Below are 72,089 nucleotides of genomic sequence, written 5' to 3'. Positions count from 1 at the left end.
TGATTAAGTATGAGTAGGTGTCGTTCTTTTAAACCCTTAGCTACTTGAATGTGAACAGCTTGCACCTGTTGGTTATTATAACCATGTTTGATTCATTTTTTTGCTTGTCTGATTTGTATGGGTATCATGTTTTTAGGGATAGCCACAGTAAGAGTACAGCAGTTTGGAACCTATACAAAAACAAAGACAGATGGTGTAAAAAAAAAAAAGATTTGAACAGTTTTTACTTGATAGTTCTTAGAAAATATAACCAAAGAATATATTTTATAGATTTGCTGAGCTAAAAAAATATATTTTATAGAAAATATTTGCTGAGCTACATGTGTTAGTATAGTGCTTCTTTAAACCATGACTTCTGCTGAATATTTGTAAACTCAGATAGAGACGACTGGGGCTATTTGATATACAACTATATAAATATATATATATAATATATTGTCTATAACTATATATAGCTATATATATATATATATATATATATATATATATATATATATATATATATATATATATAGTAAGATAGCAGGGAATGGGTTAAAATTCCTCCCTGCTAAATCCATGTGAAAATGCACTTGTGGGTGAATGGGCTAATGGGTTTTGTAATTGTGTTAATTGTTTTTATTGTTTAGTTAATCCCCTGCACCTGGTGCTAATTGTAAATTGGAGCCAGGTGCAGGGTATTTAAGAGAGGCAGCCAGACTGCTAGAGGCTGCTGAGTGAACAGCCCGACTGCGTGCGTGCGTGCGTGTCCGCGTGCGTGCGTGCGTGCGTGCGTCCGTCCGCCGTCCGTCCGTCCGTCCGTCCGTCCGTCCGTCCGTCGTATTGAAGACAGTGTTGAGTAAAGCCTGTGTGAGTTTGTGTTTTTAGTGTGTATCAGGTAAACGGCTTAGCCGTCCTGAGTGTTAGTTAGATTCCTGGTGGTGTTTAGTCAGAGCTCTAAAGGAGAGCTAGGTGTTTGTTTTGTTCTGTTTTTGTTCATTTCTGTTTATTAAAAAGTGCGCGTCAGCAACGTAAAAATCCATTTTCTGAGTCTTGGGTCTGCTTTTAAAGGGGCAACGAACTCTGAGTGTAAGGATCTTTTATATATATATATATATATATATATATATATATATATATATATATATATATATATATATATAATATATATATATATATATAGCAAGTGGAATATTGTTAATATTGTGCAGTGAGGCAGAGTTTAGGTAAGACATCAAAAAGCAATTTGAATGTAAGTGCTAAGGTAGGAACGGGAAACACATACAGGTTAAATTTATTAAGAGATTATTGGATTATAGCCATATGCAATCAGAATCTCCAGTGTCTAGGAGTGCAACTGCTTGCTGAAGATAGATAGATGGGCAAACACAATTAATGCATAAGGGTCACCATTTTTTGAATGAGGACCCTAAAAACTGTTGGTGCACATTTGACGGTGGACATCCTGTAACCTACAAAAGAACACAAATGTGGAGTCATGGCAAAGCTCCACTGAGCTAGACACCTTTTAACACCATCCTCCTGTAAAAAGTACACACAGTTGGGGCAAAAACCACACAATTAATACACCTGAGACTAAGCAAAGATGTCATCCACAAAGATCTAACTCACGGAGAACAAAAAACAGTCTGACATCAGAATCTGTCGATTGCATCAGAGCCGGGCCCTGCTGTAGATACTGCGGCCAAGTTATGTAGCATTAAAACTCTTCAAGGAATGGCTACAGACTTAGTGGGGATAAAGGCTGGATAAATTCCCTACAATACCCTGTACAGCAATTTGGAGTTGGGGTCACTGAAACAGAGACCAGCACATCCATGGAAGATCAACTATATGAGAAAGGGCCAGTGATTGGTCTGCTAATGCAAGAAGTGGAGTGTATGCAGGAATAACTCTTAAATTTAGATAACAAGGTTACTCGATATTGCCAACTAATTTGAGGTCAAGAGAGCACATGGATTGCTTAGCCTGAGACCTGTGACAGAGGGATGCCCTTGTCAAATTATAGTGTGGCGCCTTCTACAATACACAGCAAGCACACTGTGCTTAAGTTTGCTCAAGAAAAAGGCAGGATTGAATGGTGAAACAGCCTGTCTGTTCTTTTTTCGATTTAGGGAAAGATCTCAAGAGATTTGCTTAAGTCAAGCGCACTATGAAAAAAGATTGCAATAGACACATTTCTACCTGTCGATTCTGAAGATATTGGTTTTGGCCCCCAGCATCACTTTTCATCACCAGCAGATGTCAAGAGATTTCTGTCTGAGAGAAGGCAGGGGATACTTAGAGGAGACCAGCATTAACACATAACAAATATATAGCGTAAGTATAACAAATGATGATGGAAAGAAGAAGAAAAAGAAGAAGAAGAATGGATAGTAACAACTTTAAATTTCACTTATGGCCAAAAAAAAAAAAAAAATCACTTTTGAAAACAAAACAGCAAGTTGGCCAAAACAAAATAGACAATAAACAAACACTAAAGCAAACAAGTATTGTGCACGAGTATCAATTATTTATATATTCTTTTGTTTATATATTATTTTGTGCACATTTATATAAATATGTTCATGCATTTTTTGTATATATGTAGAACCCAGTGGTTTGTTTTCTGTTATTCCCGTTATAATTATAATATCATTATAAAATTATAATACCCTGTTGTAAGGTTCCCTATATCAGCCCAACCCTGATGATAAGCGGCTGATCTGCTCTATACAGTTGTGTCTGGGCTTGATTGCTTGTTAATAGTTCAATTGAGCTCAGACACATTCTCCACATGATGTAATTTGGCAGGGAAGGTAATTACTCCTTCCCAGCTGGCCAAAAGCACCCATGCATACCAAACATTAACTTTAAATAATAACAACGCATAAGACAAAATATACAAAATACGCACATTGGTGGGGTGTACCCCGTCACAGTGTCATATATATAAAGGGTTGGCAGGGAGGGGGTTAAAATCCTCCCTGCCAGGAAACATGTCAGAATGTGGCTGGAGCCTTAATTGAATGACTAATGGTTAATCAGGCTCCAGCCACATGGTATTCAAGGAGGAGAACATTCTTTGTTTGGGGGTTTGAAGTGTAGGTTAGTATAATCTGAAGAATTTAGAACTGTATGTATACTGTGTTTGGAAGGCTGTAATAAAGGTGAATGCCCAGCCTACAGTCACTTTTTGTATTGTTTTGTTTAAACCTTTTATTTTGGTCCTTGTGTCTGTTTATTTGTTCCTGTTTTTGATTAATTAAACGCATGCAACATTGTGTTAACCTACAGCTTTCTGATCTCTGAGTCTTATTCTGAGTCACACTATGTCTCTCTTAATCCTGTTACATTTGGTGTTAGTAGTGGGATAGAGCCCCCTTGAGAGTCAGAGCAGAACTGCAGGTTTAAGAAAAAAAATGTGGATTCAGGTATGCTCCTTGATTGGCTGCTTGAGCATAAAGGAAGAGGCAGAATACACGCTTTCCTGGCCATACACTTGGTATGAAGAACATAGATCGCATGGGAGGAGAATGCGCCCTGACCTCCATGGAGATCTTGCACACGGTCCTCACTTTTTTAATAATCAACAGGAAGTCATTGCCATCCCAAGTGTTAGAGAGCTGTTGCCATCTCCAGGGCATAAAGGGAAGGACCCGTTGCAGTCTCCTGTACCAAAAGGGGAGGAGCTGTCTCCAGTGTCAAAAGGGGAGTGTCCAGCATACGCACATCCAGAGGGTCCAGAGCCTGCAAGTCCAGAGTGTCCAGTACTTCGGCCGGCCTGCTGCTGTGCCCTGTCCTGCAACCTACGGCCGTCCTGGCATAGTTCCCCGTCCTGCAACCTGCACTTCCTGGGCTGGAGAAGCCCCGTCTAGGAATTTAATTTCTAGGATTTAATTTGAAAAAGCATAAAGGAATATTTCCTGTAACTATTTTGTTTAGTATTAATCTCAAATGGGAAAAATCACCAATATATGTTTATAACAAATCTGTAAATAAACAATAATATACAGTACATGTAAAACAACTATCTTGGGGTGAACTGTGTTGCGCAAGTGGTCATAGAACCAACACGCAATTCAATAACTTTCTCAAGCATCACTACCATGGTTGGTCTTAAGTCTTTTATTCGGTTTTTAAATTAATGAATTCCTATTATTCTTTTCATGTACAAACAACATTATTAGGATGCAACACACATACTACTATATTCTGTCTGTGATATCGTGTAATCCTTTTTAAAAAAAGCTAATATTATAATGAGAGGCCCATCGATCCTCACTCTGTTCTTAGTAACTGACCACTGGTATTTCATGCTTCGCCACTTCACTAGCAGTATGCATTCTGCGTCACCATTGCATCAGCATCAGAATGCATTTTAATCCATTAAAACTCTACCACTCAGTACGCTGCTTAAAATCAACTCATTATCTTGGCCATTCAGCCTCTGTTTATATAGTTTTAGAGGGTAGTTTTATAACTGAATCACAAACTTCACAGACTGCTAATTCTGAAATATGTAGCATGCAAGTTTAGTGAATGCCCTTCATCTGTAAAATGGCTTTCTGTTCCTGTAAATAGTAAAGTGTGCGGGAATTAAAAACTATACTTTGTTTTAGTCTATATCCTCAACTAAATGAAAGCTGTTTCAGGGGTCTACAATATGAATAAAATACATTTATCTTGGGATAATTTTCTACAGCATTATTTCTTAAAGTAATTTTCTTTTCACAGACCAATAACAGTAATCATGAAAAAAAAAAGTGTGAATGTTTTTGTAAGATAACAGTAATCAGACCTAGTTTTACCAGAAACTATAAGTAACATGATGTTGGCAATCAGGTTCAATAATAGCTTATGAAAAAAAGAATGTGTGATACAGTAGTGACATGTTAATGACAAGTAATGTATTTAAAATGCTTTGGCCTCAGTGACAAACACACAGTTGTCATGATTTTAACCAAATACACAAGGTGTCAGTTTTTTGTTATTTTTTTGCTTCTGCCATGGAGTAGGAATGCTCTAAGTAGAATAATATGATATTTGAAAGACAAATCTCTGCCGCTTAGCAATAAGATGCAATTTATTGTACACTAGCTTTAAGTACCATCTACATATATGAGAATCTGAGTCAGGAATGTAAGAGGCTCTCTCTCTCATGCAGATGCAGATGGGGAAAGGAATGCTTCTAAACTGTCTCTGTGGCCCTGAGTGTGATTAATGGGGCAAGGCAAAGCCCTGCTGATGAAATGAATTATTATTTAAATTAAATATATTGTTTGGTGTTTTTTAAACGAATGATGTTATTAGTGGTTTTTCAGAACAAGTGGGTCTTGAGAGTTGATTTGAAGCGAGTGACTGTGGGAGATACACACACAAAGCTGGGATAGAGTTCCAGAGAGTCAGGGCCATGAAGCTAAAAGAGAGCCCTCTGAGAGTGGTACACTTTTATATATGTATTGTCACGTGTGACCCTAAAACCCTTTCTCCCTTATACAAGGTGCAAGCACCTTTTTGAGTGAAAGATGCTCACAGAGATCTCGACAGAGATGCATGGCTCTTTGATAAAACCAGCTTAATTTCATTGAATTTTTCCCACTGATAAGAATGTAAAAATGGGAGACCAGCTAACAAGGTTTAAGTTTTTTGCAGGTATCAGGCTTTTAAGACTGTCACTCACACCTGTGATGTGCAGAAATGGATAGGGGATTCTATAGTGACTTTGAGAGACCCACTGAGAGCAGAACCTGACCCAAGATTCACTCCTGCTGGAAGCAGGCTGATCTTTTGGATACAAGTGGCTTATAAACAACCTTATAAATGAAAAGAAACAAGCTTATTAAGAAAACACTGAAAAGTATATGTGCACTGTTAGAAGGAAATATATTTTAGACCAAGGCTGGAATAATTAAACAGAGCTGGAGTTGTATATTTTAAAAACATCTCTATATATACTTGTATCTTAATAAACAACAAAGAACTCTGTGGTACTAGAAAATATTTTATCAGTCTGAGGATTAATATGTTATTAGTTTGAGGATTACCTCACATTTTAGAGACTAGAAAGAGGACATGAGATCATATACAATTCATTTTAAAGGAGTTAAAATATATTATTCACTTAAAGACAAGAACTGTCAAAGCAGACCAAATGATTAGATTCAATTGTCTTCTGAAGCACAAAGCAGAGGAAAAGTTTTATAAAAGCAGAGGCAAGACTCAAGTAAAGTATCATTCAACTTGGTAACACAAGCTGTTTGGTCCATTCTTTGAAGAAGCTGGTTGCTGTTTGGTCATATTCAGAAGCCTCTGCCTTCGAAGACAGCTCTTGTCTATACTTATAATCTACACAGAACTTCCACATATTTGGAGGTAAGTAGTGGATGCTTTAGGATTTAGCAGTGGACGTATTAGCATTTTGCATGTCTGGCCTAAGGGCATGTGATAACCATAATTGTGTTGAAGTGTTAACTCTGTTAAATTTGTAAAGGTCCTGGATCACCCAGATTGCCTATAAGCTGGCATCCAACGTGGTCTGTAACCACTCGATCCATTTTTAAGCATTTAATAAAACAAAGGAGTACTAATACTGCTCTGATTCATTAAACCTTCACATTTGAATGGGTCTGATTTCTCTTGATTACTTAAAAGTTGTCTGGATATACTGATATCTGTAAGTCACTGCTCGAACAATCTGTTTACAGGAGTCCAAACATCTCTGGGTCCTTGTGGCAAAGTCGTTAACAGTGTGCAGGTGCAGGACAAACAACAATAGTCCAGGTGCATGAAGCTTTAATTGTATAATCCAATACCTGATGGCTAACAGCAGTAAACAATAACAGTGTTAATGAAGCAATACAGCAGCGTGTATTGCTTATTTATAATCCGTGGGTTTTCCCCCGAAGTAAGTTCACCCACACGTAACACATACACAAACACAAACACCAGTCCATAGTGTATGCTCGTGGTAAACATAGTTATTTACTGACAACAAAATTGCAGTGTTGTTGATCCGGGTTTAGTGCTGGCCTTTGGTGACAGCTCTGGATTGTGTTAGCGTCCAAATAATTGCAAACAGTATTATTAACAAAAAACAAACAAAACACGTTTCACAGCACAGGTTCTCCTTCTGGTCATTTAACGTCCCCTTTTTATAACTTCACCCATGACCCCTTTGTCAACGAGCGCATCCACTCCTCCAATCCGCAGATGCCACGCCGTTTCTCATCTGGGTCATTGAGTTTGTATACCTAGCTATCCACCCTTTCTAGATGGCCTTCTTCCAACTAACCCTGGGAATAAACTGTCTTGCCATTTAGTGCAGGGTATTCTGTTCCCTTTGTGCAGCTGCCTAGTAAGTATCAGAGTCCTCCTTAAACGTCTCCATTGATTTTAAGAGTGTGCTCAGAGCATAAAAGAAGTAAGTGGAATCCGACAGTATATATCCTTCAGATGAGATGTGTTACTGTTCACCCCTAGTCTCTGTTGCTTTGAATAAAAAAAAATAATAAAAAAAAAAATAATAATAATAATAATAATAATAATAATAATAATAATAATAAATATATGCAGTCAAAATGTTTATCAAATAATACAAGGATAATACACAGCATTTTCTTATGGAATGTTAGCTTTTGTATTATTATTTGTGTAATGTTATGTCTGTTTTTTGTTTTTCCCGTGCTTTATTAACACTAGAACCACCGGATTTTCGAACTACCTAGAACTGCCACGTGAGTCACTTTGACCCATACATTTTTAAACTGCTTTGTTATGAAATTGAAATACATACTATCGGATACAACTGAAAGTTATATTCATGAACATCATATATAACATTTGCATTGCAGAAACACGATATTTAAATAGAAAATTAAAGATGAAAGGCTTTAATTTCAAAATGAGACCATATGCAGTACTACTACAAACAGTGAAAAAATATAATAAAATACACATTTCAAAAGAAATAGGTATGTACATATACCTGTGTATAGGTGTAAACTGGTATATGTAAACACAAAACTATAAAACCAAAATCATTGTTTCTAATACTACATAAAAAGAAAATATAACACTACTTCCAGTATGACGGCTGCATTGTACTCTATGGAGGAGCGTATGTGTCTGCCAGCTGACTGTGCCTGCATCCAGGAGCTGTGTTGTAAACACATACACAGTTCCATTGAACACTATTGTATAAACACATGTAAAGTGGTACATACAAACCTGTAAAACCAAACTGTTTTGTTTTTCTAAAAGTAATATAAAAAGAATATAGAACATACACTTCATATTAGGCACATAAGTTGTTATCCTACCTGTCATTTCAGTTTGCTGTATGCATCTGAGTGCAGCTTGCCGTATTCCAATAAAAATGACTTCTTTCAAGATTAAGTATTTCCTTCTGATATATTCCTAATTGCATTTGTGGAAGAAAATGAAGGATTGTTGTCTCCCAGGTACACTGAAAAATAAGCAACTAGTCTTTCAATGAGTTTGCATCTTGACAAATCTACAATCATAGCAATCTCTGACTCATAGTCATTCTACAAACAAAGAAAGGCATGAAATAAAAAACACATTGCTAGGAGGAGGAGGCGTGTCTTGTTTGCTGCATTTACAAAAAAATTAGAATATCTTATGTTTATATTTTAAAAAATTCATGTATTGTAATGCATGGGTCACATTGACCCACTTGGCGGTCCTAGGTAGAATTGTTTATAACTTTATCATTTTTGCCATTCTGTCCATAAGACACCATCAGGATATTTAATTCATATATTTAGGAAAAGTCAAAAATGGACATACACATATAATTTACAATGGAAGAGTAGTTAACAATTTAATGCAAAATGGGTCAAACTAACCCACATGGCTGTTCTAGTGTTAAAAAAAAAGTTGGTGGCCAAATAAGGCACACATCTTAAAAAGTTTGGTGAAACTCAGCTTAAGAAAGCTGTACGATATCAGTCATCACACAAGACCAAATTGGAAGTCATACAGAATCATTTCAATAGACCCTCCCATATTTTTTATATTAATTAGGTTCTTTGCATTTGGAACGAGAATTTCTCTGGCTAAAAGAAAGCTACGTAGAAACACACACAACCCGGAAGTACTACCAAAATAAAGTGAGGAAAAAGGTGACACTTATTTTACTTTTTCCATGTAAATTTCCCCAATAGTATTCCATTACTGCCCATCTGGGAAGTGATAATTTCAGGATGTTTTTGCATTCTGGTTAAAGCTGAGTCTGGTCACTTTCTGAGTGCCACAAATTTATTTTGAAACCTCTTCCGAGTACAATCTAAGTACTGGTATGAAGGCTCAGGTGGCTCCTGTGTTCACCCATATTAATCTATATTGGCCCTCCTGAAGAACAGGCATCACTGCATATGGTGCTGGCATATGGCAGGCAACTAGAACTGTGGTTTTCAACCTGTGGTACGTGTACCAGTACTGGTTGCCTTGCAACAGTTGTTCTTTCTGATGATAGGATTCCTCAACCACAATACTCCCTTAGTCATAGTGTATAAATCTGTTTGTACCACTGAATCACAGAGAAATGAAACATGATGATGTCAAGCTCCAGGCTGTGACTAAAATGGTTGCAAATGCGACAAAAAAAAAAGTGTTGGCAATGTTTTTTTGGGGGGGTAAGGAACTATTGGTGCCTGTAACATACAAATACTGCCTCTCCCTTTAAAGGCATGTGTCAGTATTTATGAATGTGCCATGATGTTGGTCTGTATAAAAAAAACCTAACATGTATCACATGTTTTAATGAACTGAAGTGTGAAAAGGACATGGATGCGAGTAAAATAGAGGCCATTTTTAAGTTCCAAGTGCAGGTAGAGTGGTCCTGCGAAAGCAAAGAATCCAACCAAGCTGAAGTTTGCTAAAGAAATGACTTTCCTAGGAAGAATGCTGAAGCATTAAAGCAAGGATGGACTCAATTCAACCAACAACATTGTGATGTAGATCCTCCTCATACAACAATTGGATACATGCCCCTGATTACTGCAATATGGACACACTGAATACAGTTATTCAAAGATGCAAGTATGCAGCCAATTAGTATGGAGAAAAGTATGTAGTTATTAAGAACATAAGAACAACATAAGAAAGTTTACAAACAAGAGGAGTTCATTCAGCCCATCTTACTTGTTTGGTTGTTAGTAGCTTATTGATCCCAGAATCTCATCAAGCAGCTTCTTGAAGGATCCCAGGGTGTCAGCTTCAACAACATTACTGAGGAGTTGGTTTCAGACACCCACAATTCTCTGTGTAAAAAAGTGCCTATTATTTTCTGTTCTGAATGCCCCTTTATTGACCCCTGGTCCTTGTTTCTTTTTTTCAGGTTGAAAAAGTTCCCTGGGTTGACATTGTCAATACCTTTAGAATTTTGAATTCTTGAATCAGATGGCCGTGTAGCGTTCTTTGTTCAAGACTGAATAGATTACATTATTTTAGCCTGTCTGCATATGACATGCCTTTTAAACCAGGAATAATTCTTGATACTCTTCTTTGCACTCTTTCTACAACAGTAATATCATTTTTGTAGCAAGGTGACCAGAACTAACATACTATTCAAGACGATATCTTACTAATGCATTGTAAAGTTTTAGCATTACTTCCCTTGATTTCAATTCAACACTTTTCACTCTATATCCCAGCATTTTGTTGGACTGTTTGTATAGCTTCCCCACATTGCCTAGATGAAGACATTTCTGAGTCAACATATACTCCTAGATCTTTTTCATAAATTCCTTCTTCAATTTCAGCATCTCCCATATGGTATTTATAATTGACATTTTTATTGCCTGCACTTGTTTTTATTAAATGTCATTTGCTATGTGTCTGCCCAGTTCTGAATGTTGTCTAGGTCATTATGAATGACCTTTGCTGCTGCAATGGTGTTTGCCACTCTTATTTATGTGTCATCTGCAAATTTGACAAGTTTGCTTACTATGCCAGAATCAGAATCTTAGACAGTAATGTCGATTAGGAAGAACAGGGGGCCTAATATTGATCCCAGTGGTTCTCCACTGGTTACCGTACTCCATTTTGAGGTTTCTCCTCTAATCAGTACTTTCTGTTTTCTACATGTAAACCACTCCCTAATCCATGTGCATGCATGTCCTTGAATCCCTACTGAAATCAGTTTGAGAATTAATCTTTTATGTAGGACTTTGTCAAAAGCTTTCTGGAAATCCTATGTCATATGCTTTGCAATTATCCATTGTCGATGCTGCATCCTCTAAAAAATCAAGCAGGTTAGTTAGACAGCATCTCCCTTTCCTAAAACCATGCTGACCGTCTCCCAGGATACTGTTACCATACAGGTAATTTTCCCTTTTGGATGTTATTACAGTTTCCATAAGTTTACATATAATAGAAGCCAGGCTTATTGGTCTGTAGTTACCTGGTTTGGTTTTGTCTCCCTTTTTGTGAATCCATTTGCATTTGCAAATTTGCAATTCTCCAGTCTTTCAGTACAACTGCTGTCTCAAGAGGCTGTTGCATGATCTTAGTTAGCAGTTTGTAAAACTTTCATTTCTTTGAGTACTATTGGGAGCATCTCGTCTAGCCCTGGGGATTTGTTTATTCTAAGAGCTCATAGTCCATTTAACAGTTCTGCGTCTGCTATGCTAAAGTTATTTAAAACTGGATAGAAACAGGCCAACATGTGTAAAAAATTGTGAAAAGTAATAATTTAATATATTTGCTATTTATTTTTCTTAATCTATGATGTTGCCAGTTGTATCTCTTAGACATTTTACTTCCTCCTTGAATGCTATTTTGCTGTTATAATATTGGAAAAAGTTTTTGGAATTGGTTTTAGCCCCCTTGGCAATGTTCATTTCTATCTCTCTCTTGGTCTTTCTAACTTCCTTTTACTCTTTACTCTTTCTGTGTACTTTGTTCTTGGTCCCTTTTAAATGTTCTGTAAAGTGCATTTTTTTAATTGATCTAGTAAACCATTTTGGCCATTTTGTTTTAGATTTTGATTTGTCTACTTTTGGGATGTATTAGTTTTGCGCCTCTAGTACTACATTTTTGAAAAATAGCCGACCTTTCTCAGTGGATGTTTTCTCTATTTTACTCCAATCTACTAGGTTCCATCGTGCCCAAGTAATAAGTTGAAAGGCTATGTGATGTAACCCCAGGGACCGTAGTCCCCCCTGGAGGTTGACATACGCCACTACTAACATGTTGCCTGTAGACAAGGACATGTCTCCCTTGGAGCACCGGGAGAAAATGCTGGAGAGCAAGGTGAACCACTTGCACTTCCAGTGTATTTATGTGTAGGGATATCCAGCGGCTCGACAAGGACCAGTGGACTCCTCTGCCGACCCATACTGCACCCCAACCTAAGTTGGATGCATCTGTCATCATCACCTGGTGGCTGTGGGTCACTCCCATCCTTAGACCTCTCCGCAGGTGAGAGGTTACGTCCATCAGCTCAGGGCTTACCAGCATGCGCGAGACACGGTTAGATGATGGTGTCTTTTGCATTTGGGATGTAGCCAGAAGGCATTGAGCCACACATATGGAGTAATCTCAGCTGGAGGGCTGATGAAGCCACAGCCAGACCCAGCAACTTCTGACACAACACCAGAGTACTTTCAATCCCTGTTGAAAAAGGGAGAGACAATTCTGTATGGCGGTCAACACCCCAATTCCTTGCAGCCACAAAAGGGCCAGGATGGCATCCACAGACTTTGACAATGTGCAGGGGGCTAAGGAGAGGATGAATGTCAGCACAGAAATTTCAAAGATGCTTCCCTGAAAGGCAAAGCAGAGATATTTCTTGTCTGTGGGATGAACAGGGATGTGAAAATATGCATCCTTTAAGTCCACGGTGGTAAAGCAGTTGCCCAATCGGACAGGCTGCAGGATGTGACGGTGTGTGACCATTTGGAACCACCTCTCCCTCAAGAACCTGTTAAGGTGTCTCAGGTCTAGAATGGGATGCAGGCCACCATCCTTATTTGGCACAAGCAAATACCTCGAGTAGAACCCCTCCTCTTGAGAGGTGAGTTCTATGAGACAGATGGCTCGTTTGAAAAGTAGCAGAGCTACTTCTTGTTTGAAAGCCGAGACCTGGAGAGGGTCGCTCATGGATGTAGCCATGATCCCTTGAAAGGAAGGAGGACCCAATTGTGGTGAGCAACCAAATGTCTGAGGTACAGTCATGCCAGTATTGGAGCTGGTGCTGTGTGAAGAGGGTCTGAGGCTGTAAGCCTTCAGCGCCCTTGCTTGGGCTGCTGAGGCTGTGGCAGAGTCTGCTGTGGGGGCTGTCTGGGGCGGCGGTGAAACTGAGCGCTGTTGCATTGGGGCCTCGCGTCCAACACTCCCCCATCCTTGTGAGTAGGTTTAGCCACTAGCTGCCGTGGAGACTTGAAGGCAATGCGGGGTGGTGGGAACCAGAACCGTTCGAGTCACCATGCATGCCATGGGCGGATGTCAGTGTCTTACTCTGTCCCGTGCCAAAGTGCATAATACCTCACATTCTCAATGGGAGTTTTACAGTACTTCTTCCATCTGGAGATCTAGAGCAGCTGTGCGCCTGAGTGCAAGGGAATGCTGTGCAAGGGGCTCTGAGACAATTGAAGAAGGAGGGAGGCCAGTAACCCTGGCGCATTCAGGCACTGAGGGTGCAGAAGCACCGAGGTCACTGAATGCAGCAAGGCTCTGAGGATGACGAAGCACTGATGAGGGTCTAAATGACACACATAACAAAAAGGCTGAGGGGGTAGAACAGCCACGAGGCGGGTGAACTGTGAAAATTGTATTATTTCTTTTTTTTTTATATTAGTCCAAGTGCACCGAGCAGCCAGGCTGAGGTAATCCAACGGAGTCGACTCGACAGTGGGACTCTGTAGAGCCGGGCCCCGGTGGAGGAAAACATTTGCCTCTTTCTTTTATTTGCTGCAAAGGCAGGAGAAAGAAAACACATACAACAGCAGATGCTGCAGGGTTAGAAAGCAGTCTATGCAATGAGCAGACTGGGAAAAGAGAGAAAGATTTAACAAAGTGCTGTTATGCAGCATTATAGCTCAGTTTACAGATGCAGAGTTTCTGATTCCAGGTGAGTGGCAAGCCGACTTCCAGCAATATAATTGCAGGGGAACTCCAGAAAAAATATGTGGAAGCATATTGATGGATATACAGTAATGGAAAGAGCTTATAGAAACCAAGAGCTGCAGAGTTACAGGTTCATTGCCATCTCATTACCATCTGCAACACATTTGGTGGATCTTGGTGTTTCAGAATAAGTAGGACACACTGATTTAAACAAATGTAATAAAATGAATAGGTAATGAAACAGGTTTATTCCAGCTATTATGGATGAAGTAGAATGTGAATGAAAGATGTACAGAAACACATAGCAATAATATTAGTTTTAGTGCCGAAAAAAATGGAAGCTCATTAGCACCCCCCCAAAAAATGTAATTATTACAAGATAATATTGTGTTATTTAGCAATAAATAGCTAGTGTTGATAATTCTCACCACTCGTCGCTGTCCACATTCAGTCTCTTCTTTTTACTTTAAAATGGGTTGTAAGGTTATATTTAATGATAAACCAGCACAACGTATTTATTGCATAGGTGAGACACACAAATATACCTGCACTTATTGGTTGGTACTGTAAAAAGCTCTCAACGGTTCCCCTAGCAATTGTTGTCAAGGATCTTGTGTTGCCTGTGTTCTGTAATGAAAATAAAAGCTATCTCATACAGTGAAATGCATTAAGTGCAAAATGTGACTCATGCTCTAAATTAGCAGCACAATTATTTCCAATGATGTACCTCGGGTTCTTAAAGTGGTTGTCTTTATTTTACAGTAAAAATACATTTTGCAATAATGTATTTTATTTTCAGAATCTACGAATGGACTATAGCTAAGGTGACCATATGGCTCTGCTTTCAGCGGGACAGTTTGGAATAGATCAGGCTTTTCAACTCACAACCCAATGCATTTTCTAGTTACTAAAGTTTCAATGTCAAGAATATTACAAAAATTCTACTTTCTCCAGATGTTTACTCCAGATAGATACGATTCTAGCAATTCTCTGTTCACATGGCTTCCTGGTGCGACATGATAGCATCAAAGAAACACTTCAGTTAACAATAACTGCTTCATTACATTGACTTTCAAGAAATCAATGAATTCATTTTTTATACTTTCAAGGCTCTTAAAGTTTTTCTTTTTCTTTCTGATGTGCTTGTGAAAGTTAAGCAGTGAGACATGAACACTTCAGAGTTCACAGCCATTGCTGTATCTAAATGGATCATTCCTTATGAACATGTTTTAATTTTAAGGACTTCTGAGGCTACAGTACACACTATAATATATCACATGGGTTTTAATTAATCACGTGATTGATTTTTAATAAATACAGTATAGGTCTGAGCACACCACAAGTCCTTTAACTTTCTGGATTTTGAAGAAATATAAAAGTGTCTAATTGTAAAACACTGTAAACATTTAAAATATATTTACATTTTTTAATCTTGATTTTTGCATATACATAACCAAACTAAGATTGGCAAGACATTCAATTTAGACCTGAAACTGTAAATTCAGATAGTACACTTTGTTTAAGCTCTTCTAAATGAACAAGTGGCTTATTGTTCATAATCTAGTGATTCCTACATGTAATAGATTATATTTGTTTCCTTGCAGGAATGGCCTCCTGATAAACCCGTTATATAATGTAGGATCATAGGTGTATTGTGCACTTAAAAAAATATTTTTAAATATTTAGTTTACCGTAAAACTTCAAATAATCACCGGTCTCCAATACTCACCGGGGCTGTTAGGAAATATGACCAATAGAGGCCGGGTCTCTTTTAAATGCCGGGTTATGAAAAATAATATAATGCCCGTCTTACTGAATGTTCCAGCTAATACACACACATAACTGTACAGCAAGCTTACCAATTTATTTTTGAACAGCAGTGAAGAGACCTCGAGGCTCAGTATGAATGAAAACAGAATTTAATTTATTTAAAAAGGTACACCTAATACATACAGTTTTTTATTAATTTTAAAACCATTTGTGAAGTTTTTTTGAGCATGCTGAAAGTAAATAAAATACAATACAAATATACAAATATTAACAGGGTTGCTTTTTAGTGTATTTGTACATGTTTTTTTTTTGTATTAATAGTATTTCGTGCATTTGAGTCTTGCAATGAATATTCGTATTTTGCTCCTTTTCCACTGTTCTTACTTATTAATGTGCACGTTATAAAAACAAATTATATAGTCACTTTTGCTTTGATTTTGTGATCAGACTGGTTCTTGTATTAATTTTATTGTTAATATTTAATTTTTGAGTGTTGTGGCCAACAGTATGAACTTATTGTTCGTATTAACAGTATTTCATGTGGCTGTTTTGCAATGAAGACTCGTTGCTGGTTAATTTTTCATCAATTGTCCATGTTACTTACACGTTTTGAGGGTGAACAATAAATATAATATGTGTTAATAAAGATGACACTGATTGCTTTTATTAATTTTACAACCATGATTGTTTTTTTATTGTGCTTCAATCCTATAAAAAATGTAACAAGATATACCTTAATACACGCTGTTCCAATATTTAGAGGGCTGTCTTTAGTGGATTTTACTGTTTTTATTATTACTACAATAGAAACGTTAATTTAACTACCGTAAACCTGGTTCCCTGAAAGAGAAGATGGCCACCAAACCTCATTTATGGCATTTACGCCTGCCTATTGGTAGGTGTCACTGAGCTCTTACTATCAAAGCTGCCGATAGGACCCCCTTCTCTCTGACCTCCAAGGCCCCGACCGGCAGCCCGAAGGTGGCTGGTGGAATAAGTCAACAACAGGGACAAGGCAGGCCTAGCCCCAGTAGAGTAACAGCGTTCTCCCAAGCGAAAAAGGGTGAAAGACACACACTCACACCATTAAAATCAATACTGCACAGGCAGTTGACTCACAGATGACAGACAGAAAGACAAGCAGCCTGCAACGCAAGCGAGCAGGTACTGAAGGCAGTATAAGAAAGAGAAAAAAGGGCTATAACTTAAGAGCTACTGATTCTGTGAAAGCGGCAAGCCAGCTTTCAGCATGAAGTGCAAGGAAACTATCAGTAAGTTCAACACAGTGCTTTTTAAGTAATAAAAAGGGCTCAATACAACACTGTGGCAAAGTGGTTGGTAAGGGGAACAGATGTCACGGTGATGCGGTGCAGGAGTGATGAACAGACAACAGTGATTCAGTGAATAACTGCTTTATTGCTCTTTTCCAGGTCTGGCGACCGTCAAAAATAATAAATCCCCGGCAATACACAACAATGTGTAAAGCACGGGGACAAAGACAGACAATTACAGTCAGACAGAAAATAACACACAGCACGTACAACACTCTTCACAAATATTCTCTGAGAGCTCCTCTCTCCGTCCTTCTCTCCTAACGTTAACCCAAACGAAGGAGAAGACAAGCGTTACCCTGGCCCCTATATGTAATCCCGCATGATATCGAGGTAAACAGTTGCAGCTGCCTTATTACTTGCAGCTGCCTCTCGTTTACCTTTCAAATCAATACGGTCTTACAACAGAGTCGCGCTTCTCTCCAGGCTGACCCACTTCTCTGACCCGGAAACGAACTGTCAGGCCAGTCCTTCCAGATACTTCTCCTCTCGTTCTTTACCGCCCTCACAGGTCGGGAGGAAGATTCATCACCAGAACTCATCTTTCCGTCACAAACACACATGGTCTTACCTTACTAACTTGAGAAGCGAAAAGAGGTCGATCCTTCCCTGCGTGACAGTTTTATTCCCTCGGTAGGCGGGACCGAGGAGGTCATCAAGGGAAGGGGGGCCTATCGGCAGCTTTGATAGTAAGAGCTCAGTGACACCTACCAATAGACAGGCGTATATCCCATAAACGATGTTTGGTGGCCATCTTCGAATTGAAAGGGAACTGTTATTACCCACTGACACAACCCTTAAAGACGTTGCTGGAATGTTGTAATTTACTTATGTCGTTTCTATAAGGTTGTGTGCAGGCAGCTTTTTCATGATTGCATCTGAAGTATTTGCAGATGTTAGTGATCTTACATAATAAATGCAGAGTCTCAAATAATCGCCAGTCTCCACTAGGCACCGGAGCTACTGGCAAATATTGTAAATAAACACCGGGGCGTTTATTTAAAGTTTTACGGTCATTTAAGAAGATGATTTTAAACACATATTGGCTGTTGTAAGTTTATGTGTCTCTTCTTCTTCTTCTTCTTCTTCTTCTTCTTCTTCTTCTTCTTCTTCTTCTTCTTCTTCTTCTTCTTCTGTTGTCATTATTGTTTGTACACAGATCCTGTTGGAGGTATGCCAAGCAGACTAATTTGTATTTCACTATTAATGATTGTGATCCTATATTAGTTCGGACAGTGCAATATACTATATTTCAATAAATAAAGACCTTTGTTGATAATTGTTGTGGTGTAGTCTGGTAGTCTTAATTAATTACTCTCACAGAGTCACTTTGCCGAAGCATACCCACCCGCTGCACATATTCATTATCTAAATTGTACCTAATCTGTACTTATTGGGCTCTATGTACTAATATTACTTACGTGTTCATAAATATTGCGAATTAGAAATTTTGCGATGGATGTACTAAACAGCTCTTTTTAGTGAACAACCACCATAATCAACGCAAGTTTACGAACAGAAATTAGTGCTCATTATACAGGAGAGATCGGAATGTGCATCTTATTATATATAGATTTGCAACGCCGAAAGTCAAGATCCATCTGGCAAAGATAAATGAGTGGTATAGTAAACAGAAAGAAGTAGTCGGCAAATATAATAGGAGCAAGCTATGGCTTCTACAGACTCCAACCTTGATGCAACTATGGCACCGACCAAAATGAAAAGGAAAACACATTTTCACAAAGACGAAATTGACCTGCTTTAATAAAAAATTAAAAATATATATTATTTAACACTTCACAGGGTCAAATAAAATGAAGAATCATGGAAAGAAATAACTAACAAAATAAATTCACTGGGACACTAAGCAATAGACACTTGACATTTTAAAAATAGCATGACCTTAGGAGGATTACAATAAAGAAAGCAGCAGAAAAAAAAAAAAAAAAAAAAACAGGACAAACTGAATGTGATATATTAAATATAGCCCAGGCTCTGGGCACAGCAAAAACAAATCAAAAGCAAATTTATACACTACTTATTTGATTGAACGAGTAGTACATAACAAGTTTCAATATGAAGGCTGGACATTAATTTCAATAAACAACAAGTTTTTAATGAAAAAACAAAATATTGTAGCCTACTTCACTAAAGTGAAAACTAGCTCCTGTTATTTTTAAATACCACTGCTTTCAATTATACTACTGCTTGATAACAGGAACAACGTTTTATTTAGGGTTGGTATTGAACTTAAAAAGCGTTCTTGCCTGCCTGTGCCCCATTTAATATACATAATATATTTATATTTAACATAGACTATTAATAAATACATTTGTTTTGGTTTATTTTATATTTTAAGGTGCTTTATTTTAAAGTAACTAAAATCCAGTAAACATTTAAACAAGAAGTTTAAAGTTTAAGATATAAGTCAGGGGAAAATGATAATGCATCAAGGGTAAGAGCTAAACTTTTATATTATAATGAGATTTGTACATTTTCATATGAAAGTAGTTTGAAACAAAGAGTCATAACTAAACTACCGCAGCAGGGATGAAACTAAGTTATGAGAGTGAAAATTACTTTAGTACATCACAGGGAGATCTACAAAATCACAAAAACCTACGAATAGTCAAGATAAGAAAGAAAAATCAATGATACCCACAAAGCCCATTGCGGTGATTTTTCGTTCTTATGATTTACTCAATTCCTCTAGGCTTTCTGGATGAATACAATATTATATTTTAGTTGTTGTTCTGCTGCTAAAGTACATTGTTGTAAAATAATTGTTTGGGGAAAGAAGATAATTATAGCAAGTGAAGTAGTGATGAATGAGCACTTGTCATATAGTAATACTTATGTGTGTCTTGAGTCCCAGTGATGTGATATTGCATATGGAGAGCAGTTGATGTAGACAAATGCGTCACATGTTAACTGCTGTGCTTCTTGCAATATATTCATATTCCTATGCAGTTTGTGTTCACTTTTTTATGTCATGCTTAATGATCTGTTCTAGCTCCGACTACTTTTCCAATATCTGCAGAACAAAGGGTGTTTGAGCAGCATCATGTTTTTGTTTTTTTTTCTTGGGCAAATAGACAGGCAATAGAAGGTGTGTGAATCCCCCTTTGTTCTATTCAAAAGATTGCCTGGTTCAATAGATGGCTTTGTTGACTTGAAAGTACCCATTCCTGTCAAGGAGTCATTTCAGGCAGAACTCCATTCGTCAAAACATTCTAGTATGAAAGTCGTAAAAGCTCCCCAAACCATATATATCAAATGATACCCAACTCAGCTGACAGTACTGTTTTTTTTTTTTTTAAACAGTTTGAGATATTTTAAATCAAAACAGCTATATGTATAGTTTTGTGAAAATCACTGCTTTTTCAACCATTAGATGCAAAATTGTATTTACTTTGGTTAACCCTTACTTGGCATCTCTGTTATAGAAAATGCCAAAATCTACATACATGTGGAATAGTGGCAGTGGCGACTTACTTAACAATCACACGAATAGACAGTTGTAAATGTTTACTATGTATTGGTTCTTACAGTAGCTGTATAAATAAATAAATATAAGACTGTGAAAAAAGCAAGGCCATCATCATCTCCAGGGCCTAATGGAGTTCCATACAGAGTGTACAAGAGTGCTTCAGGAGTTCTACGAATCCTGTGGAAATTGGTAAAAGTGGCATGGGAAAAACAGGTTGTACCAAGAGCATGGTGCCAAGCAGGTGGAGTCTTTATACCAAAAGGAAAACATTCTACAAGCATCAGTCAGTTTCGCCCTATTTCCCTGTTAAGCATAGAAGGCAAGATTTTCTTCAGCATTACTGCTCAGCGATTGTCAATTTAACACACTTCAATACAAAAAGCAGGCATTCCAGGTTTCCCATGACGATTATAACACATCAGCTAATCTGGCAACAAATTCAATCAGCAAAAAAGGAGAGTAAGGAGCTCCATGTGACATTCCTGGATTTGACTAATGCGTATGGTTCAGTGCCACATGAACTTCTTTGGGCAGCATTTGATTTTTTCTGTGTACCGATGACAATAACAAATTTACTGAAAATCTATTTTGGAGATTTGTAATTTTGTTTTTCAACTTCAGAATTCAACACTACATGGCAATACCTAGAAGTTGGAATAATGGCAGGATGCACCATTTCTCCACTGGCTTTTACCATGGCAATGGAAGTAATTATTAGGGCATCAAAATGGGTAGTAGGAGGAGAGCGCTTGGCTTCTGGAATGCGGCTACCACCAATTCGAGCATACATGGATGACATGACAACCATGACTATAACAGTAGCCTGCATTAATCAGTTATTGGGCAAATTAACCAATAACATTGAATGGGCACAAATGCAATTCAAGCCCACTAAATCAAGGAGCATCTCTATAATTAAAGGTAAAGTAGTAGATAAAAAGTTCTACATTAATGGTGAGGCAATCTCAACAGTGTCTGAGAAGCCAGTGAAGAGTCTTGGGAGATGGTACGACGGAGATCTGAAGGACACAGTTTGTGTGGGAGAAGTTAGACAACAAGCAGTGGAAGGGTTGAAGAGCTTAGACAGCAGCGCCTTACCGGGCAAACTAAAACTCTTGTGCTTTCAGTTTGGTTTACTGCCGAGGCTGCTGTGGCCACTCACTGTGTACAAAGTTTCTTTGACAACAGTAGAGAAGCTGGAAGCTTTAATCAGTTCATACATCAGGAAATGGTTGGGAGTTCCACGCTGCTTCAGCAGAGTGGGACTTTATGATAAAGGAATACTGCAGCTACCAGTCTCCGCTCTAACCAAGGAGTTTAAATGCACCAAGTAGAGTCACACAACAAATGCGTAAGGGAGGCAGCACCTGTGTTGAAAACTGGAAGTGGGCAGCAAAGAAAGTCATGGAAGATGCAAAAGCTGCCCTTCGAATCGGTCATATCATGGGGCAAGTTTAGCATGGAAGAGGGGGTCTTGGTCTCAGTTCAGCTCCTCCTACATGGCACAAGGCAACCCCAGCTCAACGGAGTAAGCTGGTAGTTCTTTCGACGCATTCTAGACGAGATATGGTCTATATTATTTGTAGCACTGAATGATGAACATAGAACGATTCCAGGATCTACACCATTTAGTATCTGTAGTTCAATGAAATCAGGATCATCGTAATAGGGTCTGTCTTTTTTAGCAATGTAATATGCTGTCTGCTGGACCTCTACTTTTGTCATGTTTTGTCAACTACTTTTGAAATCTATTCAGCTAAATTATGTGCAGTCGAATGTTAATTTGTAGAGATGTTAATTTTGACTTTTAACAAGAGCCATAAGGAGTGCAGAGTTCGGCCAAGAGGTCTTATAGAGGAAAGCAGGTCGACAACATTTGCAACCCTAAAATATTTTATTATTATTATTTTAAGCAAACAGAATAGAACAAAACTAAAAATCTGAACTTTTAAAGCAAATAAATATATCTATGTACAGCTGAAAAGAGAAAAAAAACTCCATAGTGCAGAATTAATTATGGCTTCTTTAACAAAACCAGCATATAGGCTTAGTCAGGTCAAGAACACACTTCCCTAGCCTCTCTACAAAAATGAGCTTCTATTCTCGCCAACCTCCCCCTTTTATACCTGAATTCAGGTAACCCCTCCCCTTAGAGCCAACAAGATTTGATAAAATAACATTTAAAATATCTACTAAACTACTCAAATGTAAATACAAATAAATTATAGCAAACACTTAAATAAAAATGTCCAAATTATAACACAAAACAAAATAAATTAAAAATCAAAAACTTGGACTTTCAAAAACCCCTAAAACCCCCTACCTTATTTAGACATCCAGTAAAATAATTTCACTTATGGTAACACAGGTCATAGTAAGCCCCTCTGACAAAATGGTATCTCTGCAGCAGCAGCACTAGCCGTACAGTTATCGGGGACTCCGATCTGGAAAAGGATTGCTTCATCGCTACCAAGGCACCAAAATTAGAGCGGTCGGGCGCTATATAAGCATTTAAAGATTCTTAAGTTAATTTTTAAGTCAAGGTTCTGCCTATAGAAAAAAATGCCGGTACAGTGTTCCTGCATGTTCCAGCTCGACTACACCAGTGTGAGAATATTATTTTTCTATTAAAATAATTTGGTCTGTTCAGGCTCCAGCTTGTAAAAAATAAAAATAAAATACAAGATGTGAAATCAGAAATATGGAGTTTTTCATTATCTGTATATTATGTAAACAATACAGTCCTTTTTTGGGAGATGTGTGTGGGTTTGTTAGTGAGTGTATACTGTACATGTGAATGGACATGTTGTATGAAAGACTGCTTTCTTATAGAACCATGTTGTAAAGTCCTTTCCTGGCACTTAATCAACCTGCTGGAGTGGTTGGACAAGAAGAGATGAGGATACAACAAGGAGTTAATAATACTACTATAAACCCTATTGTTTCAATAAAATTTAAAACATACAATTTTGGATAGCAACTGCTTAAGATAATGTCAATTTAAACACACATCTACAGTAAATGTTTTTGAAAGACAAAACAAAAAATATAAGCTCTCTCATCTTCACCAATCCTGCTTCCTGATTTATTTTTTTATTTATTGCATTTATATAGCGCTGTCACAGAGACGGCCGAAGTGAGCGGTGTCAGAACCAGGAAAAGGAATGAATGACAGAGAGGTGTGGTTTGGTGGAGCTGAGCGAATGTTTCGCTCACCATTTAATAAACATAACAGAAAATAAAAGGGTTGAACAAAAAAACAAAAAAAACAGAAAAACAGAAACACGGCACATTCGCCAAAATAAATAGACAAACAAAATGGACTAAACAAAGCAAACAATGGACAAACAAACAAAGACGGTGAGCTTCCATCTAACGATTACTTTTGTTATTATTTCTACCTCCGTCTCCTATCCCGTTCTCCACTCACCGAACACCGAACCGCGAGTATGTGAAAACGTGCATCTGTATATACTGTTGTGCTGGGATTCAATTACTAATTAATTATTCACTTGAATCCCAGCACGTGAATTAATAAAGTGCAATTCCCCGTGCTCACATATTACTACATTTTACTTGCACGTGAAGTGCTGTGCAATCCTTGTGCCTAAATACACATATACATTTTAAACACTCGTGTTACAGACCCGTTTATATCCCCTGTATACACCAACATTTAAACACGCAACACATAACAGATGATATACACAGGGGCGGGCACTTTGTCACAAGCGCCTTTTATACAAAAGTATCGCAAATCACTTTACAGTACATAGCAGAAAAATATTTCACAAATACAACTGCCACAGTCAAACCTTTTAAATAACAGTATACACATAATAATACAAAAGCAGCCATTTTAGTTACATTAAAACCCACTAAGATAAGAAAGCCATTTTATAAAAGTGCGTTGTTAGTCTTGACTTGAAAACTGTAACGGTCCCAGCTTGGTTTGAGGCAGTGTTTCATCAGGTTTATACATTAAATCACGCTGAGTAACCATCAAACACAAAACATGGAGATACACCTGAAGGCCAATAATCTTGAGCTTGCATTAGGGACTCTAACTAGCCAATGAGACTGTAAATTCCCTTTGGATAATTAGTACACACCCACTTCTCTAAATGTGACCATTAAAAGACCATTCACATTCTAGATTCTATGAGTCCACACTGAAATGATTTATACAGTGATCTCAAACTAAACTCCACTGAATATAACTTGCTTTCAGTATTTCTATATTTGGCACTGTTGAGAATTTCAAAGTTATGAGTTGATTCTTAGAGTGGTATAAACTACACACACAAGCTGTGCCATAGTCCATATACATGTAACGACTTAAAAAAAAAACCCTGCTATACAAGTGAAAAAAAATATAATATTAAAGTGTGTGATTTGCTGTTCTGACATGGTCAATGAAGTTAAAATGGAATTACCTCAAAAAGAGCTTTATATCAATGCAGTAAATCATTTAGAAATCCTTAGTGGAACATTAAGCATCTTATCAATGTCGAGGACACATAACACAAGGACAAATATTAAATTGCTTTAGAGGTATAATTAGAAGCACATAATTTGATTTATTGCATTATCTGTTACTTGAGTAATAGCCATAAAAACAGTGTTCAAGATTATTGCATTTGATAGCGATTGTGAGTTGTCACATATTCCCTGTGCTAGCATAAAACAGTAATTCATCATTCTTATAAAATACATTCTTCTCAGTCATTTTATAAGATGAGAAAATCTTTATGAGAGGAAATCCATATTAATTTCCCCCAGGATAATGTTAATCTGCACACCATTAAATTGGGGTTTTATAGAATGGACAACTTCTCCAATGTGATTGGTGCAGTAGACTGCACACATATACATCTCTGCGCACCTGCTGGCAACAATGTGCTCTGTATGATTAGATACAACATTTATGGTATTAATGTGCAGGTAGTTTGCGATTACTTAGTAATATCTCACATTTAAGCAAACTGCCCTGAGTCATGCCACTAAGCGTACATGCTGCAGTCAACTCTGTGGGATTTATTTCAGCACCCCAACAGCAAATGTTTTTTTTTACTTTGTGAGAACACCAACATACATGTAAAATATATTTAGCTGATGATAATGTAGAACAGTGTGCCCAGTAATGATCATGTAAATATATACCTGGAATCAGTGCTTAATTTGTACAGAGACAGTGATTAAGGATATGATTTTGTCATGGTAAAAAGATGTAAAAAAAAATGATAGCACAGTCACGGATAAAAATAGACAATTTCACGGAGTGGTCATGGCTACGATTTGAATGTAAAAATATATTATATATTATTATAATATTTTGTAATATTTTAATATCTGTGCTAAATAAGCATACATTTAATATATTTAACACATTTTTTTAACAGTATCTTTTTTTCAAACAACTAACAGGAATATGCTTACCTTTTAATTTGAACATGTATTCCTTGTCCGATGTAAAAAATTAATGTGAACACTGAAATTCAATTTTTAGAATAAATGTTCTGGTTGTAAACTGAGAATTCTGCAGCATTATTCTTTTCATTAATGTATTTTTTAACACAACTGTCTGTCATCCCTGAGCACACTGTTAAGATTAAAAGGTCTATTCTGCATCTACATTGTTGACAGGTCCTGAACAGTTTGACCAGTTTTTCTGTTTGGTATCTTAATTGATCTTGCCTAGAGCATAGGCATCAATTGCTTATTACTGCTGAGAGAATTGCATTTTCTTTTATTCAGATTAAAAGGTAGCCTATCTATATGTTTGTTAATTGTGTGACTTTATATTTTCAGCATCTTTGTGGAATTGGTTCCTGTGATGAGTCAAGGGTGTTTCGGTCTTGAATTCAGCTTCCCGACAGGTAGAGGGTGTTGAGCTAACTTAAAGATTATTTTACTTATTGATTATTATCACTTTTGTGGGGGGCACCATCTTGGTAAAAGAGTCAACGCGAGAATGGCAGCCACGTCACTCGAATCAAGTGCTTTAAGAATACTTGTCACACACCGTGATTGGTATTCCACTGAATACAGGGGCAGGGTTTGTTGTACAAAAAGGAGTAAATTGCTCTACTACTGGTAACATAGTAAGCATTTGAAAATTGCGACGTTAAAAGAAAAATTTGTACAAGTATTGGAATATTATTCTGCAGGCTGTAAACATACTGCTCCACAGAAATTCCATAACTGGACTTTACTGTCAAGCTACAGTGTTAGTTTTTTACACTTCATTAACTACTTGAAGCTTCAGCAATACCAATTTTATCTCACACATTGTGGGCTTAGCCAAGTTGGTGCTGGTTATAAAGTGAATGGGAAACCAGGTATACTGCTACAAGAAGTGGTGTTGGTGGCTACAGATAGAGGTATAGTGCTGGGGGGCCAGGGGGAACGGCCCCCCCTCCCTCCCCCCCTTACTTCTCTTGAGCAGGGAGAGCACCGCTTCCATACTTCACGTATAGAATATTGAACTGCTTTGCTCCTGTTGTTAATATATGGAGATATACCTGTGTATAACCCATACAAATAAGCAAAGAATACAATAACCCTAAGAAACAGATAAATAATGGAAAAAGTTTGAATATAGTGTGCCTGGTCTGGAACAACAGGTGTGAATAATGTGTAAGAAATGTGAAGGGAACCTGTATCAATGCTGTGCTGAGATGTTAGCATTTTACAAGCAGATGTAATAATTGGAACAGTTCTTATTTTTAGACCCATATATCACAAATCTAGTAGATAAAATAAGATAAACATTTATTTAAACAGTGTAGATAGTAGCAACCCCTCACCTCTAACTATAGCACTACAACACTGGGCTACAGTAGTTGTATGCCCTCTAGCTCATATAGCTAGTTTGAACCTGTGGAATTCAAAGATCCTAATGCTACTCTTTCAAAGATAGACTGGTGTTTAACACAGATTCTACTGAAAGGCAATTCTGGTGTGTCTAATTTCCCCTCTACTTTTAATTGCTCAAAAAGGCTTCATTTTCAATATGCCAATTAATGCAAATCTCTTAAAAAAAGGCAGTGGACTAGTATTTTAAAACATAACACTATCATAAAATTGATTTGGTAACTAAGGATTTGTTGTATTTTTTACTAGTATGATAATTAGCTCTTTATTTTTTTTATAATTATTCCATTTTGGGAGGCTGTGTGCTCCAGTGGTTAAGGAAATAGGCTTATAACCAAGAGCGCCTGAGTTCAAATCCTAGCTCAGCCACTGTGTGACCCTGAGCAAGTCACTTAACCGTCTTGTGCTCCGTCTTTCAGGTGAGACATTGTTGTAAGTGACTCTGCAGATGCATAGCTCACACACCCTAGTCTCGTATCTTGTAAAGTGCTTTGTGATGGTGGTCCACTATGAAAGGCACTATATTAAAAAAATAATTAAATGTACGTTTTTAATCACATTCATATGTAACAAGTAAAAAGTAATTCGACTTTCATCAAATTTTATTCTGCCACGATATATCAGATTACACTTGTGAAATGACTATGAAGTAATTAAGATTAGGTAAAAGTTAGTATACCCACATTAAATAGACCATCATCATTCAGTGTAAGGTTCATGCCCCTTTTACCAAGAGTATTTATATTAACCATCATTGTAACAAGAATTCCATCTTAGAATCCTTAAGTTTCCATGTACACTAAGTACTAAAAAAACTACTGTAAATCATTGTGACAGGGTAGCATTACTGGTGTAGGAGTAAATACAGCAGCACTAAAATAAATACTCTATATATTTAGGAATTAGCAAGAAAAGTAATACATTTTAGTTGTAATTCAGGAGCTGTATAATTATTATTTATTTCTGTTTTGGTTGTATGCCCAGTATTTTGGCTAATAACAGACGCTGGGGATAGCCATGGGATCAACTCATCTTCCTCAGCGAAGCCCTGTCTGGATCAGGAGACCGTGAGTGTTTAGTTTTCTTGAGTTCAGCCCTGCGACTCTTTGAAACTGCTGTAAGAAAGGAAAGGGAAAATAAGCCGTTGGTGTTGAATTTCTCTCGTTACCTTCTCACCTAGTCAAACAAGTTGTATCCACAGAAATAAACTTAAACCCTCAAATACCATAAAAAAACGCAATAAAAAATGGCACCTTTCGAAAAGCACAGTACTTCTAATTACCGCCACCCTTGAATAAGCGCCACAGCTGTTTTAGCAATTTAAAATAAATGCTGCTGCATTAATTTAAAGTAAAATACGGTAATCATTTGAATCACGTATTGAATTTTCGGGCTCCTGCCACATTCCCACATGTTCTGACAGGGAGAAATATAACCCCCTCGCTGCCAACACAATATTTCTTGCATACACACACACACACACACACACACACACACACTGTATATCAACCCGTTCGCCCTGCCGCACTCATTTATGTAGATTTCTGTCAATGACACACTAGACCTTCCATCTATCTATTAAGGTGTTCAAAAAATTTGAATAATGTGTTTGAAATCATTCCTTAACATTGCTGCATTTGATTTTTTACATGTAATGGGATTTATGCACTGCATGGCAAAATGTTTTAATTTCAATTCTGTAGATGAGATTTTTGCATAGCACACAAATGTGGCAGGAATATTAAAAGGATAATCATATCTTTGTTTGTCTGAAACTATAGCTATCAATGAATTTCTCTTGAAAGCCCTCTGTATTGTACAATACGTAGGAACAATTATTATATTTAGAGAGACAGATATTTGCTCGATGAATAAAAAGTCAAATATACCAGAAAAAAGTCATATTGGGTAAAACAGTAGCAGCAACGACAACAACAATAGGGTATTTAAGTAGACAAAAATGCCAATGTTCTGGCTGTCAGTAGGAGTGAATTTAGATCAAAATACAGGCCACTATCTGTATTTGTATTTAATTGTGATGAATTGAATCAGTATATTGCTTTTTAAAATATGTTGAGCTTCTCAAAGGCGCTGTTACACCTATGATGGTTTTAAGCTTAAAACACAAAGGGTGGGTTACAGGGTTGGCTTAAAGGAGAAAGCCCAACATGCATACAGTGTCCATGTTGGCAAATAAGAAAGAACATCAACTGTCATAACCAAATAACAATGTTGTATCTGGCTAACAACTTCAGGAGCAGAATATACAAAACTAATAGCGACACAAAGTTGGTCACAATGCATAATCGTATTTTTGAAAGGGTGACTGTCCACAACGTTTTTCTTGCAGATATTTATGTGTAGGAACTGTAAAGGTCAAATTTAAGTAAGTATCTGGTTTGTTGTAAAATATTAGTACACGTATACATTCATTATTCCAAACTCCATTGTTTACATTTTCTATTCATACAATTATTCATCCATCTGTATTCCGAGAATGAGAAGATCAATGATGATCCTCCTGTAAGATTGCTGTGCATTTTAATCAAAGTGACCAATTTTCAGCCAAGGAGATTTTTTACTGTTTGCTCAAGTAAAGTATCAGATTTGAATGTACAAGTAATCTAATTTATTTGTGATGAATCGATTAATCAATTAATCAATACTCGTAATACAATGGACTAGATTCTTAAAGCTATTAATTCTAAACAGCACAATTGTTTCAGGTAGTAAAAACGCAGTACAGTTATCAAAGCTGAAATAAACAACCCTGACATTTTATTTATTTATTTATTTATTTAATTAATTCATTCATTTTAGAATAGTAAATATATATATTTTTTCCTTTCAGACAAAAATAACACTTAATTAGGCCTAAATAGCTTTGAGAACCCAATGTTTTGTATCTAAGGAAACTGTATGTCTATAAATGTACAATTGTTATTTTAAATATGGCCTGATATGAATTATCTACAATTACTTTTCTGGGCAATGTGCAGCAATAAGTGCAGCAAAAAAAAAAAAAAAAAAGTACAGTGACAAGGAAAGATATTTAGCTGAATGCAATTTCCCATGTGTTTTATTCAAGTAAATATAAACAGACAATGCTTCTACAACAATTAAAACCAGCTGTATTTTGTAATGTACTATGCTTAATGGATACATTTACCATGCTAACTGAAATTTGGAAGGAGATGGCTTCCTCCCAACACTGATATGGAACACTGCCAAGGCAACTATTCATGGTCATTTAATCTATGGTTCCACACAGAAACAAATACTAATAAAACGCAGAAGGGATCTGGAAGCAGAGGTTAGGCATTTAAATTTAGAGCAGCTTCGTGAACAAACAATGAGTGATTTAAAAACTGGAAACAACTAACTTTTGCCAAAGTAAAGCTTAAACTGGCTCATGCTAATCATATTAATGTGGTTAGGATAAACCTGCCTCCTAGATTAAGATATATTGCAAGCTCTTCCCTGCTATTTACCCCAGTCTCTTTTTTTTTTTTTTTTTTTTTTAAACAGAAAAATCTAATTTTTTTAAAATTAATTTGGAGCAACAAAAAACCAAGAGTTAAATTCTCAACACTGCTTAACCCCAAACAGACAGATGGTGTTGCCCTGCCCAGTCTCCAGTTTTACTATTGGTCCGCTCAGGTCAGACACATGATCGTCAGGATTCACTCTGGAGTTCTCACCCAAGGCCTTTAAAGTCTCTGTCAACTCATTAGGATATTTGACCAAGACATTTGTGTCATACAGCACTCTTTTAGGGCTATATTCTGATCACAGCAGAAATGCGAGTTCAGACGTATAGAAAATCCCAGTGCACTGAAATGGTATTCTGAAGACATGTCCAGCACTGTTATATAGCGCCTGCCCCATCACCACATGTCTTCTTAAATTTCGGGGTGTGGTATCATTAACACATTCGCCGAAGTGATTCTGATGACAGTGCAATGTGGTCCCAAATATACAACTGAAGTTTTTCACGTCACGTCACCTGCTGCTTAGACACCATGTTGGCAGGCAAAAAGCACTGTCTATAATTTAAGCGTGGTGCAAAACAATGCCTGTTTCATGTTGTGCTGTTGGGTGCACAAACAGAAGATGACAGAAATATGGATTATCCTTCTACAGGATTCTTGCTGATCCAGACAGGATGGCAAAATGGATTCAGCAATTAAAAGGGAAACAAAAAACAAAAACAACTGGACCCATTACACACATTTGTGTAGTGAGCACTTCATAAAAAGTTTAATATCAGCAATGTATTGGTAGTTAGTTCTGATATTACTTTATTATTAGTAGTCATAGTCGTAGTTTTTAGTTTAACACGCTTACTTGTATGGCCGTTTTTCCAGAAATATTTAGTTATACAGTTGAACAGGATTACACTAAAGCAGGTCGGTGATTCCCAGTCCTTACTTAAAATATTATTTTTCTGTTAACAAAATCCATAATACTACATTAATTATCTTACTGAACTTCAATATAAAATCATGAACCAGCTGTTTATTACTTCTTTAAAAGCACAGTGAAAACGGCATAAGTGTTTATGTACGTAGGCATACCTAAAATTGAGTACTATGTAAATTTGTTTCTGAAAGTGTATGTTTTTTTTAATATTAAATACTTAATTGAAAGATAATCACATATGTGGAAATAAACAGTAAATATACAGTACTCAGAAAAGTATTATATTTCCTTAAAAAAATCCATTCCTTTTTGTAATAAGCAAAAGTACTTTTGTATACGTGTTCTGTAGTGAGTAGGAAGAGCGCTAGTAAAAGGAGGGGCACGGAGCTGGATTTATTCTTTAATTTCCAGTTCAGAGCACAGCTTATGAATCTAAGTTCCCTAGCTGAAAATTTGTATGCTATGTGCTAAACTGTATCTGTATTTCCATTTTGAAAAGAAACGAGTAAACGGAACAACTGTACATCACCTCTGGAGTTGTCTGTGTTCATCTTTATACTGAAGGTAATATACCCATGGCCTTACATTTGTGTCCCAAATAGTAACCTTTCTTAACTTAGCATCGATTACAAATAATTTCTTGTAGCTCTCTGCTTTCCTGTCTAGCCACTCTCTGCTCGACCCTCTCCAATCTGCTTTCCGCTCAGCTCACTCCATTGAAACTGCTCTCCTGTCTGTCACTAACTTGCTAAACTCTGCCCGTTCTGCCTCTCTCTCGTCTGTCCTATCTAGGCACACCATGAGCCATTTTAATGTCTCTAATATAATATGGACTTGACTATTTTGTGTAACCTAATGGGTTTTAACCTAAGTGTATTAACATGTTTAACTAAATTGTGTGGCAGGAAATAAAGCAATTAAACTAATTTCAAAAGTAACACATATAAATAGGTAACTTGGTGTCAGATAATTAGGTGCCATTTTCACAGGGAAGTAAAGATTGAAAATAAAATGAATACCAGAAAGCATTATATATATATATATATATATATATATATATATATATATATATATATATATATATATATATATATAGCATCATCATCTTCAGCCTTTTTCAATCCACTGCTTGATGAACGCCTCCCCAATATTCTTCCACAAAAGCTGCATCTCTCATCCATGTTGCTCCGGTGTGCTTCCTCATTTCATCTTGCCACCTTCCTGGAGGTCTTCTTCTTGGTCACTTTATATGTCTTGGATCCAGTCTAGTATCTCCTTGTTCCATTCTTTCCATTTCCTGTCTCTTCTTGTTATTCCCAGCATGCATCCTACCATACTCTGTTGAGTAGTTTGTAATTTTTTTGTCATTTTTCCATTAAGGGTCCAGGTTTTGCATAAGTAAGTTAGCACTGGCAGCATGCATTGGTCGAAGACTTTCCTCTCAAGGCATAAGGGTAGTTTACCTTTCAGAACCATGCTTAATCTTCCAATAGCACTCCAGCCCATTTTCGCTGTTCTGATTATTTCGCACATTTGGTTCTCTGTTGATGAAACTAACTGTCCTAAGTATACATAGTTATTGATTTCTTCAAACTTGATCCCATTGACTTCAATTGCTTGTGGAGTGGTATTTATATTGAACAATTTTTTATTGTTTTTTATTGGTATTTTTATTATATTTTTATTGACGTCTTCCTGCATGAGTTCTTGCATTCTTGTTTGTAATTCTTCTAGGTACGTTGTAAATATGAGGATGTGTGACAGAGAAAGAATGAATCTTGGTTATAAATTTCCCTCCCAACCTGTGAGGGCACTGTGTAAACGAAACAGTGTGCCCCGGACTGGATGGTTTAGCAGTTCATTCCAGGGAAAGGTGGAAGTCAGTATAAATAAAAATATACAGTAGATATATGAGTTAACATAGGTCTGCCTCATGTAAACTCATTTTTAGACTTTGTTTGCGTTTTAACTGTAAACTTAATCTATATTTACAAAAACAGTCAGGTTTAACATTCCTTAGGACATTAGAATACAAACACATAGCCAACATATTTGATGTTCTTTATACACAGTGCCTATAGAAAGTCTACACCCCCTTTCAAAATGTTCACCATTCGTTACCTTATAGCCTGGAATTAAAATGCATTAAAATAATTGTTTTGTTTTTTTTAATTTATCTACACATCCTACCCCACAACTTCCAAGTGAAAAAAAAATTCTAGAAATTTATAAAAAATTGATCTGATCAGAGAGGTTACCAAGAGGCCAATGGCAACTTTGCATGAGCTAAAGGCTTTTATGGCCAAGACTGATCAAAGTGTGCATGTGACAACAATATCCCAAGCATGCCACAAATCTGGCCTGTATGGTAGGGTGGCAAGAAGGAAGTCATTACTCAAGAAAAACCTACCTTGAATCCTGTTTGAAGTATGCAAAAATACACTCAGGAGATTCTGTAGCCATGTGGCAAAAAGTTTTGTGGTCTGACAAAACTAAAAAATAATTTTTTGGCCTAAGCGCATCACCCAAAGAACACCATCCCTACTGTGAAGCATGGTGGTGGCAGCATCATGTTATGAGGATGTTTCTCATTGGCAGGCACTGGGGCACTTGTCAGTATAGAAGGGAAAATGAATGGAGAAAACTCCAGAAAAGTCCTTGAGGAAAACCTGCTGCCCTCTGCAAGAAAGCTGAAACTGGGATGGAAGTTCACCTAAGGAACAAAAAGGTAAATGTCCTTGAGTGGCCCAGTCAGAGCCCTGACCTAAATCCAATCGAAAATTTGTGGCATGACTTGAAAATTGTGTCCATCAATGCTCCCCAAGGAACTTGACAGAGCTTGAACAGTTTTGTAAAGAAGAATGGGCAAATATTGCCAAATCTAGGTGTGCAAAGTTGGTAGAGACCGATCCCATCCGACTCACAGCTGTAATTGCTGCCAAAGGTACTTCCACCAAGTATTAACCCAGGGGGGTGGAGACTTATCCAATTATGATCATTCTGCTTTGTATTTTGAATACATAATTTTTTTCTCAATAACACTTTTTTCCCCTTAACAGTGTGGAGTATGGTGTGTAGGTAAGTGGAAAAAATATCCTAATTTACATGCATGAAGTTTATACAAAAATCCTATATGTCCATCCATGTAAGTGAAACCTATAACAATAATAGGCACATTTTGTTGATGATCCATTTAATGATAGGTAATAAATAGGCTACTTACTGAATAATATTTAAAATTGCTGACATTCTGATGTGGATATATGTTAATTGTTCATTTAAAAACAAATAGATTTCTAAGTTTAAAAAAAGTTACTTGAATGACACTGATTACATAAATAACCCATAACAAGAAGTGTTTCTGATTTACCTTGCCTCATTCTGAAATACAGGTCACAACCTAGTTGTAACATAACACTCAGAAGTTGATGCTGTATTTCTGTCTCTCAAATAAAATGTACAAATCAACAGTACTTGCCTGATTAAAAATGCAGATTTTTCTGTAGGAAGAAGACTTTATCCATAATATAATGGTTGCATGAATACATATCTATGCTAGGGAACTGCATTCCCTAATGAGAAAAAAGTGGGTAAATAACAAAACCTTTCCACCCCATCCCACGCTTTCAAGATCCATATGCCTATGTTGAAAAGCTCAAATTTAATACAATATTATCCACTGAATCGATTGCTCCTAGTTGACATTTGTTCAGAATTATTGACGACATTATCCAATGTATTAGCTGTGCTTGTTCACCTGCCACTCCTGACAGGACCTGCAAAAGTGACAGCTGTTATTTTGCTCCTTCAATGGTACTGTTTTTCTTTCATTGTGCACAGCAGGCATGAATGCATAGCAACCATCTGAAGTTATTCAGAAATACCGAGGCCACGGTCATAGGTTAATGGTAGTGACTGAAGAAATAAAGTAGTGTGTGGCTGATCTTGCTAGAAGGAATCTTTGTGCCTTTTCTGGGTCCATCGGAAGCAGAGTAACAGGTGAATAATATCTACCACTACACAAATTGTCAAGCGCACTGTCATGCTTGCAGACATTTCATCATCTACCATTCATAAGCTACAAATTATTAGGAATTGGGCAGCAAGCATTCTGACCTGTAACAGATCTGGTCAGCCTGTACATTACCTGTTCCAAACATATAGCAAACCTAATTTTATTCATAAAAGGTTAAAGAGCGGAAAAGGATGTATCAGGCTGAATTCTCAGAGCTATTTACTCTAACTCATATTTAACACATTTCTTTCAGAAAGGGGAAATTCACCAAATAAAACTTCCAGCATAAAAATAAAATATTAGTTTTAATTTAGGGGACTGGTTTAAGCTTTGAAGGGTTTCTTATTCATTTTAAATGTTTAATTGGTGTTTTTGTTTTTTTCCATTCAGAAAAAATTGCGCTAATGACGATTTGGAGAAAAGTGCTTTGAGAAACTAGCCCATTGTGTCTTGACAGTTGACTGGTCTATATCCCCTGTTTTTCATTGCAATCACTTATATAACTATGGAATTTATATATATATATATATATATATATATATATATATATATATATATATATATATATATATATATATATATGCATTCACATTTAATATACTTGTTAAACATATTGCACATAAGTAGCTAATTAAATATATTGCACATAACAAGTTTTAGTAAAATAGATAGCATATAATAGATTAGTTAATCACAAATTAAATAAACAAATAAATAACACAGCCATCTAATGATTTATATCAGTGACATAATTTAAATCACAAGCAGCATTTCAATACCAAAATTCCAAGTGATCAATTAATCATGATTTAGGCAAGACTTCTTTTCTCCATCTCTCTCTTGCTCAGCTCAACCACACCTCCCAGCAACACACCTTCCAAGCAACACCTTCACTGTCTTCATTGAAGATCTCCATCACTTTCTGTTTCTCTTGCTTCTCTAGTTCAGCTACTGTGGCTGATCTTGCTAGAAGGAATCTTTGTGCCTTTTCTGGGTCCATCGGAAGCAGAGTAACAGGTGGAATAATATCTACCACTACACAAATTGTCACCTGGAAGCACTGTCATGATTTGCAGACATTTCATCTATCTACCTTTCATAATGTTGGAAAGTTTTCTCCAGGGGTTCACTAAGTTTACGTCCCAAATTTATTGTCCACTTTAGAGGAATTCATTAGAGTTCATAGGTACAGCAGTCTTCTTTTTCTCATATTCCTGTTGATTTTGTCTGTTCTTTTCAAGTTGTCCTTCCAGCCGTACCAGTTCTTCAACACTCATCATCCTTCTATGCAGTTCACTGACAAGCCATGGATTTGCATTTTTCAGGATCAGCTTCAGTACGTCAATCTCAATTATACTGGATTTCCATCTTTTGCACAAGGCCTGATAAGAAAAATAAAATGCCTTATATTTTCCTTTTCTAATTGTACTTTAGTTGTAATTCTTTCCAACAGCTTATCTTCATAATCTTCAGAAAGAAATGCTTCTCGAAAATGCTGTTCAGACTCTTGCCAACTAACTTGTGTTCTGGTTATCTCCCACCAGTCTCTTGCAGTTCCATGCAGGACATTTCAGAGAGTTGTAAGGATTTCTCCACCTGCCATAGGTCTTAATGCTAAGAAATCATTTTGTATTTACTCTGAAAAAAAAATTAAACAGCACATGTAAAATAAACAGCGCTTGTGAAAATAAATTTAACACAGATGGCCATTTAACTTGGTGTGTGATTTTAAGGTGATTGGTTACACCTGAGCTAATTTAGGATTAAAGGGGGGTGGACACTTATCCAACCAAGCTATTTCAGTTTGTATTTTTAATTAGTTTTCTACAAATTTCTGTAATATTTTTTTCACTTGGAAGTTGTGGATTAGGATGTGTAGATACATGAAAAAAAAATATTTTAATGCATTTTAATTCTAGGCTATAAATCAACAAAAGGTGAAAATTTTGAAAGGGGGTGTAGGTTATACGTAACTGCTGTATATATATATATATATATATATATATATATATATATATATATATATATATATATAGTATATTTAAAATATAGCTTAATATATATACAGTATATATATATATATACACACACAGTAGATCTCAGTTCCCAATAAAAAGTTGTCATTAACCACAAGTTGCCAATAAGCAAAAAAAGTGTATTTATATGGGACAATGATATATGCTGGTTGTAGAAATATGGCACCAAAATACTTGTTTTTTTTTATTTAGTTGTCGCCAATGGGGTTTTTTTTTTACGCCAGTTTTCTTCCCAATTATTTTTTATCCCGGTTCACCGCTGCAACACCCCGGCAACTTGGGAAACAGAGGCTGGAACACACTTTCTCCAAAATATGTTCCTGCCAATCCCAAAATTTTCGCACTGCAGATCTACCAGACCTATCATGCCGGAGGACAACACAGATCTGAGGCTCCACTGCAGACCCGCAGACGCCCTATCAGCCACAGGGGGCGCTAATGTGCAGTGAACCGTGGATTGCCCTGCCTACCTAAGCCCTCCCTGCCCATGTGGTGCTTGGCTTGCCAATTGTGCGCCGCCCCCTAGGAACCCTGCAGTCCACGCGGAGCACCTTTACTGGATGAGCTACTCGGGCAATCAGTGCATTCAATTCACATTGCATATACTTAACAATCTTATTAAACATTGATGTTAAGTCAACATCATGCAATTTTATATTACACTAATCCCTCCGGAAGACCTTTTGTCGCAGGTATAGGTTCAGTTATTGAACCACTATGCAAATATATACTTTTAAACTTTTATTTACAACCCTTTGTCCATAAACTCCCTTCATTTGTTTCTGATAGATAATATTGTTAACCATAATGAAATCAGTGTGGTCCCCGATAATATTCTTGTGTCACTTGATGTCACTAGTTTGTACACCAATATCCCACATACAGGGGGCAGTGATGCTGTTACTTTCTATTTAAATTCCAGACTTGAATAAATTATAGATTTACTTGATTTGTGCTGAAATTCCAATTATTTTGTATTTGAAGGTCAATATTCTTCCCAGATAAAGGGTACAGCAATCGGTGTAGCATTTTCTCCATTTATGCCTATTTATACATTGGATGATGGGAGGAGAAATTAATCTACAATAATGATATCATCTTTTTACCATGTATCTCTCTATGGCTTAGGTACATTGATAATGTCTTATTAATATGGTTGGGATGAAAGATTCAACTTGATAATTTTGTGGATTATATTAATTCTGCAAATAGTCATTTAAAATTTATATATGAATCTCATCTAGATAGAACAGATTTTTTAGGTCAGTTATTATGGCTAAGAAGGAATTGTTGCACAGAGTCACAATTTGAAATGAAATCTGAAGAAATGCACTCCAAATGTAAATGTTACCTGAGGATATGACAACCATATTCTTAAAAAAACAATATACAAAGCTAAAGATTGTGATCGAGAGATACTTCTTAAAAAGAAAGTTAGAAACACTAAAAGTGATCTAAGTATGTGTTTTACCTCTGAATTTAATTATTTGTTCATATAAATTTAATTATATAAAATAAATCATTTTAAAACATTGGCAGGTACTAAAAAGTGATAATTCCTTGAATTCGATAACAGATAAACTGCCCTGTATTGCTTTTAAATGTGCACAAAACATTAAAGACAAATTGGTTCGTTAATTTATTCTAAAAGTGGACAAAGCAATTGCATGGTTATCTAATCCACCGGATGATAATTTTAAATGTGGGCATTGTGTCCACTGCTCCAATAATGTAAATACTAAATCACCCACAATCGGGTAAAAAGAAAAAAATAATCAAGGTTTCAGAAATTGTAATAGCAGATGAGTAATTTATATGTTAACTTCTCCATGCAGACTGGTTTACATAGGTGAAACAAAAAGAACAAAAAGAACATAAAGCAGCAATTAGGAACAAAGAACAAGAATATGCAATATCCAGACACTATAAAAAAGCTGGTCACAGATCATCTCCACACTCATTATGATTTGTGGGGGGTGGAGAAAGTAACTCTGTCAGCTTGAGGTGGGAATTTGATACTTTTGTTACTATGGAGAGAAGCATACTGGATACTTGGTCTCAATGACAGAGTCGATATGTGTCCTTTAATATGAAATCTCTGATTTAAGTCAGATATGTCAATTAAATTATGTGGAAATATTTTCACTGTTGATAGTTTTTATTGTATGTATTTGTGGTATACTGTTGATGAAATAATATGAAATCATGATTGAATTTGGATATGTCAATTCCATTATGCTGAATCAATTATTATATTTATTTTAATATAATACTCTTTACTTTATGTGGCAGATTGCTGCTGAACATATGTAACACTCAGGAAGGGCACTTGTTCTTTTTGATCAGGGTGGGATCAGCCAGGCAGAATACCAGAAGGAAATTATAAACTAGACCACACTACTGTCTGGCAATGAACATTGTTTTGTTAACTACAGGTGGTAAACTGTACTTAAACAGAACATATCTTGAATACACAGTTACGGCAAGCGGTTTGCACTGCCCATTAATTAAAACAATAACTAAACACAGAATTACAATTTAAAACAAAAGGGCAGTGCGGCTCAATACCTGCACGGAGACAGGGCTAACAAATAAAAAACAACAATAAAACCAACACAGCCCATCTCCAGCACGCCTCCAAAACCCCAATGCCTTTTAAAATATTTGTTTAAAAACACATGCAGGCAGGGAGATATGCCTATAAATTCGGTGGGTCTTTCTTTCCTATTTGTCTTCCTACCACCCAACGAAGAGAGCCCCTCACTGGACAAGTGGGAGAGAGCACAGCTTGGGGTGTGGTGCCATGAGAAGCCGCGTTGCTCAGAGAGAGAGTGATTTGAGGTCATCCAGGCGGTCATCGAGTTGCTGCCCACTGGAGGGAGAGTACCGCCAAGGAGGATGCATTCGATACTGCCAGCACCAGAGCCCCAGAGAGAGAGCCCCTCACCACCAGAGCCCCAGAGAGAAAGCCCAACATTGCCACCCGAGAGAGTGCCCCATGCTGTGGCTGCAGCACCCAGCCCTTGCCAAACAGCAGCCAGGTTCCGAGGTTGCTGTTGGGGCTGTGCTAGCTAGCCTCTGCCCCACTGTGTGGAGGGGGGCAGCGGTCCCAGGAAGCCTGGACCCAGGAGGAACTGCCATCCAGGACTGGCACAGGGGTCTGAGATTGGTGGCTGCCCTGGAGCCCCATGATGCGGCCCAGCCCCTGAAGTGCTCATCACATTGCATCGCCCTCAAACGTGCTGCCAGGAACCGTCTGTTGCTGTCCTGGAATCAAAACTTTAGAAAAGCAGGTAAAGACAAAGCCAGACTCCACCTCCCGAATACCGGACTGAATTTTAAGCATCTGCGGGAAAGTGAGGCACTGTCCGCTGACACCATGGTTGGCTTGGTGCGTAAAGTCTTCAACTTAATCTGGCATGACTTGGACGTGAGGGTGTCCGACAACTAACAAAAAACAATCACTGTTAGTCTCGTAGGCAAACACCACACATTAAACTATTATTTAACCATTTTATTCCATTGATTGTCATTTTTCTTTTTCTAAAAACCTGAGTAACAAATGTATTTCAAACATTCAATAGCTATAAATCAAGCAAAACACCAAATCCACAACCTGTATACTCTCTCTCATGTGCTCTGCTCTCGTTTCTTCACCTGTTTCCTGTCACAGGCCAATCCCTTGCCGGAAACTATATCCTGTTTTCAAAAAAGTGTGTGCATCAACTAATTAAAAAACAGGAGGGTCATTTTTAAAGGGATACTGTGGCAAAGTGGTCGCTGATTATGAACAGCTATAGAGGTGATGCAGTGCAGGAATAGTCACACAGAAGGAAACTGTAATCAGTTTTGGAAAAGGGGTCGTTATTTGTATTCCTGGTCTGGTGACCAAATAATAAACTCCGGTTCTACACAGCAATGTGTGAAACCCAGAGAACAGAAAACAGGGATTGCAGCCCAAAACAATAAACATACGGTATCCGCCCCACAATACTTGCTACGGTCACCAGTCCAGGTGCGTGCAATAGTGCTCGTGGTGGGTGATAACAATTTACTTTCAGTGACTTATAGTGCAGTGTTGATCCGGTTTATGTGCTAGACAAAGGCGACAGCTCCGTATTCGTATTAGCCATCTAGTGATTACAAACACAGACAGTTACTAACAGACACTAACAAACAAACAAAACACTCACCAATGTCTTTTTACACAGTTTCCTCTGCTTCTCTCACGGTCCTTCCAGTCTCTTATTTAAAACCAAGAGAAGCAAAAGATTTATGATTATCTGTCCCCTTTATGCTTTCACACATGACCCCTTGGTCAATGATTGCAGCTGTCTCTATTGCTTGCAGCTGCTACCTAGTTTACCTTCCGGGTCAATACGTTCCTGCAACAGAGTCTCGCTTCCATCCAGGCTGACCGACTTCCCAACCCTAGAAATAAACTGTCAGGTCAGCCCGTCCCCTTTCGCTGCTTAGCACCTTCACAGGTCGCTATGGAAATTTACAACCAGAACTCATTATATTTCTGTCACAGATATACACCTAAGAACAAACTTAACACAAAAAAACATAATAAATAGGAAAATCAGGTTTAAATAATTATATATATATATATATATATATATATATATATATATATATATATATATATATATATATATATATATATATACACACACACACACACATATATATATATATATATATATATATATATATATATACACAGCTCTGGAAAAAATTAAGAGACCACTGCAAATTTTTCTTAAATCAGCATCTCTACATGTATGGCAGCCATTCCATTTCAGTGTCTGTTGAATTCCAACACAGGCACGCCTCATTCTACTGAATGAGGTACTGATTAGGGGATCACCTGAAACAAATCTTATTTAACGAGGAAAAGTATAAAAAACACTCCTGTGGTCATCACTATCCTCTTGCAATAGGACCAGCTTCATGGCAAAACAGTGTTAGTAGTACCTCAAAAGTAATTGGAATCAAAAATTAACTATTGACCATGCCCAAAGAGTTGAAAAGGAAAGTTTTGAGTGAGGAAAAGAAGGGTTCAATTCTGGCTTTACTGGCAGAGGGATACAGTGAGCGTCGGGTTGCTTCCATCCTTAAAATTTCAAAGATGGCGGCTCATAAGAACAAGGTCAAATAGCACACATTGGGGACAACAAAGCTACAGACCGGCAGAGGGTGAAAATGACTCTCCACTGATCGGGATGACCGCCAACTCATTCGGATGTTATTCAGCAACAGTAGGATGACATCAAGTGACCTACAAAAAGAATGGCAAACGGCAGCTGGGGTGAAGTGCACGGCAAGGACGGTTCAAAACAGGCTCCTAGGGGCAGGGCTGAAGTCGTGCAAAGCTAGAAAAAAGCCCTTTATCAATGAGAAGCAAAGAAGAGCCAGGCTGAGGTTTGCAAAAGACCATAAGGATTGGACCGTAGAGGACTGGAGTAAGGTCATCTTCTCTGATAAGTCCAATTTTCAGCTTTGCCCAACACCTGGTCGTCTAATGGTTAGACGGAGACATGGAGAGACCACAATGTCTCGCACCCACTGTGAAATGTGGTGGAGGATCGGTGATGATCTGGGGGTGCTTTAGCAAGGCTGGAATCGGGCAGATTTGTCTTTGTGAAGGACGCATGAATCAAGCCAAGTACAAGGTTGTCCTGGAAGAAAACTTGCTTCCTTCTGCTCTGACAATGTTCCCCAACTCTGGGGATTGGTTTTTCCAGCAGGACAATGCTCCATGCCACACAGCCAGGTCAATCAAGGTGTGGATGGAGGACCACCAGATCAAGACCCTGTCATGGCCAGCCCAATCTTCAGGCCTGAACCCCATTGAAAACCTCTGGAATGTGATCAAGTGGAAGATGGATGGTCACAAGCCATCAAACAAAGCCAAGCTGCTTGAATTTTTGCGCCAGGAGTGGCATAAAGTCACCCAACATCAATGTGAAAGACTGGTGGAGAGCATGCCAAGACGCATGAAAGCTGTGCTTGAAAATCAGGGTTATTCCACCAAATATTGATTTCTGAACTCTTCCTAAGTTAAAACATTAGTATTGTGTTGTTTAAAAATGAATATGAACTTATTTTCTTTGCATTATTCGAGGTCTGACAACACTGCATCTTTTTTGTTATTTTGACCAGTTATCATTTTCTGCAAATAAATACTCTAAATGACAATATTTTTATTTGGAATTTGGGAGAAATGTTGTCAGTAGTTTATAGAATAAAACAAAAATGTTCATTTTACCCAAACACATACCTATAAATAGTAAAACCAGAGAAACTGATCATTTTGCAGTGGTCTCTTAATTTCTTCCAGAGCTGTATATTCCATTCAGAACATGCTCACAAGATGCCAAATGCTATTTACATGCTGCATTAAGTAAATAGGCACAGGTGTCAAAGCGGTGGGGGCCAAGGTTGCCTCAAGTGCTTCTATTAACTTGGCTTGTGTTTTTCATGCATTTGATCCGCTTTTATTATGCCTAAAAAACACAAGCCAAGTTAGTAGAAATAATTGGGGTAACCTTGGTCCCCACTGCTTTGATACTTGTGCCTATTTGCTTTGTGCTGGGCAAGGTTGCCCAATGGTTTCTTGAAACTTAGCTTGTATTTTTATATCTCTACTTTAAATGGCTGGGCACTTTTTATAACTACCATTTTTTCACATTTCTGATGTGTTTTTGTTTCAGATGTGTTTATACACAGACATGCTATAATTGAAATGACATAAATAAATAAATAAATAAACATTTGAACAGAATGGGCTTAATTTACAATCGTCTACAAAGTCTAAGTTCTGGCACAAATCACACAGACCCTGCATTCTTCAAAATATGCAGTGCACTTACCGCAGACTGTCTTTGCGCTTTTGGCACAGCTATCAACAATAACCCAGGCTTCTGGCACTAAATACTCCATGGGCATATACTAGTGCAATTAAAGTCGCATTGTACACCAATATTTACAGTGCAGCAACATGACTTATTTTGTTACCGGCAGCCTACAGGCTAAAGTAAAAAGAAAGTGCACTAAGTATTCATTTGGTTTTATTACTGTACAGTATAGGCCTAATGTACAGATTTATATATTTTACATAATGTAAAGTGTAACCTACCCAAAACACATTAGTGTTATTTCAGCGCAATGATTTACGTTAAAGATACATTAAGCACTATAAATGTATGTGTTTGCGATTTTATTGTATTGTTTTTAAACCCAACACGTCCTTATGTAGGACACACATGTCTAGTTTAGCGAAGGGCTACTGTATGATTATGAAAAGCTTTTTGATAAAAAATACTTTTTTTTATTTTGGGCCTACCGTAGAATCTGATGAGATTAAACTGCCTTTAATTTTTTCAAATATATAACAGTATGGGCTTCCAAGTGGCGCACATTTGGCAGAGCATTTACCGAGTAGGGAGGGCTTAGGTCAGCAGGGCAATCCACAGTTCACCACACACCAGCGACCCCTGTGGCTGACAGGGCGCCTGCAGTTCTGCAATGGTCTGTGTTGTCCTCTGGTCTGGTGGCTTCGCTGTGGATCCACAGTGCGCAAAATTATAGATTGGCAGGAACACATTTCGGAGGGCGCGTGTTTTAGCCTTGGTTCCCCAAGTCACCAGGGGTTTGCAGTGGTGAACAGGGATAAAAATAATAATTGGGCATTCTAAATATATATATATATATATATATATATATATATATATATATATATATATATATATATATATACACAGTGCCTTGCAAAAGTATTCAGACCCCTGACCAATTCTCTCATATTACTGAATTACAATTGGTACATTGAAATTTTGTTCTGTTCGATATTTTATATTAAAACACTTAAACTCAAAATCAATTATTGTAAGGTGACATTGGTTTTATGTTGGGAAATATTTTTAAGAAAAATAAAAAACTGAAATATCTTGCTTGCATAAGTATTCAACCCCCACACATTAATATTTGGTAGACCCACCTTTCACTGCAATAACAGCTTTAAGTCTTTTGGGGTAAGTAGTATCAACTTTGCACACAGTGTCGGAGTGATTTTGGCCCATTCTTCTTGGCAGATTTGCTCCAGGTTGTTCAGGTTGGTTGGACGACGCTTGTGGACCGCAATTTTCAAATAGTGCCACAGATTCTCAATGGGATTGAGATCAGGACTTTGACTGGGCCACTGTAGAACATTCACCTTTTTGTTCTTGAGCCACTCCAATGTTGCTTTGGCCTTATGCTTGGGATCATTGTCCTGCTGAAAGGTGAATTTCCTCCCAAGCTTCAGTTTTTAAGCAGACTGAAGCAGATTCTCTTGCAGTATTTTCCTGTATTTTGCTCCATCCATTCTTCTTTCAATTGTAACAAGATGCCAAGTCCCTACTGATGAGAAGCATCCCCACAGCATGATTCTGCCACCACCATGCTTCACTGTAGGGATGGTGTGTCTTGAGGCATGGGCAGTGTTAGGTTTGTGCCACACATAGCGCTTTAAGTTTTGGCCAAAAAGCTCTATCTTGGTCTCATCTGACCACAAAACATTTTCCCACATTGCAGCTGGATCACTCTCATGCTTTCTGGCAAACTCCAGACATGCTTTCAGATGGTACTTTTTGAGTAATGGCTTCTTTCTTGCCATCCTCCCATACAGGCCAGTGTTATGCAGAACTCTTGATATGGTTGACTGGTGCACCATTACTCAACTCACAGCCACTGAACTCTGTAGCTGTAGTGTGTGTGGCAGAATGTGCGTAGCAGTGGTGTAAAATCAGGAGACTCCAGTCCAGTTTTCTGTGCCTGGGGTTTTTATTTCCTTCCCCAGGTCAGGGAAAGCACATTCAACAAAAATAATAAGTATAATAACAATAATAATAATAAACAATAAGGAAGCCAGGATACACAACAATGTGTAACCCGACCACAAAAAGTGTAACAGGGTTGCAGTCCCAAACAATAAATAAACAAACGAAAAACACTCCGTCTCCCCTTCGCAATCCATGTCACCGAAACGACGCACTCTCATGACCTCAGGAACAGACCCATGGGCCACGTCCCCATTTGTATGCTCCGTCCCGTCCCGATTGGTCAGCGAGGGCAACCACCGTCAACCAATCCCTGATTGCCACCGCGCTTCCCGACCGGGTCAATGACGTTGCGCACCGTGGCTCCGCCCCCTTTCCAGGTGGCCGACTTCCACCTCCCCTGCGGCTGACTGCTCCTCCTCCCTAACGTCCTCACCGGTCGGATGGGAGATCTAAAACAAGAATCCATTCTCTCTTTGTCACAATATGTAACAGTATTAAAATAGGTAAAATGAAGGAGGAACAGAATGCATTGTACAGATGGCCTTTACATTTAACAAAAACAATGCTCTGTTGATTCTTGTACCCTTGCATGTTTAGACATTCTCCTTTGGGAACCCTCACTCAACTTCTGCTATTTATTTGAAACAACGTTGCACGACTCTCGCAATGCTAGAGATCTCGCTAAGATGACACAACAAATATTTAAATTAGTATATTGCGACTCTTTTCATTAACATTTTCTTTTAGTACATACGATAAAATGTATGGATGTAAATTGTAATAAATTAAAATGTTCTAAAGTTAAAAAGTATATGCTAGTGGTTATGTTAGCACTTTTATGTATTACATTAAATCATGACTTGACTTCTTGTTTATAAAAGACTAATACAAAAGACAATATTTAACTTTAAAGAAAGTTTATAGTTATCAGAAGAGAACAGCTTTCAATGTTTTGTGCATCTGGGTATGAAGCAGCTTTGTGTGTATTGATAAATCCGGGTGAAAGACAATGCTGAGAAAATGAGGTGCCAATGGCAACTTGATCAAAATTCTGAAGAACTGCATGAGTGCCAGGAACAATAAATCCATGTTAACTGCTGAAAATAGCATTAAAAAGACAAACTACACATTCTGCATCAATTTACAGTAATTGTAATGGTCATGTCTGGTACAAAAAATTAAAAATAAAAATAATATATAAATTGGGTTCCTGGCACAGACAAATATATCAAATATCCTTCCTATTCCCTTAGTGTTTTCTATGTGTTACTGTAAAAATAATGATAAATGACATTGACATTAAACTGATGCCATTTTCCCTACATTTGCCTATGTCTGTACCAAGTAAATCACCAAAATAAGTAAGCTCAGTTTGCTGTACATTGGTAACACTGGGTGGGTTTCCATGGAAAAAGAAAAATAATGTTGTGCTCACAGTGGGTCCGATTAGAGGATTTGGTCCGAACTCGGTATGGTTTGGTACGTTTGGTTTGAAGTGTGAACAACAAAGTCTGCTTAGGAAATGAACCGTACCGAGTCCACCTTTTATTATGCATGAAAAACACAAGGCAAGTAGTAGAAACAATTGGAGCAACCTTGACCCCCCCCCCAACCGCTTTTAAAGTTGTGTTTATTTGCTTTGTGTTGACCCAGGTTGTTTCTTCTAACTTAGTAGTGTAGATTTTTGGCAGTAGTCATATCTGCCACCATCAATGGGTGCCTACTTGTGCTCCATATTAATTAGTTGTGCCAAACAGAGAGTAAACATGCCCCACCTCTCGATTTGATGTGCAGTACCAAGATTCTGTACGTAAGATGTCATGCATTGTAGTAACTGAAAACAGATCACATATTTCTGGGCAAGTTTGACACAATTTGGTGAGAAACTCAACAACATCTTGCTGCTGAACTCTACTGAAGGGTTCTCCTAAGAAGTGACACATGCCCACAGTACTGAGAGATGTAGCGGATGGCAACTGATCATAGTTGGTAACAAAAGTCCTGAGGATTTGTTGTTCACTCTGTTTTAATTTCAAAAGTTGGCAGTGAAGAAGACATTGTAACATGGTGTTTGCATAGCAGGAGGTGAGATGAGTGTTGCTCAAGCCTCTGATTGAATGTGTGAGTGCAACTGCTCCCTCAGAATGCAGCAGCTTTTGCTGTTCCTGAACATCAGCGACGGCTTGACGTATGATATACACATGATTCTTCACCATAGATCCCTTGTGCATGTTGGTCTCCTTCAAGCTTATCAACTTAGGGCCATTAAGACTTTTCAGCCTGCTGTGCTCTGCAACTGCAGATGCAAGTGCTTTAATGCAGATGGGCTCAAAGTTTATAAGGCGGACACCACTTAAGGAAGCAACTCTAGAAAGTGCTACAAAACTTTAGCCACAGGAGAAAATGGAGTTACCAAGGTTCATCATCACTGTTTTGGGTGTCATGCCCTGGCATTTATGAATGGTGATTGAGTGAGCACCGATGACTGGAAACTGCTCATGAACAATGTAGGCCCTGTCCATGACTTCAAACTTTGACCTTGAGCATTCAAAGGTATGTGTGTGTCCATTATTAAAATTGATGGTTATGGTTTTGACCATCATGGGGTTTTCTAGACAATAGGAAACAGCTTGAAGTTTCTATATTGCACCATTGATGAGACCAGTGGCAATGTGGATATTTTTCCAAAGCTTACAGCCTATTTTTTACTCATATGCTAGTTTGCAGTCCAGCTGTACGACTGCAGTCAACCTTATAAGCTTTCAATTTTTTCAGCACATTTTCCTGGAGGGAAGTAAGTGCTTAGGTAAGGAAAAAGCTCCTACTCACCGAAAGGCGACAAGAGAAAACCTTAGGGAATCCATGACCGAAAATTACCTTTCCTCCGGGTTCAGAACAGAAAAATATATATATATTTTTTTTTTTTTTAGCAGCGACAATTCTAAAAGAATGTCTGGAGTAATTGTCAGGAGGAAATCCAGCACATAGGAGAGATGCACATAGTTGGTCACATAACCAATTCCTGTAAATGACTGATCCTTCTGGGGTGAGGAAGAGGGGTTCAGATGAGCTGGTACCCAGGTGAATCGACAGGTAGCTAGAAAGAGCAGGGAAAGAATAGATGAAATCATTTGTTTAAAAAAAATATATATGTGTACCCCTTCAGTCAGTCTTAGAATGTTTTAAATGTAAGGAATACATGGCCTGAGAATGAAGATGGAGCTCTCTAGTACAGAGGTCTGAAGAGAGATCGAAAGCCTCAGTCTGGGAAGTGATTTCAAGAATCCCAGATATGATTTTATTCTATCATCCAGACACATAATTATAGTTTGCCCCATATTACATCCCTCTTAGCTTTCATCTTCTAATTCTTATTTCCCATTATGTATTATCATGCCATGTCCTCTGTGAACTTTAATTATCATATAATTATAGAATATCCCCTTGTTAATCATGTTAGCAGTATTTACATATACATCACTCTGTTCATACACAGGTATAACCATAACAAATGCTAATTACTGGTACAATTATACTTCAAAGGAGTTGTTATAGCATTCTTAACTATGTGTTCAAATTTAACAGGTAATTCACATAAATCCCTCCATAACATTTCCTGGGTTTCATTTGTACAGTTTTTCCAAATATCTTTCATGACTTCTACTTTAATAAAATGTCTAGGGAACCTGTTAGCGATTAAATCAGTTACAAATATACTGCACCAGCGTTTTTTATATGCCCTGCAGCAGCCAAGCAAAATTGTGTTGTGACAGTTTAAATTGCCCTTCCATAATATCTTTGTTTAATGCCATCTGTATTTAATTATGATTTAATTTATTTGACTACTTAATTAGCCTTTTCCTGCAACAAACTTCCCAGTTTTGTTTTTATGCTGTATCCCTTTATCAAACTTATTTGATGCCCATTGTACAGGGAATTTCCTGAACCAAACATTCCACCCAGATCTCCAAATATGCTTCTCTTTTCCCGTTTACTGGGCTATCTCTTCCCATTCTCTTTGTATAATATCGTCATATGGGTTAGCTATTGCAGAATTGTCTCTACAAGCATCTATCTATTGAGTACTTAGGTCCTTTACACTTAATGCCACTGTTACAAATTCCCATTTTGTATTATTAATATAGGTACCTGGATCAGGTGCCACTACAATCCTATTAGGTTGCCTAGGCTACGTTTTAGGACACATTTTTACACATGGCTGCTAAATGGTCATTCTCCATCCAAAACTGCATTGACATTTATAGCTTCCTGGTGTATTTACCAAAATGTGGTTATTATTGTATATAGAAGTTATGACACATTCATTGTCAGCGTCACAGCTTCTGATGCCATTACTAGTATAATCTTAGAAGGTTCAGAGTACTTTACTGAAGAAAGGTTTGAATCTTAAATGCTACTAATTTGAATAATTTATATTTGATTGAAAATCCTATTATAGTACAGGTAATCCATATAAATGGAATAAAATATTCACATGTAGTTTAAAAATATTTTATATAGAACAGTAATCATGTTTTTATCATTTAAATACAAATAAAAATACACATTGTCTATGTACACGTAATTGATGCCTTACAATCAGATAGCATTTTGGAAAGCAAGCTTCAAAGAGTTAACACAGTTTGTGTTCTGTGCCTTATCTACAACCTTTGTAGTAGATCTGGTTAAGAATGTTCTGGAATCAGTGTTAACAACCCAATCCCCACAGCATGTCACACAGACAACAGAATTAAATACCTGAGAAATGCTTATATTAAAATGAATTTAACCATGAATTTCCTTGACAGTACCAATGCAGATTACTCAATTCATAGTCATTTAGGGGAGGGGATATTTAAATGTCTGTGTCTGCTTACTAAGTAGGAAAAGAACGACTCTGAATATCGTGAGGAGAGCTTCATGCGTTGCCATGAAGATAAAAACATTTAACAAGAGAAATGAATTCACCTGTTGTCACGCACATTCTGGATTACACCACACTTTCACTACTTGTTTGTCCGGTTACCTTTCCAACACACACACACACACCACACACACACACACAATTATATATAATATAATTTCTATAAGTTTTACTACTTACAATTTATATTTGTGTGTGTGTTTGTGGAAAATCTAAAAGTTATATTTCATTAACATTAGAACCGCCTTTTACAATACAGAGTACCCTGGACCAGAGGGCCTGACAATTCCTTCCCAGGGTTAAAAGGAAGTCGTCATCTAGAAAGGGGGCGGAACTCCAGTGCACTAACTCATCGACCTGGAAGGGAAACGATGTGGCAGCCGTTGATTGGAGGAGCGGCTGCAATCGTTTACCAAGGAGTCATACATGGCGGTACAAATAGGAGACGGAACGATGGGATCTGTTACTTTGTTTATTTTTAAGAAACGACAAAGAAGGATCAGTATTGTGTTTATCGTACCATGAGTATTTTGTTTGTTTGTCTCTAATTGTTACTTGTTGTTATTATTAATAGATGGCTAACATGTTCCGGAGCTGTTGCCAGAGGCCAGCACTAACCCAGACATCACTGCACCTGTATCACGATAACTTGTATTTTGCATCACGAGCACTACAGCACTCATCCAGGACTGGTGACCATGCTTATATATTATGCATGTAATATTGACTGTGTTTATTATTTGGGACTGCAAACCCTTTATTTAGAACAGTGTAATACACATTGCAGTGTATTGCCTGGAATTTATTATTTACGGTCAACAGAAAAAGATTATAATTAAACTTCCTTGTAGTTTGAATTCTTGTGGTCTGCCTTTCATTGATCAGCTCATCACTCCTGCACTTGCACTTTGCAAGCCACTTTGCCACAGTAATCAATCAATTTAAGTAGCTAACCAAGAAAACGTTAGCAAATTAATCCAACTGAAGTACGAAAGGTGAGTTATTTGTGGGGTTTAATAAAGTGTATACATGCTGAGTGTTTAACATTTTAAACGTAAAACTTAAACCGACACAAATGTTTCACCTTTCATACTTCTGTAATGTATAAAATAACAATGAAAATAATATGCCCATCAATTAATGAGATGATTACTCCTTTAGAGGAAGAATAAATAAATAAATATATAATATATTTATATATATATATATATATATATATATATATATATATATATATATTATATATATATAATTTAAAAACATAGTATAAAACTTGAACAGACTTGAACTAATCATCTCATTAATTAAATACCCAAAACTAATTATAATATATATATATATATATATATATATACATACACACACATACACACACACTCGCACACATACATTTTTGGTTAGCAGCACTTACACCCTATATAAAATACATGGTATTTCAAAGGAACTTAAAATGTGATTCAGGAATGCTATCATATTACAAAAGTAGACTTTAATAATGTTTGATACTATTTTTAATTAAAAAAATACAAACAAACATTTTGTGAGTCAAAATATATAAAATGAATACTAAAGAAAGAATTCCCACTATTTTCTTCACTATGAATTAGAACAACTGTGAAAGAAGCCTTAGATTAATTAAACAATTACCTGAAGAAATATACATGCATGCTTCAAAAATTACATTGAATGGGTAGATGCTGAAGACAAAGGAATTAGAACCTTTGAAAAAATGTCATAAAACAAGTCATATTTGCAAAAAACATTTAGATAATAAACCACATTTTTTTTTGCTAACATTCTTTGGTCCAATGAAATTAGTGAGACAGAGGAAGTTTCCTTTCTTTACATTAAAACATAAGTTAGTTCCAACTTAATTCTTAGCATATAGTCTAAATATGAAAGGCCCATGTTTTCCTAATATAGTTCCTTTTGGCTTAAGACACCATGAATCCTTTGTGTAGAGCACAGTGTGAGGGCATACTTTGACATCCGAGTTTACTGATATGATTGCCTTTGACAAGACATCATACTTCTCCCAAGTGAAATCATTTATTTTGCAATATGTACTGCAGTGACAAGTAGCTGCAATGCAATTAGTTATTTACTGGCAGGTTGGCAAAAAGCAGTGACACATCCTGAATGTGATTTTCTCCCCATTTAACTCAATGCTGTGTGGAAATTCTAAAAGCCGACTGGCAAAGACGTTTTCAATAGGGTTAGTGTCATTCTTTTCATTACTCAAACAATATCCCAAGTCAGTATCAATACAAAGATACTGTCCAGTTCTCAGGGTGTGCAATACAGTCCCATTACATGGGACGTTCTCTGAAATAGAACGTGTCAAATAATTGCATTTCCATAGAGGTATTCCCAACATCCTTAACTTTTGCCTGACATTTGGATTAGCTTAGTTCAATTTCTTGCTCAACTGCCTCTCCTAGCTCTGTCAGTCCTCTTGTCTTAAGTGTATCAACATTTATAGACACAATCGCAATATTCTGTGAAACTCTGTTATGCCGAGGGCAATGTTTTGATGAGCACTGACTCCTTCCTACCACACTTGGGACTGCTTTGAAATTATTGTTACAACAAATATTTGTTATATCAGAACATACACATCTTTCTGCACACCCCTTTGAGCCATACTTTTCACTAGTTAAAATATTTCAAATATATCTGACATAGTTGCCGTGAGACCCATTATCACAGAAAGCACAGCAAAGGCATTGGAAAAATGCATCAAAGGCACAGGTATTTACTCACAGTGTTTCTACACACCTTTACTGGTAGTAACTGTCTGCTGCTGCCATTCCTCATCAGACCTACTTTAGCCTTTTACCAGAAAGAGATGCATCTGTGTGCAACCACTCAGTACAAGGGAGTAGATATGATGATTTGTTCTGTTTTTTTGGTGGAACAGCAAGTCCTCTCCAGTTTTCTACACAGCTGTCATTTGACAGATACACAGTTTCATAATTTGTTTTCAACATCTCCTTGCAATTTTTCAGAAGTCTCTTAGAGAGTAGCAAATCTGCAACTCATGTCTCCTTCTATGGATGCCAAGTGATGAATTAGGAACCTGTCTACTCTCATTGGCAAAGTCTCATGTTTAAGAACTCAGTGTTTCAATTCTATAAATCAGCTTCGACACTGGCTGAGCTTGCAGTGATGTTCACACCTTTGAATAACAGAACCATTATGCCAGTCTCGATTGGGAGACAGCAAGAAAGGCTTGTAATATGTGACAAAATCTCAGGTAGAAAATGCAGATTATCTCTATCACCAATATCCACAGCAAGCAATTTGCATTCCTCACACATTTCTGTTACCCATTCTTTCAATGCAGCTGGGCAAGCATCAATTGTATTGTTTGGCTCTTGGTCTCCCGCAGCATCTTTTTGGAAATCATCAGGCGGCAAAGATACACATCCATCAGCTATTCTTTTTTTTCTGTCAGATCTTCCGTTTCTCAGAAATGACTGGCTTTCCCACTTCATCGTGGCCTTCTGCTTCATTTAAAGATACAACAACAATTGCCTTAATGAGGTATCTTGCATCAATGATATAGACAGATCAGCTGTGCTATGCACCTTATGTAAAATTCTCTGACTCTTCGCCCTTTTTTAAGACAGTCCTACCTGCTTACTAGCTTAACACAATGTGCAACGTCTACTCTGATAAAGCATGGTGGTAATTTGGCACTTATTCCCCAACAAAACATCAAACACTGATTAATGCATGTCTTCAAATCTGACTGATGTGAAAGCCCTCACTCTTTTGGCAGTGGAGAACCCGCATATTATTAAGAGGCTGCGTGGTCCAGTGGTTAAAGAAGCAGGCTCAAAATCCCAGCTCACTCACTGACTCACTGTGTGACCCTGAGCAAGTCACTGAACCTCCTTGTGCTCCGTCTTTCGGGTGAGACATTGTTGTAAGTGACTCTGCAACTGATGCATAGTTCACACACCCTAGTCTTGTATCTTGTAAAGTACTTTGTGATGGTGGTCCACTATGAAAGGCGCTATATAAAATTATATATTATTATTATTATTATTATTATATTATTATTATTATTATTATTATTATTATTATTATTATTATTATTATCTCTCCATCATATCATGCCTCTTTGACAACATCTGAGCTACTGGTACCTTCATCACATTCTCTTTGTTTCCTGGTATTGACACTCCCTCATACATAAATATGTGGCCAGACATACCTGTCGGCCACATAATATTGTTACATATAGTTCTCAGACTATTACTCTTAAGAAAAATAATACAATTCGTATTTAGAATTTTAAATTCTCTCTCTCTCTCTCTCTCTCTCTCTCTCTCTCTCTCTCTCTCTCTCTCTCTCATATATATATATTATATATATATATATATATATATATATATATATTATATAATAGATATATAAACGTTATTTGTTCACCCTAAAGGGAAACACCGTAGTAAATTCTGGTCACTCATTACTGTAATTTTTTCCTCATAGCTCTCAGATAGGGTTGTCAACAGGCTCCAGAACCTCGGGACACTTTAAGGCAGGTCAGGTTTTTTAACTCGCCTTTCTAAACTGTAATGTATTCGACATGTAAAGGGAGTGTGAATTGCTTCAGCAGTTTAGTAAATTTATTTAATTGTGGTGGCGATTCTGTCCGGAGAGCCTCGTATCCAGGACCAGTTTCACCTGCTTGTCGCCCCTGTCGAAGATGTTCTGGACTCCTCGGGTGATGGGGAAAGTGTGCCAGCTGCCCCATTTCAGATCAAACTGCTTCTGGCTCAGCAATGTCCGGTTTGATTGGTGTGGGCCGGCCAGGAAGACCTTGGCTGTGACTCTTTCCTTGGGGGCTTCAGAACTAGACTTGAAGTAGAGCCACAGGGTGGACTGGAGGATATGAAAGTTCATCCCTCTTTCTTTGGAGAACTGAAAGGTCAGTCCGGATTTGGCTGCGTCTCCATGATCTGTGAAAATAAAATAAAGAAATAAGAAAGAACTGTTAGTTTCCGTAAGCCTTACTGACCATCGTAATTAATTGCAGCACAATGCAACACACTAGAATACAATGCTTGGATAACTTCACAATGAATGGTAGTTTATTTAGTATAAATAGGAATAAAATTTAAACTGCATCTCTAGATAACGACCAACTCACCATAAAGACCATTCTATGTTAGCAGGACATTTTCAATTAGTGATAACTGGTTAAACCCTATTTTAACTCCCAATAATTGCTACATTCACCCTAGTTAGTAGCTCTTCCTCTCTCTCACTTTTTTTCTCTGTCTGCTTTTTGTTTTGATTAATAATAAGCCATACATTTCCCATAATAGAGGGGGAACTGGAGCTCATGTCCTATAGCCAGTTTAATTGCATGGCTCTTCACGTTTCAATAACTGATACTGATAAGAGTTGATGGAAGTAACTGTTACCAGATGGCTTTGCCTTGTATTATAGCAATGCCGAACCCATTGCACATTCAGAAGCACAATTGCTTTGTTATAAAATAGCTTGCCTTTGACATGCCAGTAAAGGTAGGCTCTGTGTTTTTCTTTTTCTGTACTCCTGTTTCGTTTTTGAGGCAGAACGGAGGGATGGAGAACGAAGACCCCGAATCAATTCTGCACTGGGATCAATGTGGATTAAGAGCTGCTTTCTGTCTGCAGAATAATCTGGTCAAGGTGATCAGGTAAACAGAAGGGAGCCACACTAAACTGTGTATTACATTCTATCATGTGCACATATAAAAACGGGCTTTGTTAGATAAATTAGCAAGCCATCTCAGTTGCACAAAAACAAACATTTATGTCTTTAAGTTTTTAAAAGCCGATAAAAACAAAGCGCGGTATACGTTTCGATTTTGAGTCTGTTCATCTCACATTACACCGTCCTGCACAATCTACTTGAATGAAAATAGGTCATTATTACAAGGTCCAGCTTACCTTTATACAGAGTAACCCTGTGACCAGACACGTGCGTTACAAGACTGATTTGGAAATGCATTACAATATGTGCTAAAGAGAACGTGCGAACAGCGTACAACGTGTACTTAAAAGTTCAATACGGTACAAAACTGCTTCTCTACGTTTTGGACTTCCAAGTGCTGTATTATATATACGTTTTCTCGTTTTTTTAAATACTTCGTTGCCTTTCGCATAATAAATAAATAAATAAATAGAGATATTGAACCTAGGAAAAAAAAAAAGGTCGCGAGGTTTGTTTGAGCTCTGCGTGTTCATTTGTAGACCACCACGTTAAGTTTAGCCTTTCTATCAGATATCGGTAGCTCTGTTTACTCATTTATCAGAAAGCAAATGAAACAATTGCTTGAATTAGTTCACAAAATCGGGTAACACACAGCAGATCAGTACCGTCACCGAACAACTGCAAATACGGTGTTGGTAAGTCCCCACTAGACCGGGGTTGTGTGTGAACGCTCAGGGCGCGCACTCTATTTGGTACAGGTGTATTGCATGGGTTAAAATGATTGAACATTAATGGTACCGGGTTACCGGCAATATTAGTTTAAACAAGTCTTTAAGCATGATGTGGCTGCAACTTTTAATGTAGACTTGCCGTCAATTGTGCATGGTCTTAACTGTAAATTAAAGCCTGTGTACAATATTGGTAATTTGGTACGACCTGCATGCATTGATACTCAGTGCAACCTCTAACACAACAACCTTTACAAAACAAGTAGTGAACTGTATAGTTTACCACTACTCCTCGCATGCTTGTGTATTTCGTTAGATTGTGATATACTCGTTTTTGAAAGAAACGTTTACCCGGTGCATCTTTACATTGCGCTCACTGTAACGCTCTTGTAAAATCCATTGACAGTAAAAATATATTATTATTATTATTATTATTATTATTATTATTATTATTATTATTAACTTATTATTTGATCAGGGCCGGTTTTTAAAAACAAAAAGAAAAGCTTTTGAAAATAAACATGGTAAACTTGTCTAATGCATTCTTAGCAGGTCGGATTTGGTCAGTTTAGAATTCAAATCTAAAACGTTTATGCTCCGAACAAAGCTGACACCGCGTTTTGAGACTCGTTTAACGGTTAAAAAGCTAAGGTAGCCTACGGTAAGAATGTTTTATATATAAAATATTGACCGTTTTGTTAGTATTTGCTTTTAATAAGGTTCTAACTTAACTTACTGAAGCAAAAGCCTCGGCAATTGAAACGCGGCTAAATTGAATGCCTTGTTATATTAACAGAGGCGGGCATATTTAACACGCCCAGACCCAGATCTGCAAGGTAACCTGCAAAGTTCCGTTCTCTAAAGTCATCCAGTTTTGTGCTGAAAACCAGCCCTGTTGCAAGGTGAACTCTGGAGTAAGAAATATGATTAGCCACCTTTGTAATCAATTAAAACACAAATTCAGACTTAAAGTATTTAAGAAATTCTGCAAAAAGAAAGTGCTGTGTGCCACTTTTACTCACCGGGGTCAGCAAAACTAACGATTTCGTATCCCTGGTCTTTCTCCCTGGCGTTTTGTCTTTCCAGGTTGCTGTTCAATTCCACGGTGCCATCCTGCCTCACCCTGCCGGCGTGCAGCTTCCTGAGCGCGGCGTTGAGGAAGGCTCTGGGCACCGGGTCGGTGATGTTCGGTCTCTCCTTTAGATGAAGTTTGCTGAGAATCTGCAGCTTGGCGATTTCTATCAGCAGCTGTTCCTCGGTGCCCTTCTCCAAGGCGGGCATGCCACAAGTCGGACACCCGGCGTCTCCAGATGTCTGTGACGACGTAGCTGCCACCAGCACAACCAGCATAAGAGAAACACACCTGACCCCGGACTGAACGTCACTGCTGCCCATCTTGAAAGTGGGATGCGCACCAATGCTCAATATATGCGCTGTGCGTAAAAATGACCCAAACCAAAACAAATCACCACCAGGCTTCAGATTCCGATGTCCGAGCGTTCAGGCTGCGGTTGTCTATTTGCAAGTGAAGCACCTGTCACTGTCAGTGTCATTACAACTCCGGCTCAGCTTGCACTTGGTGACACGTTGAAGACAGGCACCAATGAGTATCTTAGTGGATCTTATGCATCACATTCCAACCTCTATACATACACTACACTACACACGCACGGCATGAGCACTGGGACGATTTGTGTTGTGCAGCGTCACAATAGATAACGTTACATGTTGGAATCCTAGGTACAAAAGTACGTTTTTTTTTTGTTCTCCCTCTTTCCAAATGTTTGACTTTGGAAGGTGATGATTGGCAGGCAGTCCAGACAGGATTGCAAGCATGATGCAATGTGTAGCTCCAGCCTATTGCTGCTGGTGCAACACCAGGCTACTGTAAAGGCAAAGGGCGCGAGCAAAGCGAGGGCGCAGGGAATGAAGGCCAGATAAGTCGCTCCAACATAGGGCTTTATATCTGTTTAATAACGAAATGAAATATGGCCAAGAGATAAACTAAAGTTCAGATTGTCTTATCAGATGATATAAAATAATAGTTGGCACAGCAAAGTGTAATAAAACCCAGTTAACGAAAACTTAACGATTCGTGTTCTATTCGTTTCATGTGCCTGCATCATTACAGTGGGTTTATCTTTGAACTAAGCGGGTTACACACATTACACGTGTACTGTATGCATTTGGGCAGCCCCTTATCAAGATTCAACAGAATTAAATACAAGGTCGACCTTGCAGTAAAATGATAGCCACTAAGTTATTGCCTAACCCATTGAAACGGGCCCACAGCACAGTAAGTGATCAGGCTGCAGAAGGCAGAGCGCTAGCATGCAGGTGTGCGCACGTGATGGATGCTCTACGCGTCTGAACCTCCATGGCCAATTACACTGGATGAATGGACAGCCTAGAACCACCTTGCAGAATGCAGGCTATTGGATCGATAGCCTAAACTACGAGGCTGTAGAACGTCCATCCTGCAACCGCCCCTTGAGTTGCAAAACCACAGACAAATCCGGTCTTTGTTTCCACATCTGATAACGAAAATCAACGCTGGCTTCATCCTCATGCACGTCACGTTAATGGTGACAGAGTTTAACATTTTCATTTAATATTGGATGTGAAAGACAGTTATAACGAAAAACTGGAAAGCGAGTACATCTGAAAAAAAACTGACAATAGTTTCAAAGTTTTGACAAAATTAATATATAGCAACAAAACTATCCATTAACCTGGAATACTAGGACTATAATTACTCATAATACTAGACTGATAATGACTATTAATAATTAATAATAATAAAATAATAATAATAATATAATAATAATAATAATAATAATAATAATTACAGACAGATACAGGAGGTCAAGAAAGCGCAGCAGTCGCTTCTAATCTGCTGTATTAGAAAAATCGTCATATTTAAAATTCAAGTTTTTTTTTTCATTAAGATTTTGTTCTAATGAGCTGTATGAAATAGATTTGAATGCCTCTTTGTCAATCACTTCTTATTAAATGATAATTTGAGCCAGAGTGTCACAGAATTAAAAATAAGCATATAATTTTACCTTGCATCATTGTTTTATTTTTTTTTTTTTTTTTTTGCCAATACAAAGCTGTGCCTATTAAATGGGTCGGCTTTATAATAATGCAATCGTCTATGCAGCGCTCGTTAGTCAATAAGCTTCAATTACAGGCTAAAACCACACATGAATGTAAATGCATTCTTCAGCAGAGTATTATACATTGCAAATATTGATGAAGCTCATTACAATTACGACTCAGTACAATGCCTGCTGCCTGTATTGATAGGCAGTAGAACGGACTGTGTGTTCGACAGGATGCGGTTTGCGATGATTTATCAAAGTGCATGGTACTAACTGGCCTGCCGTCATTGTTACGGGAGCGACGTCGGGACGGTAACTAGTCACACGGATGAATCCGTGTATCTGGAACGCTACGCCTGGGACGTTGAACACAACGACACGGTCACTGTCGCACGATGCGATACCGATACCGCCAAGGAACACCTCGAGTTTGTATACATATGTATACATGTCACGTGTGTGTGTACTACGCGCGTTACCCGTCTTGTCAAGGGCAGTGGTAGAGACGCATATATGATACCATTTTGCAGTCTAGGTAAAGTCTCAAATAGTACCGGACCGCTAAGCGTGTACGCCCCCGCCCGGAAACCTCCAAGTGCGGACCCAGCAACCCGTTAGACGACACATTATAATATATCTATCTATATATATATTCTCTATATATATATCTATTATATATGATATATATATATATATATAAATGCATTTTATGTATGATGTATGATGAGAAACTTGTTGTCCGTTGTTGTACGTGACAAGCAAAACAGAATTGCATTGGGAAAACAAAAAAAAAGAGCTCCAGAACTGAATGGCAGGAAACGGCTGTTAGTTCAGGGAAATAAATCAGAATTGCACAAGAGTTCATAATTGCCAAGCTTTGATCAGTGGTGCCAAGCACACGTCCCAACATTTCTTCTCGTCTTATTTTCCTAGCTGCGGGATTTTAGTGAGTCAGTGCGCGAACTCTTGCGGGGGCACACAACCACAATTACCAGGATGAGAGAGACCCAACCACACGGGACCATGTACACATGAAAGTTTGCACAATGGTAGACCAGCATCTCGAACCCATAGATGGTCGTGCAGACGTGTGACAGAGTTTGACTGTATTTTGTTTGTTACCGTGACGAATTGATTACTAGACGGCATCGCGGCGATGTGGAGCAGCATGTTTCACATTTGATCATAAGTGGTTGGGTGTTAAAAGAGTCTGTATAAAGAGATTGATGCACACGAAGGTAGTAAGTAGTAATAAAGGAAGATAAAGTATGTGTTTGGACTCACCACGAGCTGGGTCGAACAATGAGAGTTTGAAGGTAATCACGCGGGCACTTTCAGTTCGTTTTGTGGTTTGGTGTTGGACATATGGAGAGAGTACACGAGACGAGAGGCAAGAAGTGGACAAAGGACAGGTCCGGTAGGGAACGGCCTTTGACATAGGACAAAAAGTTCACCCACGTAGTGATAATTTTTGTCCTCACAGTCAAAATTTCCCTATGACCCCGTTTCACCAGCGACTAATTACTTGTCGATAAGAGGTGATGCAGTTCAGAAATAATCACACACAATGAAACTGTAATCAGTTTTGGAAAAGGGGTCGTTATTTGTATTCCTGGTCTGGTGACCAAAATAATAAACTGTGGTTCTACCCATCAATGTGTAAAACCCTGAGAACAGTAAACAGGGATTGCAGCCCAAAACAATAAACATACGGTCTCCGCCCCACAATACTAGAACACGGTCACCAGTCCCGGGTGCGTGGGCTCACGCACTATCCGACACCACCCACTATTGTAAATGAAAAGTCACTAATCAGTAACAACTAGCGCCAAAACACGATCTGTTTCCGTGTCGAGGCTAAGGCCATAACCGCCATCTAGTGATTACAAACACAGACAGTTTCTAACAGACACTAACAAACAAACAAAACACTCACCAATGTCTTTTTACACAGTTTCCTCTGCTTCTCTCACGGTCCTTCCAGTCTCTTATTTAAAACCAAGAGAAGCAAAAGATTTATGATTATCTGTCCCCTTTATGCTTTCACACATGACCCCTTGGTCAATGATTGCAGCTGTCTCGTTTGCTTGCAGCTGCTACCTAGTTTACCTTCCGGGTCAATATGTTCCTGCAACTGAGTCTCGCTTCCATCCAGGCTGACCGACTTCCCAACCCTAGAAATAAACTGTCAGGTCAGCCCGTCCCCTTTCGCTGCTTAGCACCCTCACAGGTCAGGAGGGAGATTTACAACCAGAACTCATTATATTTCTGTCACGACTTATGTCCCTAGTTTGGATCTTGTTTGAATTGTTGTTTTTTTGTATTATTTTCTGACTTTTAGTCCAATTTAACTAATCTATATATTATATCATATAGATATATCTTTATCTCTATATATATATATATATATATATATATTTTCTGGGGGTGTTGACACGCTATATATTATATATATATAATATATATATATATATATACACAGTTGTCCTGGAAGAATACTTAGAGACCACCGCAAATTTTTATTAAATCAGCATCTCAACATGTATGGCGGCCATTCCATTCCAATATCTGTTGAATTCTAACACAGGCACACATCATTCTACTGACTGAGATACTGATTAGGGGATCACCCGAACCAAATCTTATTTAACGAGGAAAAGTATAAAAACCACTCCTGTGGTCATCACTATCCTCTTGCAATAGGACCAGCTGGATGGCAAAACAGTGCTAGTAGTACCTCAAAAGTAATTGGAATATAAAATTAACTATTGACCATGCCCAAAGAGTTGAAAAGGAAAGTTTTGAGTGAGGAAAAGAAGGGTTCAATTCTGGCTTTACTGGCAGAGGGATACAGTGAGCGTCGGGTTGCTTCCATCCTTAAAATTTCAAAGATGGCGGCTCATAAGAACAAGGTCAAATAGCACACATTGGGGACAACAAAGCTACAGACCGGCAGAGGGCGAAAACGACTCTCCACTGACCGGGATGACCGCCAACTCATTCGAATGTCACTCAGCAACCGTAGGATGACATTAAGTGACCTACAAAAAGAATGGCAAACGGCAGCTGGGGTGAAGGGCACGGCGAGGACAGTTCAAAACAGGCTCCTAGGGGCAGGGCTGAAGTCGTGCAAAGCTAGAAAAAAGCCCTTCATCAATGAGAAGCAAAGAAGAGCCAGGCTGAGGTTTGCAAAAGACCATAAGGATTGGACCGTAGAGGACTGGAGTAAGGTCATCTTCTCTGATGAGTCCAATTTTCAGCTTTTGCCCAACACCTGGTCGTCTAATGGTTAGACGGAGACATGGAGAGGCCTACAATGTCTCGCACCCACTGTGAAATGTGGTGGAGGATCGGTGATGATCTGGGGGTGCTTCAGCAAGGCTGGAATCGGGCAAATTTGTCTTTGTGAAGGACGCATGAATCAAGCCAAGTACAAGGTTGTCCTGGAAGAAAACTTGCTTCCTTCTGCTCTGACAATGTTCCCCAACTCTGGGGATTGGTTCTTCCAGCAGGATAATGCTCCATGCCACATAGCCAGGTCAATGAAGGTGTGGATGGAGGACCACCAGATCAAGACCCTGTCATGGCCAGCCCAATCTTCAGACCTGAACCCCATTGAAAACCTCTGGAATGTGATCAAGTGGAAGATGGATGGTCACAAGCCATCAAACAAAGCCAAGCTGCTTGAATTTTTGCGCCAGGAGTGGCATAAAGTCACCCAACATCAATGTGAAAGACTGGTGGAGAGCATGCCAAGACGCATGAAAGCTGTGCTTGAAAATCAGGGTTATTCCACCAAATATTGATTTCTGAACTCTTCCTAAGTTAAAACATTAGTATTGTGTTGTTTAAAAATGAATATGAACTTATTTTCTTTGCATTATTCGAGGTCTGACAACACTGCATCTTTTTTGTTATTTTGACCAGTTATCATTTTCTGCAAATAAATACTCTAAATGACAATATTTTTATTTGGAATTTGGGAGAAATGTTGTCAGTAGTTTATAGAATAAAACAAAAATGTTCATTTTACCCAAACACATACCTATAAATAGTAAAACCAGAGAAACTGATCATTTTGCAGTGGTCTCTTAATTTCTTCCAGAGCTGTATATTCCATTCAGAACATGCTCACAAGATGCCAAATGCTATTTACATGCTGCATTAAGTAAATAGGCACAGGTGTCAAAGCGGTGGGGGCCAAGGTTGCCTCAGTGCTTCTATTAACTTGGCTTGTGTTTTTCATGCATTTGATCCGCTTTTATTATGCCTAAAAAACACAAGCCAAGTTAGTAGAAACAATTGGGGCAACCTTGGCCCCCACTGCTTTTACAGTTGTGCCTATTTGCTTTGTGCTGGGCAAGGTTGCCCCAATGGTTTCTTGAAACTTGGCTTGTGTTTTTGATATTTCTACTTTAAATGGCTGGGCACTTTTTATAACTACCATTTTTTCACATTTCTGATGTGTTTTTGTTTCAGATGTGTTTATACACAGACATGCTATAATTGAAATGACATAAATAAATAAATAAATAAACATTTGAACAGAATGGGCTTAATTTACAATCGTCTACAAAGTCTAAGTTCTGGCACAAATCACACAGACCCTGCATTCTTCAAAATATGCAGTGCACTTACCGCAGACTGTCTTTGCGCTTTTGGCACAGCTATCAACAATAACCCAGGCTTCTGGCACTAAATACTCCATGGGCATATACTAGTGCAATTAAAGTCGCATTGTACACCAATATTTACAGTGCAGCAACATGACTTATTTTGTTACCGGCAGCCTACAGGCTAAAGTAAAAAGAAAGTGCACTAAGTATTCATTTGGTTTTATTACTGTACAGTATAGGCCTAATGTACAGATTTATATATTTTACATAATGTAAAGTGTAACTTACCCAAAACACATTAGTGTTATTTCAGCGCAATGATTTACGTTAAAGATACATTAAGCACTATAAATGTATGTGTTTGCGATTTTATTGTATTGTTTTTAAACCCAACACGTCCTTATGTAGGACACACATGTCTAGTTTAGCGAAGGGCTACTGTATGATTATGAAAAGCTTTTTGATAAAAAATACTTTTTTTTATTTTGGGCCTACCGTAGAATCTGATGAGATTAAACTGCCTTTAATTTTTTCAAATATATAACAGTATGGGCTTCCAAGTGGCGCACATTTGGCAGAGCATTTACCGAGTAGGGAGGGCTTAGGTCAGCAGGGCAATCCACAGTTCACCACACACCAGCGACCCCTGTGGCTGACAGGGCGCCTGCAGTTCTGCAATGGTCTGTGTTGTCCTCTGGTCTGGTGGCTTCGCTGTGGATCCACAGTGCGCAAAATTATAGATTGGCAGGAACACATTTCGGAGGGCGCGTGTTTTAGCCTTGGTTCCCCAAGTCACCAGGGGTTTGCAGTGGTGAACAGGGATAAAAATAATAATTGGGCATTCTAAATATATATATATATATATATATATATATATTATATATATATATATATATATATATATATATATATATATACACAGTGCCTTGCAAAAGTATTCAGACCCCTGTCCAATTCTCTCATATTACTGAATTACAAATGGTACATTGAAATTTTGTTTTGTTCAATATTTTAGTTTAAAACACTTAAACTCAAAATCAATTATTGTAAGGTGACATTGGTTTTATGTTGGGAAATATTTTTAAGAAAAATAAAAAACTGAAATATCTTGCTTGCATAAGTATTCAACCCCCACACATTAATATTTGGTAGACCCACCTTTCACTGCAATAACAGCTTTAAGTCTTTTGGGGTAAGTAGTACCAACTTTGCACACAGTGTCGGAGTGATTTTGGCCCATTCTTCTTGGCAGATTTGCTCCAGGTTGTTCAGGTTGGTTGGACGACGCTTGTGGACCGCAATTTTCAAATAGTGCCACAGATTCTCAATGGGATTGAGATCAGGACTTTGACTGGGCCACTGTAGAACATTCACCTTTTTGTTCTTGAGCCACTCCAATGTTGCTTTGGCCTTGTGCTTGGGATCATTGTCCTGCTGAAAGGTGAATTTCCTCCCAAGCTTCAGTTTTTTAGCAGACTGAAGCAGATTCTCTTGCAGTATTTTCCTGTATTTTGCTCCATCCATTCTTCTTTCAATTGTAACAAGATGCCCAGTCCCTGCTGATGAGAAGCATCCCCACAGCATGATTCTGCCACCACCATGCTTCACTGTAGGGATGGTGTGTCTTGAGGCATGGGCAGTGTTAGGTTTGCGCCACACATAGCGCTTTGAGTTTTGGCCAAAAAGCTCTATCTTGGTCTCATCTGACCACAAAACATTTTCCCACATTGCAGCTGGATCACTCTCATGCTTTCTGGCAAACTCCAGACATGCTTTCAGATGGTACTTTTTGAGTAATGGCTTCTTTCTTGCCATCCTCCCATACAGGCCAGTGTTATGCAGAACTCTTGATATGGTTGACTGGTGCACCATTACTCAACTCACAGCCACTGAACTCTGTAGCTGTAGTGTGTGTGGCAGAATGTGCGTAGCAGTGGTGTAAAATCAGGAGACTCCAGTCCAGTTTTCTGTGCCTGGGGTTTTTATTTTCCTTCCCCAGGTCAGGGAAAGCACACTCAACAAAATAATAATATAATAACAATAATAATAATAAACAATAAGGAAGCCAGGATACACAACAATGTGTAACCCGACCACAAAAAGTGTAACAGGGTTGCAGTCCCAAACAATAAATAAACAAACGAAAAACACTCCGTCTCCCCTTCGCAATCCATGTCACCGAAACGACGCACTCTCATGACCTCAGGAACAGACCCATGGGCCACGTCCCCATTTGTATGCTCCGTCCCGTCCCGATTGGTCAGCGAGGGCAACCACCGTCAACCAATCCCTGATTGCCACCGCGCTTCCCGACCGGGTCAATGACGTTGCGCACCGTGGCTCCGCCCCCTTTCCAGGTGGCCGACTTCCACCTCCCCTGCGGCTGACTGCTCCTCCTCCCTAACGTCCTCACCGGTCGGATGGGAGATCTAAAACAAGAATCCATTCTCTCTTTGTCACAATATGTAACAGTATTAAAATAGGTAAAATGAATATGGAACAGAATGCATTGTACAGATGGCCTTTACATTTAACAAAAACAATGCTCTGTTGATTCTTGTACCCTTGCATGTTTAGACATTCTCCTTTGGGAACCCTCACTCAACTTCTGCTATTTATTTGAAACAACGTTGCACGACTCTCGCAATGCTAGAGATCTCGCTAAGATGACACAAATAATATTTAAATTAGTATATTGCGACTCTATTCATTAACATTTTCTTTTAGTACATACGATAAAATGTATGGATGTAGATTGTAATAAATTAAAATGTTCTAAAGTTAAAAAGTATATGCTAGTGGTTATGTTAGCACTTTTATGTATTACATTAAATCATGACTTGACTTCTTGTTTATAAAAGACTAATACAAAAGACAATATTTAACTTTAAAGAAAGTTTATAGTTATCAGAAGAGAACAGCTTTCAATGTTTTGTGCATCTGGGTATGAAGCAGCTTTGTGTGCACTGATATACCAGCTGAAAGACAATGCTGAGAAAATGAGGTGCCAATGGCAACTTGATCAAAATTCTGAAGAACTGCATGAGTGCCAGGAACAATAAATCCATGTTAACTGCTGAAAATAGCATTAAAAAGACAAACTACACATTCTGCATCAATTTACAGTAATTGTAATGGTCATGTCTGGTACAAAAAATTAAAAATAAAAATAATATATAAATTGGGTTCCTGGCACAGACAAATATATCAAATATCCTTCCTATTCCCTTAGTGTTTTCTATGTGTTACTGTAAAAATAATGATAAATGACATTGACATTAAACTGATGCCATTTTCCCTACATTTGCCTATGTCTGTACCAAGTAAATCACCAAAATAAGTAAGCTCAGTTTGCTGTACATTGGTAACACTGGGTGGGTTTCCATGGAAAAAGAAAAATAATGTTGTGCTCACAGTGGGTCCGATTAGAGGATTTGGTCCGAACTCGGTATGGTTTGGTACGTTTGGTTTGAAGTGTGAACAACAAAGTCTGCTTAGGAAATGAACCGTACCGAGTCCACCTTTTATTATGCATGAAAAACACAAGGCAAGTAGTAGAAACAATTGGAGCAACCTTGACCCCCCCCCCAACCGCTTTTAAAGTTGTGTTTATTTGCTTTGTGTTGACCCAGGTTGTTTCTTCTAACTTAGTAGTGTAGATTTTTGGCAGTAGTCATATCTGCCACCATCAATGGGTGCCTACTTGTGCTCCATATTAATTAGTTGTGCCAAACAGAGAGTAAACATGCCCCACCTCTCGATTTGATGTGCAGTACCAAGATTCTGTACGTAAGATGTCATGCATTGTAGTAACTGAAAACAGATCACATATTTCTGGGCAAGTTTGACACAATTTGGTGAGAAACTCAACAACATCTTGCTGCTGAACTCTACTGAAGGGTTCTCCTAAGAAGTGACACATGCCCACAGTACTGAGAGATGTAGCGGATGGCAACTGATCATAGTTGGTAACAAAAGTCCTGAGGATTTGTTGTTCACTCTGTTTTAATTTCAAAAGTTGGCAGTGAAGAAGACATTGTAACATGGTGTTAACATAGCACGAGGTGTCATGAGTGTTGCTCAAGCCTCTGATTGAATGTGTGAGTGCAACTGCTCCCTCAGAATGCAGCAGCTTTTGCTGTTCCTGAACATCAGCGACGGCTTGACGTATGATATACACATGATTCTTCACCATAGATCCCTTGTGCATGTTGGTCTCCTTCAAGCTTATCAACTTAGGGCCATTAAGACTTTTCAGCCTGCTGTGCTCTGCAACTGCAGATGCAAGTGCTTTAATGCAGATGGGCTCAAAGTTTATAAGGCGGACACCACTTAAGGAAGCAACTCTAGAAAGTGCTACAAAACTTTAGCCACAGGAGAAAATGGAGTTACCAAGGTTCATCATCACTGTTTTGGGTGTCATGCCCTGGCATTTATGAATGGTGATTGAGTGAGCACTGAAGACAGAAAACTGCTCATGAACAATGTAGGCCCTGTCCATGACTTCAAACTTTGACCTTGAGCATTCAAAGGTATGTGTGTGTCCATTATTAAAATTGATGGTTATGGTTTTGACCATCATGGGGTTTTCTAGACAATAGGAAACAGCTTGAAGTTTCTATATTGCACCATTGATGAGACCAGTGGCAATGTGGATATTTTTCCAAAGCTTACAGCCTATTTTTTACTCATATGCTAGTTTGCAGTCCAGCTGTATGACTGCAGTCAACCTTATAAGCTTTCAATTTCAGCACATTTTCCTGGAGGGAAGTAAGTGCTTAGGTAAGGAAAAAGCTCCTACTCACCGAAAGGCGACAAGAGAAAACCTTAGGGAATCCATGACCGAAAATTACCTTTCCTCCGGGTTCAGAACAGAAAATATATATATATATATTTTTTTTTTTTTTTTAGCAGCGACAATTCTAAAAGAATGTCTGGAGTAATTGTCAGGAGGAAATCCAGCACATAGGAGAGATGCACATAGTTGGTCACATAACCAATTCCTGTAAATGACTGATCCTTCTGGGGTGAGGAAGAGGGGTTCAGATGAGCTGGTACCCAGGTGAATCGACAGGTAGCTAGAAAGAGCAGGGAAAGAATAGATGAAATCATTTGTTTAAAAAAAATATATATGTGTACCCCTTCAGTCAGTCTTAGAATGTTTTAAATGTAAGGAATACATGGCCTGAGAATGAAGATGGAGCTCTCTAGTACAGAGGTCTGAAGAGAGATCGAAAGCCTCAGTCTGGGAAGTGATTTCAAGAATCCCAGATATGATTTTATTCTATCATCCAGACACATAATTATAGTTTGCCCCATATTACATCCCTCTTAGCTTTCATCTTCTAATTCTTATTTCCCATTATGTATTATCATGCCATGTCCTCTGTGAACTTTAATTATCATATAATTATAGAATATCCCCTTGTTAATCATGTTAGCAGTATTTACATATACATCACTCTGTTCATACACAGGTATAACCATAACAAATGCTAATTACTGGTACAATTATACTTCAAAGGAGTTGTTATAGCATTCTTAACTATGTGTTCAAATTTAACAGGTAATTCACATAAATCCCTCCATAACATTTCCTGGGTTTCATTTGTACAGTTTTTCCAAATATCTTTCATGACTTCTACTTTAATAAAATGTCTAGGGAACCTGTTAGCGATTAAATCAGTTACAAATATACTGCACCAGCGTTTTTTATATGCCCTGCAGCAGCCAAGCAAAATTGTGTTGTGACAGTTTAAATTGCCCTTCCATAATATCTTTGTTTAATGCCATCTGTATTTAATTATGATTTAATTTATTTGACTACTTAATTAGCCTTTTCCTGCAACAAACTTCCCAGTTTTGTTTTTATGCTGTATCCCTTTATCAAACTTATTTGATGCCCATTGTACAGGGAATTTCCTGAACCAAACATTCCACCCAGATCTCCAAATATGCTTCTCTTTTCCCGTTTACTGGGCTATCTCTTCCCATTCTCTTTGTATAATATCGTCATATGGGTTAGCTATTGCAGAATTGTCTCTACAAGCATCTATCTATTGAGTACTTAGGTCCTTTACACTTAATGCCACTGTTACAAATTCCCATTTTGTATTATTAATATAGGTACCTGGATCAGGTGCCACTACAATCCTATTAGGTTG

General features: G+C 37.9%; 1 protein-coding gene across 1 annotated transcript; it reads right to left on the bottom strand.

Annotated features, from left to right (window-relative positions):
• Positions 1-56,406: 56,406 nt before the first annotated feature.
• On the bottom strand, positions 56,407-60,157 carry LOC121316664 (inhibin beta B chain-like). The gene is made up of 2 exons (XM_041251703.1): positions 59,228-60,157; positions 56,407-56,735 (listed from the first exon to the last, which is right to left on the bottom strand). Exons 1-2 carry the CDS (start codon positions 59,598-59,600, stop codon positions 56,407-56,409), a joined length of 702 nt encoding a protein of 233 aa, XP_041107637.1. The 5' UTR covers positions 59,601-60,157.
• Between the last annotated feature and the right edge of the window lie 11,932 nt (positions 60,158-72,089).

This window comes from Polyodon spathula, chromosome 6, assembly GCF_017654505.1.
Source record: "Polyodon spathula isolate WHYD16114869_AA chromosome 6, ASM1765450v1, whole genome shotgun sequence".
Taxonomy (NCBI): domain Eukaryota; kingdom Metazoa; phylum Chordata; class Actinopteri; order Acipenseriformes; family Polyodontidae; genus Polyodon; species Polyodon spathula.
Note: the sequence above shows the minus strand (reverse complement) of the source record. Positions and strands in the feature narration are given on the sequence as shown.

Coding starts and splice junctions, on each gene's coding strand:
- LOC121316664 (XM_041251703.1), bottom strand. CDS start 59,600: ATGGGCAGCAGTGACGTTCAGTCCGGGGTCAGGTGTGTTTCTCTTATG. Junction 56,736..59,227: donor CGTTAGTTTTGCTGACCCCG/GTGAGTAAAAGT, acceptor TTATTTTCACAG/ATCATGGAGACGCAGCCAAA.